Source organism: Pristiophorus japonicus, chromosome 17 (genome assembly GCF_044704955.1).
Source record: "Pristiophorus japonicus isolate sPriJap1 chromosome 17, sPriJap1.hap1, whole genome shotgun sequence".
NCBI classification, from domain to species: domain Eukaryota; kingdom Metazoa; phylum Chordata; class Chondrichthyes; family Pristiophoridae; genus Pristiophorus; species Pristiophorus japonicus.
The window spans coordinates 29,000,150-29,072,238 of record NC_091993.1 but is presented as its reverse complement, the minus strand read 5'-3'; positions in this window follow the sequence as shown (position 1 = coordinate 29,072,238).

Sequence of the window (72,089 nt, the reverse complement as noted above, 5' to 3'; positions counted from 1 at the left end):
TTTTGAAGGGTCTACAAATAAACTTGCCTAATCTCACAGGTTTTTAAATGTTGAAATTATTGAAAAAAAATATTTTTCTGTCCTGTAAAGTCTTACGCTGATAAAAGCAGGCCTTACACCTGCGTAAGAATTTCACGGGCATTCGCTGGGCAAATAGTCCCACTCTCCGCCCGCGGGGGCCCTCTTCTGTTAGATTCGTATGATCTGCCGAGGATTTTTGACAGAGCGCAAGTTCCGGGTTTAGGCGCATGCACGGCGCGTGTCTAAACCCGGAACTTGCGGGGCCCCCATGGGCGCGTGCGCGCCTCGTGCCTGCCTGTCGAGGCCGCGAATTCAGCTCCAATTTTGGGGCATCTGTCACCAACTGTGTGCTATACCTGCCCTGGGACAGCTTGATGCTGGCAATAGGTACCAAGAGTTGGAAGCCTTTGCACTGCAGCCCATGGAAGGTGTGAAGTTACATGAATGCTTTTCTTCTTATCCTGTTTCCAGAACTGAGCCGACACGGAAGCCCTCGCCCAGCCGTGTAGTTGGGGAGTTGATGACAGGGGCGCTGTGCATCAACGGCACGCTGGTTAGACCGCATCTGGAGTAACTGCATTCAGCTTTGGGCACCGCACCTCGGGAAGGATATTCTGGCCTTGAAGGGGCTGCAGATGCACCAGAATGAAACCAGGACTTAGGGGCTGAAATTGATGGACTCGCCGCCCGCTGCTGTCGACATTCCCCTGCTCGAACCGCCCAGTGCCACTTTCGACGTGGCCTGGAGCGGGCGGGAGGGGAGAGCCGTTGGGAAGCGCCCGCCGACGTCAGCGGACGGCCGATGCGCGTAAGTAGACTCCCGCCCGCCGAGATGCCGGATTGGTGCGGGTAGGAGTCGGCGGGAGCCGGCGGTGGAGCGCTGCGTGCAGGCAGCCGTGTCCTCAACGGTAAGTGTGAAGATCGGGAGAAAACAGGTTAGTGACATTTTTTTCAATTTATTTCTTTGCAGGGACTTACCTGGATGGGGTCCCCTGAAGGTCGTCAGATGTTTTTTTTTTTGTTGCTTTTTATTTTTAGGTCTTCGACCCTCCGTGGGCCCGACTCCATCCTCGGCGGCACTTGGGCGGCAAGCGCCTCTGCCGCCAAGAATGAGAGCTGCCGCCCAGATTGGCACCGTGCGTCGCTGCCTTGCCACCCACCGACCTTCGAGGGACATTGCTGTTGAAAACCCCGCCGGCAGAGACCTCGCCGGCCATTGGCGGTCCTTTGGGCGGCACTTGGGCGGGTGGGGCCTTCATCAAATTCGGGCCCTTAGATTATGAGGACAGGTTGCACAGACTAGGCCTGTATTCCCTTGAGTATAGAAGATTAAGGGGCGATCTAATTGAGATATTTACATAGAAACATAGAAAATAGGTGCAGAAGTAGGCCATTCGGCCCTTCGAGCCTGCACCGCCATTCAATAAGATCATGGCTGATCATTCACCTCAGTACCCCTTTCCTGCTTTCTCTCCATACCCCCTGATCCCTTTAACCATAAGGGCCATATCTAACTCCCTCTTGAATATATCCAATGAACTGGCATCAACAATTCTCTGCGGTAGGGAATTCCACAGGTTAACAACTCTCTGAGTGAAGAAGTTTCTCCTCATCTCAGTCCTAAATGGCTTACCCCTTATTCTTAGACTGTGTCCCCTGGTTCTGGACTTCCCCAACATCAGGAACATTCTTCCTGCATCTAACCTGTCCAGTCCCATCAGAATTTTATATGTTTCTATGAGAGCCCCTCTCATCCCTCTAAACTCCAGTGAATAAAGGCCCAGTTGATCCAGTCTCTCCTCAAAGATCAGTCCAGCCATCCCGGGAATCAGTCTGGTGAACCTTCGCTGCACTCCCTCAATAGCAAGAACGTCCTTCCTCAGATTAGGAGACCAAAACTGAACACAATATTCCAGGTGTGGCCTCACCAAGGCCCTGTACAACTGCAGTAAGACCTCCATGCTCCTATACGCAAAACCCCTAGCTATGAAGGCCAACATACCATTTGCCTTCTTCACCGCCTGCTGTACCTGCATGCCAACTTTCAATGACTGAATGTACCATGACACTCAGGTCTCGTTGCACCTCCCCTTTTCCTAATCTGCCACCATTCAGATAATATTCTGCCTTCGTGTTTTTGCCCCCAAAGTGGATAACCTCACATTTATCCACATTATACTGTATCTGCCATGCATTTGCCCACTCACCTAACCTGTCCAAGTCACCCTGCAGCCTCTTAGCGTCCTCCTCACAGTTCACACTGCCACCCAGTTTAGTGTCATCTGCAAACTTGGAGCTATTACACTCAATTCCTTCATCCAAATCATTGATGTATATTGTAAATAGCTGGAGAGACAGCACTGAGCCCTGCGGCATCCCACTAGTCACTGCCTGCTATTCTGAAAAGGACCCGTTTATTCCGACTCTCTGCTTCCTGTCTACCAACCAGTTCTCTATCCATGTCAGTACATTACCCCCAATACCATGTGCTTTAATTTTGCCCACCAATCTCTTGTGTGGGACCTTGTCAAAAGCCTTTTGAAAGTCCAAATACAACACATCCACTGGTTTTCCCTTGTCCACTCTACTAGTTACATCTTTAAAAAATTCCAGAAGAATTGTCAAGCATGATTTCTCTTTTATAAATCCATGCTGATATGAACCGATCCTGTCACTGCTTTCCAAATGCGCTGTTATTTCATCTTTAATAATTGATTCCAACATTTTCCCCACTACTGATGTCAGGCTAACCGGTCTATAATTACCCGTTTTCTCTCTCCCTCCTTTTTTAAAAAGTGGTGTTACATTAGCTACCCTCCAGTCAATAGGAATTGATCCAGAGTCGATAGATTGTTGGAAAATGATCACCTATTTCTCGGGCCACTTCCTTAAGTACTCTGGGATGCAGACTATCAAGCTCCGGGAATTTATCGGCCTTCAATCCCATCAATTTCCCTAACACAATTTCCCGCCTAATAAGGATATCCTTCAGTTCCTCCTTCTCACTAGACCCTCGGTCCCCTGGTACTTCCGGAAGGTTATTTGTGTCTTCCTTCATGAAGACAGAACCAAAGTATTAGTTCAACTGGTCGGAGAGGCGGGATGATCAAAGGATAGATTTCCTTTGATTGGGGGAGTCCAGAACAAGGGGGCATAAGCTTAAAATTAGAGGCAGGCCGTTCAGGGCTAATGCCAGAATGCATATCTTCACACAAAGGTTACTGGAAATCTGTAAGTCTCTCCCCCAAAAAGTGGTTGAGGTTGGAGGTCAATTGAAAATGTCAAAACTGAAATTGTTAGGCAAGGGTATTAAGGGCTATGAAACCAAGGCAGGTAGTTGGATACAGATCAGTCATGATCTAATTGAATGTCGGAACAGGCTCAAGGGGCCGAATGGTCTGCTCCTGTTCCTATGCTCCATCAATGTCAAAGTACCTTAGTAGAAAGATAACAGAAGCTCTCATTGTGAAACTGGGAAAGTCTTATCTATTGAAATATCGCTCCATACTATTCAGGCCTGCCTATTCCAATAGTAATGGAAGGAGCTCAGTCTTTCTCAGCTCTTTCCTCGAAGATGTACCTGAAATTCCCAAATTACATAAAGTGTTTATACGTTGTGCTTGTGCTACCGGCCCGAGTAGGCCTGGTATGTTTAACTTTGGGATTGCTCCTCACTGATTGAGGCCTGTGTGCAGGAGTCAGTGTCGCTGGCATAACATTAAGCAGCTTTATATATTTTTAATATATCTCCAGACATCTAGTTCATTGTAAAAGCAATGGATAAAGGCCTTTGGTATTGGTTGACTAGGTTAAAGGCGCTATATAAATGCAAGTCTTTCTTTTTCCTTTATTCATATAGCGCCTTTAACCTAGTAAAGGAAAAAGAACGTTGCGCATTTACATAGCGCCTTTCATGATCAAAGCATTTTACAGCCAGTGAAGCACTTTTGGAGTGTAGTCACTGTTGTAATGTGGCAGCCAATTTGTGTACAGTAAGCTCCCACAAACAGCAATGTGATAATGACCAGGTAATCCATTTTTTTGTTACATTGATTGAAAGATCAATGTAACAAAAATTATTGGCCAGGACACCTCCCCTGATCTTTTTCAAAATAGTGCCATGGGATCTTTTACCTCCACCTGAGAGAGCAGAAGGGGCCTCAGTTTAATATCACATCCGCAACATGGCACTTCCGATAGTGCAGCACTCCCTCAGTACTGCATTGGGAGTGTCAGCCTAGATTTTTTTGTGCTGCAAGTTCCTGGAGTGGGATTTGAACCCACAACCTTTTGACCCAGAGGCAAGAGTGTTACCCACAGAGCCATGGCTGACACTGCGAGTTGTTGTGTAGACAGGCAGTGACAACCAAGAATCTCCCACCGGTTTCCCTTTCAGACCATGAGCTTGTGTCCATGTGGTTTTCACATTGGTGGAGTGGTGCTGTTGACAAACACATGGTATTCTCGCCATTTGATGGATAAATGGCCCAACCTCTGGAGATCCCAACAGCATGAGAACCCTACATATTCATGCGTCCCACAAATTGCCCTTGTAGCTTCAGTTAAATGGCAGCATGTGGAGCTCACTTTCAACAATGGGAATCGCGGCCTTCAATAGGAATGGTGTAATGTATTTGCTTCAAGGGTTCTTTGCTTAAGAATTCATAGCAACACATTGCTATTAAGAACTAGTTGGTTTATGAGCAAACGGTTCAACAATCACACTACACATTACCAGTTCATCCACTAGGCTCACAACCAGATGCAGAGAGGATGTTTCCCCTCATGAGTGAATCTAGAACTAGGGGGCATAGTTTCAGAATAAAAGGTCGCCCATTTAAGACAGAAATGAGGAGGAATGTCTTCTCTCAGAGGGTCGTGAATCTTTGGAATTCTCTGCCCCAGAGAGTTGTGGAGGCTGGGTCATTGAATATATTTAAGGTGGAGATAGACAGATTTTTGAGCGATAAGGGAGTCAAGGGTTATGGGGAGTGGGCGGGGAAGTGGAGCTGAGTCCATGATCAGATCAGCCATGATCTTACTGAATGGCAGAGCAGGCTCGAGGGGCCAAATGGCCTGCTCCTGCTCCTATTTCTTATGTTCTTATGCCTCATCGTGGACCCCCTGAACCCAACTGGCTGGGGTTTTATTGAGTCTTGTGAACATCACTGGCTAAGCCACTCACAATGCAACAGCTCCACAAACCTCACAGGTGCATACATTACAAACGGCAAGAGGAAGAAAAGCAGGGGGGGGAAGAGAAATGTACAGAGGTTTGGGAGTCTCTGAGGAGCGCTCCTTGGGACCACATTTGCAACGCAACAATCCTACCAGTCAGGGAGTCTGAAGCACTGACTACGCACACTGCCTGCATTCTTTCTGCCTCGAGAGATTTGGGGAGGTTCTGTCTTTGCTTAGATTAATGGCAATTAAACTGACTGATCGTAGAGTCTGGTTTTTACACGAGTGAGACTGTGAGCAAAATAATAATCTAATTAAAATGTGCAAGCACACAACCGAACAATTAGCTGGTCATCTTATGACTGTTTGTGGGACAAGGCTGGTGTTGTGTGGTTGCCTTGTTTGAACAAATAACAACAGTTACCGCATTCCGAAGGGTAATTAATTTATATGAAGTAATTTGAGATGATTCACCGATGTAATAAGGTGTTATGTGTATTCCAAGTCTTGCTTTCCTCGCTTGTTTCTTTCCTTCCTTCTTTTTCTTTTCTTTCTTTGTCCCTCTCACCATTCCTGGAATTTCCTTGGGGGCTTCCCGATCTCCCGTTTGCACCGTTTCTTTCGGGTTCTCCACCAACCCTCCACTGAAAGTACACTGGGAGATCGGGAGAACCTTGCGGAAATTCTACTCCATGATCCCCTCTATGTTCGTCAATGGAGAAATTAAAATGTTGCTGCTTACGATTCTTAACTGACAGTTCCTTTGCATCACTTGGAACATAGGAACATAGGAAGAGGAGGAGGCCATTCAGCCCCTCCAGCCTGTTCCTACATTCAATGAGATCACGGCTGATCTGCGACCTAACTCCACATACCGCCTCTGGCCCATATCCTTTTATACCTTTGGTTAACAGAAAGCTATCCTTCTCCGATTTAAAATTAACAATTGATCGAGCATCAATTGCCGTTTGTGGAAGAGAGTTCCAAACTTCTACCGCCCTGTGTGTGTAGAAGTGTTTCCTAATTTCACTCCTGAAAGGTCTGGCTCTAATTTTTAGCCTATGCCCCTAGTCCTAGACTCCCCAACCAGTGGGAATAATTTCTCTCGATCTACCCTATCTGTTCCCCTTAATGTCTTGAAAATTTCAATCAAGTCACCCCTTAACTTTCTAAATTCTAGGGAACAAAACCCTAATTTGTGTAATCTCTCCTCGTAACTTAACCCTTGAAGTCTGGGTGTCATTCTGATAAACCTACACTGCACTCCCTCCAAGGCCAATATCCCCTCCCTGGTGTGGTGCCCAGAACTGCTCACAGTGCTCCAGGTGTGGTCTAACCAGGGCTTTGTACAGCTGCAGCATAACGTTTACCCCCTTGTACTCTAGTCCTCTCGATATAAAGGCCAGCATCCCATTGACCTTTTTGAAATCGACTTGAAAGTCCAGCCACAAACTGCCACTTCTCACCATCTCCTTTGAACTCAGGAGGACCTCCCTCATTTCCTCAATTGCAAAAGCTTTCACCAAGCAACTCAGTTTTCTCTTTGTGCCAAACACTTATTTTCCCCTCCATAAAGATCATGTCCAAGACTGAATTCAGCTCCCATTATCTGCGGAATGCTTTCAAACATCTCTCCCACTGCTGGACCTGATAAACCTGGCCATCTGTTGGGGAACCTTCATTCATCTCTAACCTCCAAGCTCTCTTTCTCTCCCTCTGCCTCTCGCTAGCCTTTCTCTATTTTATCAATGCTACTACTTTTTCTATTCATCCTTGGAATGTTGGTGTCACTGGCAAGGCCAGAATTTATTGCCCATCCCTAATTCATAGAATCATTGAATGGCTGCAGCACAGAAGGAGGCCATTCGGCTCGTCGGGCCCGTGCCGGCTCTCTGCAAGAGCACCTCAGCCAGTCCCACTCCCCCGCCTTTTCCCCGGAGCCCTGCTATTTGTTTTCCTTCAGGTACTTATCCAATTCCCTTTTGAAAGCCCAAATTGAGTCTGCCTCCACCGCCCTCTCAGGCAGCGCATTCCAGATCCTAACCACTCGCTGCGTAAACAAGTTTTTCCTCATGTCGCCTTTGGTTCTTCTGTCAATCACCTTAAATCTGTGTCCTCTGGTTCTCCACCCTTCCGTCCAATGGGAACAGTTTCTCTCTATCTACTCTGTCCAGACCCCTCATGATTTTGAACACCTCGATCAAATCTCTTCTCAACCTTCTCTGCTCCAAGGAGAACAGCCCCAGCTTCTCCAGTCTATCCACGTCACTGAAGTCCCTCATCCCTGGCATCATTGCCCTCGAGAAGGTGGTGGTGAGCTGCCTTCTTGAACCGCTGCAGTCCCGTGTGGTAAAGGTGCTCCCACAGTGCTGTTAGGGAGAGAGTTCCGGGATTTTGACCCAATGACAATAAAGGAACGGCCGATATATTTTATTAGTAAGGATGGCGTGTGACTTGGAGGGGAACTTGGAGGCGATGTCCCCGTATAGCTGCGCGGCCGTGTGGCTGTCTGAAGTTCCCGCGCCGGCGGCTTGTCAGTTTCTCAATGGAAAAATCGCGCATGAGCAGGAGCTTAAAGGGGCCATGCACTCAAAAACAAATTCTCGGAGGTGGTGGTGTTCCCATCCGCCCGCTTCCCTTGATGGGCATTCCCTGCCTAAACTTCACTCTCCTGCTCCTCCCAAGTTCTAGGTACCCTGTCCTATGTACTTTTGGTCCTGTCTTCATCCTCACTATACCACAATCATCATTTATTGCACCATCTGTGACTGTGACTGGTTCTGTCCCAGGACCCCAAAATCATTGCAGTTTCTCAACTTTTTAGACTTTCCTTCCTCCAACATGGAGACCATGCTCGGCATTATCCAATATTTGATTCGTTTTGTCATTTCCTCTGTGCTTTTTAAACTTTGATGCTGCCATTCTCCGAGGTTTCTCCATTTTATTTAAAAAAAAATGTATTTGACTACCGCAATAGAACACAGAAACCTACAGGGCAGAAGGAGGCCATTTCGGCCCAGCGTGTCCGCAGCGCTCGACAAAGAGCCGCACGGCCCTCGGTCAGCAGCCCTGAAGGTTATATATAAACCTATGCACAATGAACAATGGCAGAAAGGTAAAGAGCACCCGGCTCAACCAGTCCGCCCCACACAACTGCGACACCCCTTACACTGAAACATTCTGCACTCCACCCCAACCGGAGCCATGTGATCTCCTGGGAGAGGCAAAAAACAGATAAAAACCCAGACCAATTGGGGAGGAAAAAATCTGGGAAAATTCCACTCCGACCAATCCAGGCGATCAAAACTAGTCCAGGAGATCACCCTGGCCGTATTCAATTCCCTGCAGTACTGACCATTATATCTGCACCGGCCAACAAAAGGTAATGTGTGCACCTGTGAGTATGCTCACAGGTTTGTAGAGCTGTTGCATTGTGAGTGGTTTAGCCAATCACGTGATGTTCACAAGACTCAATAAAACCCCAGTCAGTTGTGTCTAGGTCAGCCACGATGAGGTATGCAGTTGTGAGCCTAGTGGATGAACTGGTAATGTGTAGTGTGATTGTTAAACCTTTGCTAATAAACCAACTAGTTCTTAACAGCAATGTGTTGCTATGAATTCGTAAGCAAAGAACTCAAGAAGCAAATACATTACAACTACCTTCTCTGTCCCATCTTTCTTTCAAGTCTCCCAGTAAAACTCAAGAGACCACACAGGTATGGACATGTGGAGGAACTATAAGCAGAAAATGATCTGAGGCTGGCTGCAATATAAAGTCACTTTGCGACGCCTGAGATGTAAACAGCCTCAGGAACTGCGATCGATCAAATTGGAGAACATTCAGTCACATTTCGACCAAATTTGAGTTTTCTCAGCAAAAACAGTATACCCTGTACCGTGAACTTGTTTATTTCCATTACATATTTAATGTTGCCGAGAAGAAAAAAAGAGAGAGATTAATGTCACAAGAGTCAGGAGTGTGAACGTTTAAGCCACAGTTTCTGGCAGTTTAATGATCCCACCTATGAATCACTGTTTGAATACGGATCAATCATTAAGCAATCTATCAGGAGCGGCCTTTCTCACTGCCCCATACAAAATTCTGTTTGTATTTCATTATCAACATTTAAATCTGGAATGGGCTGTTCCCCTTTTTTTTAAGAACACATGTCAAGGTGAAGGATGTCCATGCTTGTGAATTGGAATACTCAGGCTAATTCCATGCCCCCCCGGGGAGTCCATGATCAGCCTTCTGGTTGGACAAATTCCTGGAGATTTCATTGCATGAACTCCAGCCTCCACCGATCAAGCAGCATTTATTCCCCATCTACAATATCTTTACCATTAACACACAAAAGTGTTTAATGAAAAAAAAAAACACATTCAATATTTTTAATGCTCCAAAGTTTTTCTTCCTGGGGTTCTTGCTCACAGCAGTGCCCAATGAGACTAATCTTAAATTCCTGGAGATTCCACCCTCTACACTGTCCCATCAAACACTCCCAGGGCAGGTACAGCACGGAGTTAGATACAGAGTAAAGCTCCCTCTACACAGACCCATCAAACACTCCCAGGGCAGGTACAGCACGGGTTAGATACAGAGTAAAGCTCCCACTACACTGTCCCATCAAACACTCCCAGGGCAGGTACAGCACGGAGTTAGATACAGAGTAAAGCTCCCTCTACACAGACCCATCAAACACTCCCAGGGCAGGTACAGCACGGGTTAGATACAGAGTAAAGCTCCCTCTACACTGTCCCATCAAACACTCCCAGGGCAGGTACAGCACGGAGGTAGATACAGAGTAAAGCTCCCTCTACACTGTCCCATCAAATGCTCCCAGGGCAGGTACAGCACGGGATAGATACAGAGTAAAGCTTCCTCTACTCTGTCCCATCAAACATTCCCAGGGCAGGTACAGCACGGGATAGATACAGAGTAAAGCTCCCTCTACACTGTCCCATCAAACATTCCCAGGGCAAGTACAGCACGGGATAGATACAGAGTAAAGCTCCCTCTACACTGTCCCATCAAATGCTCCCAGGGCAGGTACAGCATGGGTTAGATACAGAGTAAAGCTCCCTCTACACTGTCCCATCAAACGCTCCCAGGGCAGGTACAACATGGGGTTAGATACAGAGTAAAGCTCCCTCTACACTGTCCCATCAAACACTCCCAGGGCAGGTACAGCAAGGGTTAGATACAGAGTAAAGCTCTCTCTACAGTGTGGAAATAAAATGCTGGTATCAGTAAAAGTAACAATGAAGCTGTTGGGTTGTTATTAAAACCGAACTGGTTCAGTAATGTCCTTTGGGGAAGGAAATCTGCTGTCCTTACCCGGTCTGGCCATATTAACGTGGTTAACTCTTAACTGTCAGGGAAAAGTGCTAGCAAAGCCCTCAGATGTATCAAAAAAAGACGTTTTCAGGGCAACTAGGGATGGGCAATAAACGCCCAGATCCCGAGAAGGAATATTAATTAGGAGATGAGGGAAGACAACTGGAGAAGTGAAGTGATTAATCTCTTCGTAAACAGCACGGGAGGAATAACTAGAAAGCATGTCGACAGCTGGAATAAATTCTGACAGAAAGTACTTTATAAGAAAAAAATTAAATAGAAAATTAAGTAACCTGCCAGGAGGCCTGCATGATATTGCCTGGACCTTGCCCCAGTGTTACCATGGTAACCGAGCTGAAGCAGGCCGAGTGATGCTGCACCGTCTGTGACATTAAGCTCTTTCCAACAACCAACGCAAAGACTGGAATTTGGGGGTTTTTGCGTTTTATATTTTTTTTCTTGAAATGAAGAGTGTGTGTGTGTGAGTGTCTGTGCGTGTAAGTGTGTGTGTATTACTGTGTGTGTGTGAGAGAGAGTGTGTGACTGTGTGTGTGTGAGTGTGTGTGTGAGAGAGAGAGTGTGTGTGTGTGTGTGAGAGTGTGTGTGAGAGAGAGTGTGTGTGTGCGTGTGTGAGTGTCTGTGCGTGTAAGTGTGTGTGTGTTACTGTGTGTGTGTGAGAGAGAGTGTGTGACTGTGTGTGTGTGTGAGTGTGTGTGTGAGAGAGAGTATGTGAGTGTGTGTGTGTGTGTGTGTGTGTGTGAGAGAGAGTGTGTGTGTGTGATCTCCAGTTTAATAATAAATTTCCAGAAGATTTGGCCAAATTTCATCCATTGATTGTGGACGAAAATCCTTATCAATTTCAGGGCCCACTTAAAAAGGACGACGCTTTTGAAACCCGGGATTGTCAGCGAGAGACAATCAGCGTTTGTAGCACTTTGGGTCGCGGTGCCTGACTGTACCAGCTATCTCCAGAGGATGCTGTTTATTGGCTCACCGATTACAGAGTCTCCCTGTCATTAAAGGAGGCCAGATGTTTGGATGGGATTTTTATGGGACCATGGCTTTATTCTGGATTTAAGAGACTCTGGATAACATTCTCTTTCTCGTAATGGTTCAAGTGGTAAAAAAATAAAACTGATTTTCGAAACACTCTGATCAGACATTGGATTAACTCTCCCAGTGACTCAGTTAGTGTAAGCAGCACCCAGCAGTGGTTGCTGGGACTCTTACCGCTGGATTCGAGGAGGCGAAGAGGAGATTTACAACGAGTTACGTTGAGTGACGAGTTCAGAAGAATGAGAGGTGATCTTATTGAAACATATAAGATTCTGAGGGGGCTCGACAGGGTAGACACAGAGAGGATGTTTCCCCTCGTGGGGGAATCTAGAACTAGGGGGAATAGTTTCAGAACAAGGGGTCGCCCATTTGAGATGGAAATGAGGAGGAATTTCTTCGCTCAGATGGTCGTGAATCTTTGGAATTCTCTGCCCCAGAGAGTTGTGGAGGCTGGGTCATTGAATATATTTAAGGCGGAGATAGACAGATTTTTGAACGATAAGGGAGTCAAGGGTTATGGGGAGCAAGCAGGGAAGTGGAGCTGAGTCCATGATCAGATCAGCCATGATCTTATTGAATGGCGGAGCAGGCTCGAGGGGCCAAATGGCCGATGTCATGTATTCAATTGCCATTGTAACACATGTATAAGCTGACCTAAGTTGTATACCTTGAGAACACTTTCCGGTATAAAAGGGGAAGCTTGAGGTCTTGGTAATAAAGGTAATTGGTCACAGAGTGATCTTTTCTCAAGTATGGGCCTCGTGTGCATTTATACTGTATAGTAAGGACATAATATTGGCGACGAGAAACTGGGATTTAAACCACGCGAGCATGGCCACTAGCAGCACAGAAGAGAGGTACTGTGTTGGTGATGTTTGGGATGACTTTATTGAGAGACTACAGCAATGTTTTGTCACTAAGGAATGGTTGGGATAGGATTCGGCCGACAAACGCAGGGCTCATCTGACGGTTGTGGATCCAGAACGTACTCCCTGATGAAGAACCTTCTAACACCAGAGAAGCCGGCGGAGAAGACGTTCGAAGAGCTCAGTAAGTTGATCGGGGAACACCTTAAACCGGCGAGCAGCATACACATGGCAAAACAGCGGTTTTACACGCACCAGCGGCGAGAAGGGCAAAGCGTTCCAGACTTCGTGGCAGATCTCTCTGCCGACTGGCGAGTCTATGTAAGTTCCCAGATGCATGCAGAGCGGAGATGCTGCGAGACTTTTTTATTGAGGGCATCGGGCACGCTGGGGTTTGCCCGCTGGGGTTTTCAGGAAACTGATTGAGACCAAAGACTTGACCTTGGAAGTGGTGGCTATGATAGCCCAGACATTTATCTCAGGGGAGGAAGAGACCAGAATGATTTATGACAATTGTTAACGCGGCACACAGTTCTCTAGGCAGACAAGGGCAATCGGATATGCCCCAGCATGCAGTCGAACCAAAATGGGAATTCAACAGAGACAATGGCTAACTGAACGTCGATTCATGCCATCGCAATGGACAATGCGGCCAGTAATGGGGCCATCTACACCTATTAATGGTGCGCTTAAGGACAGTTACAGAGACAGTCAGAGACGATCGACTGGTAATGGACCTTTTGTTTCCAACAACGGGGCCTCCAGCTCATGCTGGAGGTGTGGAGGAAAACACCCAGCCAGAGCTTGCAGATATCAGCAATATACCTGCAGAAACTGCAACGTCAGCGGTCACTTGGCGCATATGTGCAGGAAGCCTGCAGCCAGGTTGATGTACGAGGAGGACGGGCCCGATGTAAGCCCGACGCGACAAAATGAATACTGGGGGAAATCGCTGGAAGCTGAAGTTCAGCAAGTTCATGTGGAGCACATATACAGTTCATATACCAGGACGCCACCGATAATGATGAAAGTGCTCCTCAATGGCATCCCAGTATTAATGGAGCTAGACACGGAGGCCAGCCAGTCCCTGATGAGTATCAAACAGTTCAAATGGTTGTGAGTGTCCAAGGCCAGGAGGCCAAAATTATTGCCGATTGACGCACAGCTACGGACATATACAAAGAAGATCATTCCGGTGCTAGGCAGCGCCACGGTAGTCGTGACCCACAAAGATTCGGAGAACAGGTTGCCGCTCTGGATTGTCCCAGGGGACGGTCCCGCACTACTGGGAAGGAGTTGGCTTGCTGTCATGAACTGGAAATGGGGCGATGTCAATGCAATTTCTTCTGTGGAGCGAGTATCATGCTCACAGGTCCTGGACAAATTTGACTCATTATTTCAACCCGGCATCAGCACTTTCATGAGGACCAAGGTAGTGATTCACATAAACCCGGACACCAGGCCAGTACACCACAAGGCCAGAGCGATGCCGTACGTGATGCGGGAAAAGATAGAATGCGAATTGCACCGCTTGCTGAGGGAAGGCATCATCTCGCCAGTCGAATTCAGTGACTGGGCGAGCCCGATCGTGCCGGTGCTCAAGGCGGATGGGTCAGTCAGGATGTGTGGTGATTACAAGGCCACCATCAATCGGGTGTCACTCCAAGACCAGTACCCGCTGCCGAGAGCAGAGGACCTCTTTGCGAGGCAAACTTTTTTCAAAATTGGACCTGACCTCAGCTTACATGACCCAGGAGCTGGCGAGTGAGTCGAAGAAGCTGACCACCATCACGACACACAAGGGGTTGTTTGAGTATAACAGATGGCCGTTCGGGATTCGTTCGGCCGCCGCGATCTTTCAGCGAAATATGGAAAACCTGCTCAAGTCGATTCCAAGGACAGTGGTTTTTCAAGACGACAGCCTCATCACGGGTCGCGATACTGAAGAACACCTCCACAACCTGGAGGAGGTGCTACGCAGGCTGGACCGGGTAGGGCTATGACTGAAAAAGGCGAAGTGCGTCTTCTTAGCTCCAGAGGTAGAATTCCTGGGGAGAAGGGTAGCAGCAGACGGGATCAGACCTACTGCGTCCAAAACGGAAGCGATCCAGAGAGCACCCAGACCCCGTAACACGACGGAGCTGCGTTCGTTCCTGGGGGTCCTGAACTATTTTAGCAACTTTCTTCCCAAATTGAGCATACTGTCAGAGCTGCTACACATGCTCCTATGCAAAGGTCGCGATTGGGTTTGGGGGGACAGCCAGGAAAGGGCTTTTGATCGAGCACGCAATTTGTTATGCTCCAACAAACTGTTAACGTTATATGACCCATGTAAGAAACTAGTTTTAATGTGTGATGCGTCGTCCTATGGGGTCGGGTGTGTGTTGCAGCATGTGAATGCCAATGGTCATTTACAGCCGGTAGCTTATGCCTCCAGAAGTCTGTCCCGGGCAGAAAGGGGCTACGGGATGGTAGAAAAGGAAGCGCTAGCATGTGTATATGCAGTAAAAAAAAATGCACCAGTATCTGTTTGGCAGGAAATTTGAGCTGGAGACAGATCACAAACCCCTAACGTCCCTTTTGGCCGACAACAAGGCCATAAATGCAAATGAATCGGCCCGCATACAGAGGTGGACACTTATGTTAGCCGCCTATGACTACACAATTCGGCACAGACCGAGCACTGAAAAATGTGCCAATGCACTCAGCCACCACTGAGGGGGCAGTTGAGCATGATGCTGAGATGGTCATGGCTGTTGAAGCTTTCGAAAGCGAAGGCTCACCTGTGACAGCCCATCAGATTAAAGTCTGGACAAATAAAGACCCGCTACTGTCTTTAGTTAAGAAATGTGTCCTGAATGGGGACTGGACAGCCACGTACAGGGCATGCCCTGAGGAGTTGAAACTGTTTCATAGGCGTAAGGATGAACTCTCGATTCAGGCCGATTGTCTACTGTGGGGAAACCGAGTAGTCATGCCCCAGATGGGTAGAGAGGTGTTTATCAGAGAACTTCACAATGAGCACCCGGGCATTGTCATGATGAAGGCAATTGCCAGGTCACATGTTTGGTGGCCAGGGATAGGTGCAGACCTGGAACTTTGTGTTCGCAGGTGCAACACGTGTGCTCAGCTGGGCAATGCACCCAGGGAAGCCCCCCTTAGTCCCTGGTCCTGGTCCGCCAAGCCATGGTCATGCGTCCATGTGGACTACGCAGGTCCTTTCATGGGAAAAATGTTTTTGGTTGTAGTAGACGCCTACTCCAAATGGATTGAGTGTGACATTTTAAATTCAAGCACATCCTCTGCCACGGTAGAAAGTCTACGGGCAATGTTTGCCGCCCATGGTCTACCGGATGTCTTGGTCAGCGACAATGGCCCATGCTTCACAAGCACTGAATTCCAGGACTTTATGACAGGCAATGGAATCAACCATGTCAGAATGGCACCGTTCAAGCCGGACTCAAACGTCCAGGCGGAACGAGCAGTGCAGATAATCAAACAGGGGATGCTCAGAATCCAAGGGGGTTCCCTACAAAGGCGCTTATCACGCCTCCTGTTGGCCAATAGATCCCGACCACACTCGCTCACAGGGGTTCCACCCGCAGAGCTGCTAATGAAAAGGACGCTCAAAACCACTTTATCCCTTATACATCCTACCATGAAAGAAATTGTTGAGACAGGCGTCAGTCACAATGTGACTACCATGACAGGAATGCGAGGGCGCGATGTATTGATGTCAATGACCCTGTTTTTGTCCTTAATTACGCTGCAGGGCCCAAATGGCTTGCAGGCACTGTGATTGCCAAAGAAGGGAATAGGGTTTTGGTAGTTAAACTTATCAATGGACAAATCTGCCGTAAACACGTGGATCTAACTAAAAGGAGGTTCAGCAACCCCATGGAAGAAGCAGAGGAAGAACACAACGTAGAGTTTACTCCACCACAGGTGACCGAACATGGGAACCAAGTGGAGGAGAGCCCAGTCACTGTGGGCAGTCCGGACAGGCCTGAGGCACCGCAAACAGCAGACACTCAGGCCAGCGCCCAACAACCGGAGCCCCAACTCAGGCGCTCTACAAGGAAGCGTAAACCACCAGAGAGACTTAACCTATGATCCCAATAAGACTTTGGTGGGGGAGGTGCTGTCATGTATTCAACTGTCATTGTAACCCATGTATAAGCTGACCTAAGTTGTACACCGTGAGAACATTGACCACAAGGGGCGAACTTGTGGGAGACACTCCGGTATAAAAGAGGAAGCTCCACCCACCATTTGCCTCTTGAGGTCTTGGTAATAAAGGTAACTGGTCACAGAGTGATCTTTTCTCAAGTATGGGCCTCGTGTGCATTTATACAGTATAGTAAGGACATATTAGCCGACACCTGCTCCTTATGTTCTCATGATTGTACTGCATGGAAACAGGCCATTCAGCCCATCTGGTCTATGCCGGTGTTTATGCTCCACTTGAGCCTCCTGCTTTTTTCATCAATCTATCCTCCTACCATCTCGCTATATTGACAAGAACAACTTGCATTTATATAGCGCCTTTAACGGAGTATAACGCCCCAAGGCGCTTCACAGGAGTGTGATCAGACAACAATTTGACAGCCAATCAAAGAAAGAAGCATTAGGACAGGTGACCAAAAGCTCGGTCAAAGAGGTAGGTTTTAAGGAGCGTCTTAAAGGAGGAGAGAGAGGCGGAGAGGTTTAGGGAGTGTGTTCCAGAGCTTGGGGCCCAGGCAGCTGAAGGCACGACCACCAATGGTGCGGTGAAGGAAGTGGGGGGATGCGCAGGGGTCAGAATTGGAGCAGCGCGGAGATCGCAGAGTGGTTGGTGGAGGTTACAGAGACCGGGAGGCCATGGTGGAAGTTGAACACGAGGATGAAAATGTTAAAACCGAGGCGTTGGAGGAGCAGGGGGCCAGTGTAGGTCAGTGTCGTGCTCTGTCGTGTGAAGCACTCTGAGAAGGCTCCCGCTGGGCGAGCAGAACCCCAGGAACATCATCTGTTGGGAAACATTTGTACCTGAACTTTGCAGGTCAGAAAATACACGCTTAAAAATAACATAAACTAATCTGCAAATGGAAAGAATTAAAATTTGCATTGATAACAGCGGCAACGAGTGTTGAAACAGCTTTTACTGCAAAACCATCAATTCAAGTTTTATACAGAATTTGTTACTAGTGCTAATTATCTGTCTCTCTCACTTTGGGCCTGTCTCTGTCTCTCTGCCTGCCTCTCTCTCTCTCTCTGTCATTATCTCTCTCTGTCTCTCTCTGTCTGTCATTTTCTCTGTCACTCTCTCATTCTCTCTCTCGCTCTGTCTGTCTCTCTGTCTCCGTCATTCTCTCTGTCTCCCCCTCTCTGTCATTTTCCGTCTTTCTGACATTCTCTTTGTTCCCCTCTATCGCTCTCTCACTCTGTGTAATTTTCTCTCTTTCTCTCTCTCCCCCTCTCTCTCTCCCACGCACTCCCCCCCCTCCCACCCCCCCTCTCACCCCCCCCTCTCTCTGTCTCCCTCCCTTTCTCTCTCTGTCTTTCTGTCTCCCTGTCTCTCTCCCTGTCTCCCTCCCTCTCTCTCTGTCTTAACCTCTTTTTCTCTGCCTCCCTCTCTCTCTGTCTGTCTCTCTGTCTGTCTCTGTCTCTCTCTCTCGTTCTCTCTCTGCCTCTCTCTGTCTCTCTGTCCGTCTCTGTGTCTCTCTCTCGTTCTCTCTCTGCCTCTCTCTGTCTCTCTGTCTGTCTCTCTGTCTGTCTCTGTCTCTCTCTTGTTCTCTCTCTGCCTCTCTCTGTCTCTCTGTCTGTCTCTCTGTCTGTCTCTGTCTCTGTCTCTCTCTGTTTCTGTCTCACTCTGTCTTTCTCACTCTCTGTCTCTCACTCTGTCTCTCTGTTTCTCTCTCTCTGTCTCTCTCTCTCCGTCTTTCTCTGTCTCTGTCTCTCTCTCTCTCTCTCTGCCTCCCAGTAGCCAAAACAAGCTGAGAATCAGCCATCAATAAGAGAGGGCCGGCTACCTTCTTTACCTGTGGGAGGCGATATGGATGGGTTGGGGAGGTGGGAGTGCACCTTGTAATAAGCCAGACTGTGCTGTGTATATTCCATTGCCGATTGTGGACCGAATGGACCCATGCTGACCTCACTAAACATGGCAAGGGATACAAAGAGCCCACTGGCCTCCGTCAGCATTGGCTTTCTGTGGACTGAACGGGGGGAGAGCTAAAGACAGTGTGAAGTACCATCGTGCGCTGTTAGAATCAAACCAAAGGGGGGAAAGGGGAGACTTGCTCTGGGAGTGGGAACTGTCAGTTAGAATTATCCAGATTTCGGAAGATCAAAGCGTTTGATTCCCACTGTTGTCAGATTCAGGATCCCGGCTATCACTACTCACTAACCTTATAGTACTTTTTTTCTTTGAAGAATTAATATTTGAATAATAAAAACCAGGCCCCAGACAGGCGAGCAGCGAGATCAAAAGGCCAAAGTGCTGTCAGAATACTGGGAGAAACACTGTCACTTTATCCCCTGGTATTCACATTGAAGATCCTGTTAAAAATAATACAGGGTGTGTCCCAGACGTACAGACAGTGCCCCAGCCACCCAACAGATGTATTTGTGCTCAATGCCCATCTCAAACAATCCGTTCCGATCCGTACCGTGTTATCTTTTGACAAAAGCCAGTGTGGGTTAACCAGCCCACGGGCCCTCCGACAAGTGTGGAAGTAGAACAGAAACAAGCTCTTTATTCCTCTGCAACCCATCTCTTGAGAAGCTGATTTGCCGATAACCCCCCCCCACCACCCCCCCACCAACATGCACCCAACTCGTCTCTCATCACCAGTCCAGCACCTACCTCCACTCCTGCGTCTCTATACCCCCCCATTTGCCCTCACCCCTCCCTTAACACCCACCCCCACTCCTGCCTCCCTACCTCCCCCATTTGCCCTCACCCCTCCCCTCGCACCCATCTCCACTCCTGCCCCCCACCCCACCATTCCGCTCACCCCTCCCCTCGCACCCATCCCCACTCCTGCCTCCCTACCCCCCCATTCCCCTCACCCCTCCCCTCGCACCCATCTGCCTCCCTAACCCCCCATTCCCCTCACCCCTCCCCTCACATCCACCCCCACTCCTGCCTCCCTACCCCCCCATTCCCCTCACCCCTCCCCTCGCACCCACTCCCACTCCTGCCTCCCTACCCCCCATTCCCCTCACCCCTCCCCTTGCACCCACCTCCACTCCTGCCTCCCTATCCCCCTCCCCATTCCCCCCTTGCACCTCCCCCACACTCCCGTCTCCCCACCCCCCTCCCGCACTCGCCTAGTCCCGCCTCCCCACCTCCATCCAGAACTCCTCTTCGCCCCCCTCCTCCGCACTCCGCCTCCTCCATCCGTCCCCCCCTAATCTTCCAGCACCTCCCCACAAGGGCCATTCTTCATGTGTGAAAAAGGAAATACTTACATAGTGCCTTTCAAGGCGTCCCAACGCATTTTACAGCCAATCAAGTACTCTTGTTTCTGTAGGAAACGCGGCAGTCAATTTGCTATAAAAATGCAAGTTGTTGTTGTTGTTGTTGCTGGTGACGTGCCTTTATTGGCATGCCGTGCCCCTCCCCCGCACATATACTGAGTCCATGTAATTTGGCACGGGATCTGTGCCTTCCATGGGGTCCAATCTATCTCTGTTATGTCAGCGCCACAACAGCTAACCCAGAACAATGGCCTTAGACATTTGAAACGTATAAGATTCTGAGGGGGCTCGACAGGGTAGATGCTAAGAGGATGTTTCCCCTCGTGGGGGAATCTAGAACTAGGGGGCATAGTTTCAGAATAAGGAGTCACCCATTTAAAACGTAAATGAGGAGGAATTTCTTCTCTGAGGGTTGTGAATCTTTGGTATTCTCTGTCCAGAGAGCTGTGGAGGCTGGTCATTGAATATATTCAAGGCCGAGATAGATAGATTCTTAAACTACAGGGGAGTCCAGGGTTATGGGGAGTGGACAGGGAAGTGGAGTTGAGGCCAAGATCAGATCAGCCATGATCTTACTGAATGGCGGAGCAGGCTCGAGGGGCCAAATGGCCACCTACTGCTCCTATTTCTTATGTCCTTATGCACCTGGGACCTTTCTAATTTCTATGGGTCCTTTCTACACAGGTAAGCTCATTGTGACAATTGAGCTACGGGGAGAAAGCAGTAATGTCTTGCAGGTCTTGCGATGAGGTAACCCAGTGCTAATGTTTTGTTCTGTCCGTGTAGATTCTGTGCTTTGTTGTTAAGCTGGCAATCAATCAGGCTAATTACTGCCAGGGACAGTGTTGGCATTGCACTGGTCATTTCCCTCACACCTTTTTGTGGCATGCAACTCGTACAAAATGGCCGGTTACAGAACAACAGAATTACCGGTACCTCGAATTTACAGCACAGAAACAGGCCATGCAAACCCACACTTATGCTCCACATGAGCCTCTTCCCTCTCTATTCACTTCATCTCACCCCATCAACATATCCTCCTATCTTTCTCCCTCATGTGTTTATCCAGCCTCGCCTTAAATACACTTGTGCTATTCGCTTCAACCATTCCCTGTGGCAGCGAGTTCCACATTCTCACCGCTCTCTGGGTAAAGAAGTTTCTCCTGAATTCCCCATTGGATTCATTCGTGACTATCTTATATTGAGAGATTTATATCTGAGTCAGAAGGTTGTGGCTTCACAGACCCACACCAGAAAATGAAGCACAAAAATCTAGGCTGACGCTACCAGTGCAGTGCTGAGGGAATGCTGCACTGTCGGATGTGCTGTCTATCGGATGAGATGTTAAACCGAAGCCCCGTCTGCTCTCCCAGGTGGGCTATTTCGAAGAAGAGCAGGGGAGTTATCCCCGGTGTCCTGCGGCCAATATTTATCCCTCAGTCAACATCACAGACAGATGATCTGGTCACTATCACATTGCTGTTTGTGGGAGCTTGCTGTGCGCAAATTGGCCACACATTTCCCACATTACAACAGTGACTACACTCCAAAAGTACTTCATTAGCTGTAAAGCGCCTTGGGAAGTGCTGAGGTTGTGAAAGGCGCTATGTAAATGCAAGTCCTTCTTTCTTTATTATGACCAGTACTCAGCACAATATTCAATGCAAGTGCCAAACATTTATTACCGTTATAGTGCAGAACCTGAGCTGGCAGCTTGATTTGGCAAGGGGCGGGCCCCTTGCTGCTTCAGCTTTGTTTCAGATTATGACACCCTGCCTTGCTACTGTTTCTAAGCGATTGCCTTCTGGTGGAGTAGGCACGCGGGCCTCCCTGGGACAGGCATTGCAAGGGCCCCGCTTGTGAACCAGCTAAGTCCAATAAGCGATGACTGGTCTGGCCTCCATAAAGCTACTTCCCCATATGCCAGGTGTTTTTGCAGGAGGGTGGGGCGCGGCAGGGGGAGAGGGAGCAGGATGGCTGGGGGGATAGTGGGGGGTGAGGGAGCGGAGTGAGGGGGGGAAGGGCACAGGGGGGGTGAGAGAAGGGCGCGGGGTGCAGGGGGGAGGGAGCGGGTTGGGGGGAGCAGAGTGAGGGGGGATAGTGGTCATGGAGGGAGCGGGGTGGGCGGGATAGTGGGGAGGGAGGGAGTGGGGGGGAGGGAGGGAGTGTGGTGGAGGGGAGGGAAGGGAGGGAGTGGGGTGGGGGGGAGGGAGAGAATGGGATGGAGGGGAGGGAGGGAGTGGGATGGAGGGGAGAGAGGGAGGGAGTGGGATCGAGGGGAGGGAGAGAGTGGGATGGAGGGGAGGGAGGGAGTGGGGTGGAGGGGAGGGAGCGGGGTGGGGGGGGAGGACACAGGAAGGATGAGGGGAAGGAGAGAGCGGGGTGGGGGGCATGGGGTGGGGGGGAGGGAAGGAGTGGGATGGAGGGGAAGGAGGGAGTGGGATGGAGGGGAGGGAGGGAGTGGAGTGGAGAGGAGAGAGGGAGGGAGTGGGGTGGAGGAGAGGGAGAGAGTGGGATGGAGGGGAGGGAGGGAGTGGGATGGAGGGGAGGGAGGGAGTGGGATGGAGGGGAGGGAGGGAGTGGGATGGAGGGGAGGGAGGAAGTGGGATGGAGGGGAGGGAGGGAGGGAGGGAGTGGAGTGGAGGGGAGAGAGGGAGGGAGTGGGGTGGAGGAGAGGGAGAGAGTGGGATGGAGGGGAGGGAGGGAGTGGGATGGAGGGGATGGAGGGAGTGGGATGGAGGGGAGAGAGGGAGGGAGTGGGGTGGAGGGGAGGGAGAGAGTGAGATGGAGGGGAGGGAGGGAGTGGGGTGGAGGGGAGGGAGCGGGGTGGGGGGGAGGACAGAGGAAGGATGAGGGGAAGGAGGGAGCGGGGGGGGGCATGGGGTGGGGGGGGACGAGGGAGCGGGGTGGATGGGGAAGGGAGGGAATGGGGTGGGGGGACACGGGGTGGGGGGGAGGGAGCGGGGTGGGGGCGATAGTGGGGTGGGAGGGAGCGGGGTGAGAGGGGATAGTGGGGAGGGAGGGAGCGGGGTGGATGGGGAAGGGAGGGAGTGGGGTGGGGGACATGGGGGGTGGGGGGGGGAGGGAGCGGGGTGGGGGCGGTAGTGGGGTGGGAGGGAGCGGAGTGAGGGGAGATAGTGGGGAGGGAGGGAGGGAGCGGGATGAGGGGGGATAATGGGGTGGGAGGGAGCGGGGTGAGGGGGGATAGTGGGGAGGGAGGGAGCAGGGTGGATGGGGAAGGGAGGGAGTGGGGTGGGGGACACGGGGGATGGGGGGGAGGGAGCGGGGTGAGGGGGGATAATGGGGAGGGAGGGAGCGGGGTGAGGGGGGATAGTGGGGAGGGAGGGAGCGGGGTGAGGGGGGATAGTGGGGAGGGAGGGAGCGGGGTGAGGGGGGATAGTGGGGAGGGAGGGAGCGGGGTGAGGGGGGATAGTGGGGAGGGAGGGAGCGGGGTGAGGGGGGATAGTGGGGAGGGAGGGAGTGGGGTGAGGGGGGTAGTGGGGAGGGAGCGGGGTAGGGGGGGAGGGAGCCGGATGGGGGGAGGGAGGGAGTGGGGGAGGGAGCGGGGTGGGGGGGAGGGAGGGCGGGGGCAGCTTGAGCATCTTACAATTAACGCCTCCTCTCACTGAGACCTTGCAGGCAGGATTACAGCTCCGGCCACGTCACTCTGGCCGCCCTTGCTCAACTTCGCCCAGTTCAACAACAACAACTTGTATTTATATAGCACCTTTAACATAGTGATATGTCCCAAGGTGCTTCATAGGAGTATTATGAGATTTTAAAAATTTGACACCGAGCCGCATAAGTACAAATTAGGGCAGGTGACCAAAAGCTTGGTCAAAGAGGTAGGTTTTAAGGAGCGTCTTGAAGGAGGAAAGAGAGGTAGAGAGGCGGAGAGGTTTAGGCAGGGAGTTCCAGAGCTTGGGGCCTCGGCAACAGAAGGCACGGCCACCAATGGTTGAGTGATTATAATCAGGGATGCTCAAGAAGGTAGAATTAGAGGAGCGCAGACATCTCGGGGGGTTGTGGGGCTGGAGGAGATTACAGAGATAGGGAGGGGCGAGGGTCATGGAGGGATTTGAAAACAAGGATGAGAATTTTGAAATCGAGGCGTTTCTTAATCGGGAGCCAATGTAGGTCAGCGAGCACAGTGGGTGATGGGTGAGTGGGACTTGGTACGAGTTAGAACACGGGGCAGCCGAGTTTTGGATCACCTCTAGTTTACTTGGGGTAGAATGTGGGAGGGCAGCCAGGAGTGCGTTGGAATAGTCAAATCTAGAGGTAACAAAGGCACGGATGAGCAATATTACACAGTAAACAGCTAGCCTTGCTTTCCCAGTGATATCCTGGCACTTAATTGCTTGAAGACTGAAGTTCATAGCTGATTTACAGGATCAGAAATGATCCTTCTCATTATCTGGCCCATTGTGTGGAAGATTTTGATATGTGGAGTGAAGTAATTCTAGATGAGGCAATGAATCTTGAAGTGATGGAACCAAGGGGATATCAGAAGATAAAAAGCAGGATGTGTAAAACAAGAAGAATTTTAATATCATTTTGGACAACAAAAAAATAATAAGCTCCTTTGACCACACAGCACTGTGGTTTTCAGATCTTCCATAGCTTAATACCAAATGAATAATCCGACCTACATCTGTACCTAACTTCGATCTGCCTATAAAACTTTGCAAAAAGCTCATTAAACCCTGCCCGCTAGTTGCTAAGGGAGTTTGGCAAGACAGATCGCCGCGGAAGATTCACAGACATAATGTGAGTTGGCTCTTGCAAGCCTTCAGCCACATCAGAGAGTGACTGTGGTACCATTAATGGCTTTTATACAGAGCCCAGTGGATACCCTTGAGCAGCTCTGTAGTCCGTCACAGGATCAATCAAGGGGCCCCAGGAGAGCCCACCTCAAGTTAGAATAAAAAGCACACGGGTTTCCGCCGAGCGCTACGTGCAGGGAAACCTCAGGCGAGTTTATAAACAGTGTACACCCTAAGCCTGGTGGGCAGAGAGAGCCATCGCCACAAGTGCTTAAAGAAAACCATTAGCTTGCAGAGTTATAAACACTGCACAGAGCCCAGATGTGAGAACTTACGCCGGGAGCCACTGACCTGAACAAGGCTAAAGGTGATAATCCACGCCCATCACATGGGACCTCGGTACAGGCCAGACGGTATTCATATATTCTTCTCCTCTCCTCCTCTCCCATCTCTCTCCCATCTCTCTCCTTTTTTCCTCTAAGTCCATGTTAAATGTTCAATTATAACATTGCTGTTTGTGTGAGCTTGCTGTGCACAAATTGGCTGCTGCGTTTCCCACATTACAACAGTGACCACACTCCAAAAGTACTTCATTGGCTGTAAAGCGCTTTGAGACGTCCGGTGGTCGTGAAAGGCGCTATATAAATCCAAGTCTTTCTTTTTTCTTTTTAAATTAGTACAATTTGCTGTTTTGACCACAATTCAGTGCTGCACATCTTATTTTAAGAATGATATTAAAGCTTTGGAACGGTTACAGTTCACTAGAGTGATATGCCAGGAATGAAAGGGTATAGTTCCAAAGAAAAACCTAAAAATCTGGAGCTCTTTTCACCAGAACAATGTCAGTTAAGTTGGGAGCTAGTCGATATTGTCAAAATGATCAACTCTTTCAGGTAAATATTGAAAGATTGTTTCCACTGATTTGTTGAGAAAGAAAGCAAGAAGGAAAGAAGGGAAGAAAGATGCATTTCTATAGCTTTTTACAGCCAATTAAGTACTCTTGGAGTGCAGTCACTGTTGTAATGTGGGAAACGCAGCAGCCAATTTGCACACAGCAAGCTCCCACAAACAGCAATGTGATAATGACCGGATAATCTGTTTTTGTTATATTGATTGAGGGATAAATATTAGCCCCAGGTCACCAGGGATAACTCCTCTGCTCTTCATCGAAATAGTGCCGTGGGATCTTTTAAATTCACCCGAGAGAGCAGACGGGGCCTCGGTTTAACGTCTCATCCAAAAGACGGCACCTCCGACAGCGCAGCACTCCCTCAGCACTGCACTGGGAGTATCAGCCTAGATTTTTTGTCTCTGGAGTGGGACTTGAACCCACAACCTTCTGACTCAGAGGCAAGAACGCCCACCAGGCCCCACGGCTAAGCCGTGGCACTGCCTGCTACACAACTTGGATTGGAGATTGCACACCTCGGATTTGTCTGTCCGATGTCCACAGAGACGCACTCCATTGCAGCAGGAACCACGGGATAGCGATCCGGAACAACAGCCCTGGCTGATTTCCCGTCTATAAGCCCAGAGGAGCGTTGAGGCCTAGTGCAGCAAACACATAACTGCAACCCTGGCTGGGTTGAACACCAGCCGGGAATCCAACTGCCTGCTGAACCATTGGCTGGACTCACTTTCCCAAGCCAAACATTCTGGTGGCACTCTATCCCCTATCTCACTTTGCAAGTACAGTTTCCTCACCCACCCCCTCCTCAGATAAGCATGGTCTTGTTTAACCACGTCTACTGATAGGGCCCAGAAAAGCCTGATAACACCAGCCATCGGATGCTGTCACAAACAGAAAGGCAGACACAGTGGCAGCACTTTATTTTCCAGTCTCTCAGCCTCTTTCCCTCTAAAAATAACAGACCAACATCAAAATAATAATAGGAAAAGGGCTGAGACAGTTAATGACAAGGTTCAAGGGAGACCAGTCGGCCACATCGGACTACGCAAAGGAACAATACTAATGGCAGTGTCCCGCTCTGAGTTGTGCTGTTAGCCATGACTCAGTGGGCAGCACCCTCGCCTCTGAGTCAGAAGGCTGTGGGTTCAAGTTCCACTCCAGGGACTTGAGCACATACATCTAGGCTGACACTCCAGTGCTGAGGGAGCTACACTGTTGGAGGTGCCGCTTTTCAGATGAGACATTAAACCGAGGTCCCGTCTGCCCTCTCAGGTGGATGTAAAAGATCCCATGGCACTATTTTGAAGAAGAGCAGGGGAGTTATCCCCGGTGTCCCGGTCAATATTCATCCTTCAATCAACATAACAAAAAAACAGATTATCTGGTCATTATCACATTGCTGTTTGTGGGGAGCTTGCTGTGCGCAAATTGGCTATCACATTACAACAGTGACTGCACGCCAAAAAGTACTTCATTGACTGTAAAGCGCTTTGAGATGTCTGGTGGTTGTGAAATGTGCTATATAAATGCACAGACAGTGGAAAGAGTTTGCGGCAAACCAGTCCCAACCTCCCTTTCCCTCAACCACTGTCTGTCCCACCTGTGACAGAGTCTGTGGCTCTCGTATTGTACTGTTCAGCCACCAAAGAACTCACTTCAGGAGTGGAGGCAAGTCTTCCTCGATTCCAAGGGACTGCCTACGATGATGATGATATAAATGCAAGTCTTGCTTTCTCTAATCCATTACATTTCTTTTTTAATTTGCTCTCTTTTAAAAAAAAAAAATTCTTGTCTCCAATGGTCTTGAGCTTTTTGTACTTTATCCCAGATTTACAAGTCCTGCGGGAATACTGCCAGAGAGAAACAACAACAACTTGCATTTGTGTGGCGCCTTTAACGTAGTAAAATGCCCCAAAGCGCTTCACAGGAACATTGGCACGGTAATGTATTTGCTTCGTGGGTTCTTCGCTTAAGAATTCATAGCAGCACATTGCTATTAAGAACTAGTTGGTTTATTAGCAAAGGTTTAACAATCACACTACACATTACCAGCTCATCCACTAGGCTCACAACTGCATACCTCATCGTGGATGACCGACACCCAACTGGCTGGGGTTTTATTGAGTCTTGTGAAAATTTTCATCAGTCACATAAGAAGGTATTTTTAGTGTGGACGCAAGTCATCCTCGACTCCGAGGGACGGCCTAAGAGAGAACCTCACGTGACTGACTAAGCCACTCACAATGCAACAGCTCTACTACTATTTTGGTAGAACTTTAATACAAGTGCCCCCTTTTGTAACGGCAAAAAAAATACACAAATTAACTAACAAACGTTAAAGGGAAACTTGACAAATCAAATCAAATTAAATTAAAATGTTACATGTTGAAATGATGCACTCCAGTCCCTCCGGTGCCAACAGCTCTACAAAGCTGTGAGCAGACTCACAGATGCATGCATTACAGACACTGAGCCACATAAGGAGATATTAGGACAGGTAACCAAAAGCTAGGTCAAAGATGAAGGTTTTAAGAAGCGTCTTGAAGGAGGAGAGGTGGAGAGATTTAGAGAATCCCAGAGCTTGGGGCCCAGGCAACTGAAGGCACGGCCACCAATGATGGGGTGAAAGAAATGTGGGATGGACAAGAGGCCAGATTTGGCGAAGCGCAGAGATCTCGGGGGGTTGTGAGGCTGGAGGAGATTACAGTGATAGGGAGGGGCGAGGCCATGGAGCGATAAGAACATGTGAATGAGAATTGTTTTTAAATTGAGGTGTTGCTTAACCGGGAGCCAATGTCGGTCGGCGAGCACAGGGGGTGATGGGTGAGTGGGACCAGGCGTGAGTTGTGATGAGCTCAATTTGTGGGGGTCTCATGTCCTGAAATGAGTCTGGGAGAAGGAGACTGCCATGACAGGGCCTTCATCATTGGCAGTCCCTCGGAATCGAAGAAGACTTGCTTCCACTCTAAAAATGAGTCCTTAGGTGGCTGAACAGTGCAATACGAGAACCACAGTCCCTGTCACAGGTGGGGCAGATAGTCGTTGAAGGAAAGGGTGGGTGGGACAGGTTTGCCGCACGCTCTTTCCACTGCCTGCACTTGATTTCTGCATGCTCTCGGCGATGAGACTCGAGGTGCTCAGCATCCTCCCGGATGCACTTCCTCCACTTAGAGCGGTCTTTGGCCAGGGACTCCCAGGTGTCGGTGGGGATGTTGCACTTTATCAGGGAGGCTTTGAGGGTGTCCCTGTAACGTTTCCTCTGCCCACCTTTGACTCGTTTGCTGTGAAGGAATTCCGAGTAGAGCGCTTGCTTTGAGAATCTCGTGTCAGGCATGCGGATGATGTGGCCCGCCCAGCGGAGCTGGTCGAGTGTGGTCAGTTCTTCGATGCTGGGGATGTTGGCCTGGTCGAGGACGCTAATGTTGGTGCCTCTGTCCTCCCAGGGGATTTGAGGGATCTTGCGGAGGCATCGTTGGTTTTTATGCAGAAATGACAGGGCCTTACCCAAGCGGCTGCTCTTCATGTCTGAGCTGAGACAGTGCGGTTCGCCGAGCCATCCAACCGTGGGGGGCATCACACCTAGGGCCGATCCTGTACTCCGTCGAGGAAAAAGGTAGTGGGGGGGGCCTACAACTGGCTTCGGTGGTCCTGGGCTAGAAAGCGGGATGGGGTGGAGGTGTTGGCTGGCGGGAGGGGGGGAGATGGAGGTGGAAAATCAGCCCCGTTTCCAATCGCTATCCAGCAACGTCTGCTGCCCGCATGCGGATGGTGGGAGAGGACAGGAGTTGGCCTCAGCTGCGTTGCCTTCCACAGTCAAATAGCCTCCCGACTCTCCCTATCCAGGCTCACATGTAACACGTGGTCCTGGAGGGCAGCAGGCGCCTATGAAATCCATACCCCAGCCTGGGCCTTCGGGAGAGCATTAAAAGGGGGGAACGGAAATTCGAAAAGAAGAACATATGGGAAATGAATCAGCGTTCAGAGCAAATGTATTCCTTAAATGAACATTCTTATTAAGAGGGGCCCTGGTAATAAGTAGCTGGTGTATACCGTAGGACTGAGTCCTTAAGGCCTCATAAAAACATAAAAATAGCAATCGACAAAGCTGCACAGACTTGAGAATCACAGAGGAGCCTGTACCCTGTGTATAATCAGTCTCCTGGTTACACGATTAGTGTTGAGTACTGCAGCAGTTACGTATGATGGAGGCGTAATTATAGCTTATTCAATGAGTAGACCTCATATTTTTTACTACTATGTAATGAAGGATTTGCATGTCGCGGTAGAGGTCACAGATAGTAATCTTTTAGGTGTGTGTGTGTTGAAAGTAAATGGCTTATATTTTTGTGTCTATTTTGTTTTGCTTGAAAGAATATGCATCAGTGCTAAAACGGAGGTTCAAAAATCTAAGCTAGAAATTACGCAGCGTTCCATTATCACGTGAACACTCAATACGTTCCTATCGATATCAAACCTCCTTTTTCTGCTATTTTATTGGTTGTATTAATCCCTTTAAAATAAATTTGGCGCGGTGTATATCCAGGTTTATTTTTTATAGTTAGTTGGTCTCCTGGAATTGCTCAGGGACAAAAGAAATGTATCTTTCTCTTCCTAAAACTGTCTCCTTCCTTCTAATTCCTTGTATTTCCGTCTCCATGTCTGCCTGACCGCTTGTCACCACTCTTTCTGTTTCTTTCATTTTCTCTTTCTCTGTATGTCTCTCGCACACTTTCTTCTATTACCGTCTCGCTATCTGTTAATCCCTTACTGTCTCTCACACCGTCTCTCTTTCTCTCTGTCCATTCTATGTCTCCCACTCTGCGTGCTTCTCACACCTTTTCTCTTCCTCTTTCTGTATGTCTCTCTCTCCGTCTGTCCATTCATGTTTTTTATTGATTCATGCGAACATAAGAACACAAGAAATAGGAGCAGGAGTCGGCCATTCGGCCCCTCGAGCCTGCTCCGCCAAAAATAAGATCATGGCGGATCTGATCTTGGCCTCAATTTCATTTTCCTGCCCGTTCCCCATAACCCTTCACTCCCTCATAGTTCAAGAATCTGTCTATCTCCACCTTGAATTTATTCAATGACCCAGCCTCCTCAGCTCTCTGGGGTAGAGAATTCCAAAGATTCACGACCCTCTGAGAGAAGAAATTTCTCCTCATCTCCATTTTAAATGGGTGACCCCTTATTCTGAAACTATGCCCCCTAGTTCTAGATTAACCCACGAGGGGAAACATCCTCTCTGCATCTACCCTGTCCAGCCCCCTCAGTATCTTATACGTTTCAATAAGATCACCTCTCATTCTGCTGAACTCCAATGAGTACAGGCCCAACCTGCTTAACCTTTCCTCATAAGACGACCCCTTCATCCCAGGAATCAACCTAGTGAACCTTCTCTGAACTTCCTCCAATGCAAGTATATCCCTCCTTAAATACGGAGAGCAAAACTGTACGCAGTACTCCAGGTGTGGCCTCACCAGTACCCTGTACAGTTGTAGCAGGACCTCTCTGCTTTTATACTCTATCCCTCTTTGCAATAAAGGCCAACATTCCATTTGCCTTCCTGATTACTTGCTGAGCCTGCATACTAACCTTTTGCGTTTTATCCGTGATCTGTTCCTGGGATGTGAACACTGTTAGATTCATCGTTATTTCTACAGCAAAATGCAACACATTATGTCCGGGGAGCTTTAGTTACGTGTGCAGAAAACTTCAAGGGGTAAAGAGGAGCACATAACTAAACTAAATAGCTTTGACAAATCCTTACATCCTATTTCTTATGTTCTTATAAGGGGTTATGGGGAGCGGGCAGGGAAGTGGACCTGAGTCCATGATCAGATCAGCCATGATCATATTAAATGGCGGAGCAGACTCAAAGGGTCGTATGGCCTACTCCTGCTCCTATTTCTTATGTTCTTATATCATTGCTTATAAACAATAGCACTCGACAACAGAGAGCCACATTAAGTGGAACCAATGAATCTGAGAGGGATGCCTTGGAGGTGGAACGGGTGTGTACACTGAACATTTATCTTTAGAATACAGGTTCAATGAGTTCAGACCCATCCTAGACCAATGGGATGAAGGCTTCCTCTCACAGCTGGTTTAGGGTTGCCATCTCTGATTGGATGTAGTCCTGGAGGTTTCATCACATGACCTCCTCCCTCCAACTGCCCCGCCCCCATGTCCCCACCATTGGTTGTTCGACACGTCCATCCACCTGGTGCCCCGCCCTCTCGCACCCATTGGAAACCCACCACGTTCTGCGATTGGATGATTCTTAACCATCATTTGTTGTAAAAACCCATCTGGTTCACTAAAGTCCTTTAGGGAAGGAAATCTGCCGCCCTTACCCGGTCTGGGGCCTATATGTGACTCCAGAGCCACAACAATGTGGTTGACTCTTAACTGCCCTCTGAAATGGTCCAGCGAGACACTCAGTTGTATTCAAGATGGCGGCTCACCACCACCTTCTCGAAGGCAATTAGGGATGGGCAATAAATGCCGGCCTTGCCAGCGACGCCCACATCCCAGGAATGACTAAAAAAAAATCAAGCAGCCTCTTCTTTCCCAACTCCAACATTTTTATAATTAATAAACAAAACTGAAAGCATTTAAAATGGCTTACGGGATCGTGGGCTTCATAAGTAGAGGTATAGAGTACAAAAGTGGGGAAATTATGATGAACCTGTATAAAACACTGGTTCGGCCCCAACTGGAGTATTGTGTCCAATTCGGAGCACCGCACTTTAGGAAGAATGTGGAGGCCTCAGAGAGGGTGCAGAAAATATTTAAGAGACTGGTTCCGGAAATGAGGGTCTTCAGTTGATAGACTGGAAAAGCTGGGGTTGTTCTCCTTGGAGCAGAGAAGGTTGAGAGGAGATTTGATGGAGGTGTTCAAAAACATGAGGGGTCTGGACAGAGTAGATAGAGAGGAACTATTCCCATTGGCGGAAAGGTCGAGAACTAGAGGACACAGATTTAAGGTGATTGGCAGAAGAACCAAAAGCGATGTAGGGAAATACTTTTTTTACGCAGCGAGTGGTTGGGTTCTGGAACGCCCTGCCTGAGAGGGTGGTGGAGGCAGACTCAATCTTATCTTTCAAAAGGAAGTTGACTAAGTATCTGAAGGAAAACAGTGTGCAGGGCTACGGGGTAAGGACGGGGGAGTGGGACTGGCTGAGTGTCAGCACGGGCTCGACGGGCCGAATGGCCTTCTTCCATGCTGTGACCATTCTATGATTCTATAAAAGTGATGGAAGAAAATGATTTTTTTGTTTAATGCCCGTCTGATTTTTCTCCCGGGTTTTTGCTCTCAGGAGATGAATCTTCAATCCTAGGGACTTTGGAGCAGTCCTGGAAGGTTGGCATTGCTAAGCTGGCTGTGAGGGTTCTTTATAAAATGAGTTTGGGTAGGTTCAACGCAGTTAGTAGTGAGTTAGGGTCACCGCACAGACTAAAGCTTCCTCGAATGCGAACAGTTCTGGGCACCATGTTATAAAAAGGATATCGAGGCACTGGAGAGGGTGCAGAGAAGATTTACAAGGATGATACCAGAAATGCGAGGGTATATATATCAGGAAAGGATGAACAGGCTTGGAAGAAAAGGCTGAGGGGTGACCTGATAGAGATCTTTAAAATGATGAAAGGTTTTGATCGAGTGACTACAGAGAGAGTGTTTCCACATGTGGGGAAGAGCATAACTAGAGGTCATCAATATAAGATAGTCACCAGGAAATCCAATAGGGAATTCAGAAGAAACTTCTTTACCCAGAGAGTGGTGAGAATGTGGAACTCGCTGCCACTGGGAGGGGTTGAAGCGAATAGTATCGATGCATTTAAGGGGAGGCTAGACAAGAATATGAGGGAGAAGGGAATAGAGGATTATGCTGATAAATTTAGATGAGGAAAGACGGGAGGAGGCTCGAGTGGAGCATAAACGCCAGCATGGACTGGTTGGGCCGAACGGCCTGTTTCTATGCTGTATATCCTGTGTAATTCTGTGAATGCAGCACAAATTGGTGATTTCAATCAGGGAGACAGAGGGATGGCTTTAGAATGTTCGTTTCTGTAGACGCATTTCGGGGCTATGCAGGGAAGGCTTTTCTCTGGTTAATGCTGACTTTGAGTGCCAGCAATAAATGTGGCCAATCACAGCACTGACATTCCTCGGTTTAATAAACATTAACTTCCCCAAGGAAACAGTGAAGGTGTGAATTGAATCAAGCCCCACAGAATGCAAGAGCACTCAGATTTCAAGGCATCCAAAAGAGATGCCGAGTGAACAGTAAATGACCAGGAGAGCCACCAATCTCCATTGGCACTGCTGCTGGGACTGACAACTTTCCCTTTAAACTGAGGGCCAGGATAGAGCAAGGTTCAAAGATCAAGCTTGGAAGGAGAAAAGGGCCACTTGGCCCATCACCCTCCTCTTTTTAAAGTCCATGCATGATGACCACGATCAGACCTCGCGCCTCACATTGATGATACTGAACCCTCCCCCATCTCCCAAGATCTCTGTGTTCTCTTCCTAACCCCACCACGTGAATCTAGAGATTGAATCTCTCACACCAGATTCCTCTTTCTGTTAAATGAGAAATGCAAGACTTGCATTTATATAGCACCTTTCACAACCACCGGACGTCCCAAAGGGCTTTAGAGCCAATGAAGTACTTTTTGGAGAGTAGTCACTGTTGTAATGTAGAAAACACAGCAGCCAATTTGTGCACAGCAAGCTCCCACAAACAGCAATGTGATAATGACCAAATAATCTGTTTTTAGGCATTGGTTGAGGGATAAATATTGGCCAGGACACCAAGAATAACTCCCCTGCTCTTCTTCGAGATAGTGCCATGGGATCTTTTACATCCACCTGAGACGGCAGACGGGGCCTCAGTTTAACGTCTTATCTGAAAGACGGCACCTCCGACAGTACAGCACTCCCTCAGCATTACACTGGGAGCATCAGCCTAGATTTATGTGCTCAAGTCTCTGGAGTGGGACTTGAACATACAACATTCTGACTCAGCAGCAAGAGAGAGTGTAGCCCACTGACCTAAATATCAGAATCTAGTGCAAGCGCAACAAGCATTGGTGCATTAACATCGGCGACACTCAATGGGCGTGAAGGGAACGCCACTTTTGAGCGTATCTGAGAGGCAGTCGAGGCTTGGGAATTGCATGTCAGCGGCCACTAGCGAAGCGGCTGGAGGTAACTGCAGCTGCAGTTGATTTAAGAGGGAGCGCCAACCAGTGATGGTTGCCCTCTGAGTGCACACGCTGAAATTCTTGCACTGCATCGTGACAATAACAGTTTGTTTCTCTGCGTCAGTCCGTCAGGCAGTCTCTTCTTTACTGTGGTTTAGGGAAAAAAATCATTTTCGAGAAGGGCCAAGGAAGGATTTTGTTGATGCAACGTAAATTATATATAGCGGGTACTTTTTTGGCCTATTTTATGCATTTTGTTGGTTTGCAAAAATATGCCAAGAAAACAGGAAAAAAAAAGAAGTATGCTTCTGATTATAGCAACTGTAATCCGTGGAATTGGGGTCTTTAAATAAAGCCTTGCCATTTAAAGGGATAGTGCCTTGCCTTCACAAGTACGCTTGGCTCACCTCACAATATTGTGAGTTCACAGTTCTCCTGCAGAACTCATAGTGTAGGCCGAGAATCGGGCGCAGTACAGAGGGGGTGCTGCATTGCTCATTGAAATGTACAACATTCTTAGAGGGCTTGACAGGGTAGACGCAGGGAGGATGTTTCCCCGGGCTGGGGAGTCTAGAACCAGGGGTCACACAATCTCAGGGTAAGGGGTCGGACATTTAGGACTGAGATGAGGAGAAATTTCTTCACTCAGAGGGTGGTGAACCTTTGGAATTCTCTACCCAAGAGGGCCGTGGAGGCTCAGTCTTTGAGTATATTCAAGACAGAGATCGATAGATTTTTGGATATTAAGGGAATCAGGGGATATGGGGACAGTGCAGGAAAGTGGAGTTGAGGTAGAAGATCAGCCATGATTCTTATTGAATGGCAGAGCAGGCTCGAGGGGCCGAATGGCCACTCCTGCTCCTATTTCTTATGTTCTCATGTTCAGAAGTGCCTCTATTGGAGTGAATTAAGGCTTCATTGGCCTGCTCAGGTATCTGTTAACAATCCATGGCACAATTCAAAGAAAAGCAGAAAATCCTGAAGAGAAGACTTTTCCCGATGGGTGATCTTTCAGTGCAGACGCTTAAGGTAAATACTCACTTACATTATTTTAAGAGATTAACCCATTTAAATGTTCAACGGATCTCACATCAGAAAATTTCCCCTCTACTGTTCTGGGACGCCATTTCTTTCTCAGTGTCGGCCACGGCTCAGTGGGCAGCACACTTGCCTCAGAAGGTCATGGGTTCAAGTCCCACTCCAGGGACTTGAGCACATAAATCTCACCTAACACTCCCAGTGCAGTGCTGAGGGAGTGCTGCACTGTCAGAGGTGCCAACATAAGGAACAGGAGTTGGCTATTTGGCCCCTTGAGCCTGCTTGCATGAGACGTTAAACCGAGGCCCCGTCTGCTCTCTCAGGTGGACGTGAAAGATTCCAAGGCACTATTTTGAAGAAGAGCAGGGGAGTTGGTGCGTTTTCCTGGTGTCCTGGGGCCAATATTTATCCCTCAATTAACATAACAAAAAACAGATTATCTGGTCATTATCACATTGCTGTTTGTGGGAGCTTGCTATGTACAAATTGGCTGCCGCGTTTCCCACATTACAACAGTGAATACACTTCAAAGTATTTCATTGGCTGTAAAGCACTTTGAGACATCCGGTGGTCGTGAAAGGCGCTATGGAAATTCAAGTTTTTCTCAATCGACTCCCGCCAAAAAAGTTGCTCACCTCATTGCTGTTTGTGGGATCTTGCTGTGTGAAGTTAGCATGTTCCAATACGCCGACATAACAAGAGTCACTGAGCTGCAAAGTAATTCATGACCCGGGTGGATTCTGCAAACGCTCCTTGTGCACAATAGGACCACTTTCGGGCCTGGTCGTTGGTGCATCCCCGCGATCTTCTGTCCATTAACCGTGAAGGGGCGGTGCTGATCTCCACTCCTGAATACCCGATAGGAGCACCCCTCACGCAAAGCTAATTCCTGTCGTCTAACCTTATATGTGAAGCACTTTGAGATGTCCCTGAGAGAAGCGATAATTGCTATATCAATTCATGTCTCTTTCTTCCTGCAGGCAGTTTTTGTTTCCACTTATTTCTTGGAACCAGCTGCTCTGCAAACTCACTCTTGACTGGCAAGAACTTTGATGCTGTGTTGCTTTTGAAGAGGAGTTGTCCATTCTTTTCTTTGAGGGGCAAGAGGGGCTTTTCCCTTGATGGCTCAGTTGGTGTACAGTATGATGTGGTCCTGCACCAAACAGAAAACATGTTCTTCTTTCTCATTCATGATTTGTGGGCATTGCTGGCAAGGCCGGCATTTATTGCTCATCCCTAATTGCCCTTGAGAAGGTGATGGTGAGCTGCGTTCTTGAATCGCTGCAGTCCGTGTGGTGAAGGTGCTCCCATAGTGCTGTTAGGGAGGGAGTTCCAGGACTTTAAGAATAGATCAACATAAGAAATAGGAGCAGGACTTGGCCATTCGGCCTCTCGAGCCTGCTCCGCCATTTAATAAGATCATGGCTGATCTGATCCTGGCCTCAACTCCATTTTCCCGCCCGATCTCCATATCCCTTGATTCCCCTAGACTCCAAAAATCTATATCTCAGCCTTGAATATACTCAGAAACTCAGTATCCACAGCCCTCTGGGGCAGAGAATTCCAAAGTTTCACAACCCTCGGAGTGAAGAAATTCCTCCTCATCTATGTCTTAAATGTTCACGTCAGGAAGGTGTGTGACTTGGAGGGGAACGTGGAGGTGGTGGTGTTCCCATGCACCTACTGCCCTTGTCCTTCTAGGTGGTAGATGTCGCGGGTTTGGGAGGTGTTGCCGAAGAAACCTTGGCGAGTTACTGCAGTGCATCTTGTAGATCCCAGGTCTGTGCTCCCTACATGTCCAGCAATGCCTCGAATTTAACATTTTCACACCTTTGATAAAATCCCTCCCTTCCACTTTCTCTGTAACCACCTCCAGCCTTACAATCTCCGAGGTTTCTGCGCTCCTCCAATTCTGGTCGCTTGTGCAACCCTGATTTCCATCGCCCCACCATCGGCAGCCGTGCCTTCAGCTGCTTGGGCCCTAAACTCTAGAATTCCCTCTCTAAACCTCCTTAACTCTCTCTGTTCTCCTTTAAGACACTCATTAAGACCTACATCTTATACCAAGTTTTTGGTCATCAGTCCCAATATCTCCTTATGTGAATCGGTCTCAAATTATGGCTGATAATCTCTTCTGTGAAGCACCTTGGGACATTTTACTATGTTAAAGACGCTATATAAATGCAAGTTGTTGTTGTGTCGATGGAGCTGGTCTGGGGTGACTGACTGAGTTGAACTCTTGGCCTCAGCATTGTTGGGTGAGGGAATGGGACAGTAATCGTCCAGAGTTCCTGCTCCTGATCACCGCCAGTGACTTCTGCTCAAAATGCATGGTTATAAGAACGTAAGAATTAGCAGCAGGAGTCAGCCATTCGGCCCCTCGAGTCTGCTCTGCCATTCAATAAGATCATGGCTGATCTTCAACCTCAAACTTCACTTTCCTGCACTATCCCCATAATCCCTTGATTTTCTTAATATTCAATAATCTATTGATCTCTGTCTTGAATATACTCAATGACTTAGCCTCCGCAACCCTCTGGGGTAGAGAATTCCAAAGGTTCACCACCCTCTGAGTGAAGAAATTTCTCCTCATCTCAGTCCTAAATGGCCGACCCCTTATCCTGAGACTGTGACCCCTGGTTCTAGACTCCCCAGCCAGGGGAAACATCCTCCCTGCATCCACCCTGTCAAGCCCTGTAAGAATTTTGTATGTTTCAATGCGATCACCTCTCATTCTTCTAAACTCCAGAGAATATAGGCCTAGTCTATTCAATCTCTTCTCGTAGGACAATCCCCCCCATCCCAGGAATCAGTCTGGTGAACCTTCGTTACACTCCCTCTATGACAAGTATATCCTTCCTTAGGTAAGGAGACCAAATTAAAACCACAACACAACACCATAGCCCATGAACATCTGTACAGGGAAAGCATAAGCTAGCATTCTGGGTAAAGATGCCCCCTGCTTGCAGCGGGAGATGAAGGGTCTGCACCCAGAACATTAACCTGCCCATTTCCCTTTACAGATGTCGAGGAATCTGTTGTATAATTCCAGCCCTTTTTTCTGTTTCGCTTCATTTGAATGAAGGCGACTTAAGTAAAGTCTGCAGATTCTGACAGCACGGCACCTCAGTAAGAATCATCTTTCTCAGGGAGGACGTGGAGTGGGGGAGGGGAGGGGGCTGTAGTTTTAAAGGCACACTTGGATAGCACATCTGGGCAAACGTCACTGGAATGGGTTGCCAAAATTCAGCCCCGTTTTAGCCTCTTTAAGACGCTCCACCACGGAGCTTGGGATGGGGGCTAATTTTTGGTGCAAGACGAGGTTTATTCACAGGGGCAGAGTCTGAACAGTCGGGACTGATGACTGCTTGCTGTTGCCCACTAAAGTTTAATTAGCACTTAAGTAACTCAACAGCTCAGGAAATGACAGCAACGGTGATTGACTACACATTAGCTCCTGACTGGTGGAAATCTCTCGGGCTTTGCTTATCTCCCCTCAAAGCCGACGTCTAAAGTCTGAGAAGCGTTCGGTGAACTTTAAACGATGTTGTTTTTGAATGGCTCCCTGTTTGCTGCCACCCTCGCACAGACCCAGCGTCACAGAGGCGGCAATAGGGGGAGATTGCCAGCCTCGCTGGTGTGTGTGTGCGTGTTCTGTACTACAGCCTGTTATCTCCTGTCTCTCCTGTCTCCACGCTTTTCCTGTTTAAAGTCATTTGCTGACTTTTCTGCAGGATTTCAGGAGCACCAGACTTTGTCCTGGTGGAGATGGGCCCACCAGTGGCTCCAGTCCTGCTGCCAGAGATTAGATACAGCGGCTGTCTGCTGATGGAGACAGACTGCCTTCTACCCTTCTGTCGCACGCAATCGGCTCAGCAATACATCGTACATCGCTGGGAGTGAGCGGGCTGGCCAAGGTTTCCCCACCCCCCCCCCCCCCCCCCCCCCCCCGCTGGATTAGATGCAAAGGTCATTTATCTCGTACTATTTGCAGGAAGAATGAAAGTCTCGCTCAATGGCTCATGTGCGTCGCACAGAGAATAACTGGGAAACAAAGGCCAGGAGAGTCCCAGGTTTCATAGAACCATAGAAGTTTACAGCACCGAAGGAGGCCATTTCAGCCCATCGTGTCCGTGCCGGCCGACAAAGAGCTACCCAGCCTAATCCCACCTTCCAGTTCTCGGTCCATAGCCCTGTAGGTTGCAGCTCTTTAAGTGCACATCCAATTATTTTTTAAATCTGGTGGGTGTTTCTGCCACTACCACCCTTTCAGGCAGCGAGTTCCAGACCCCCACCACCTTCTGGGTAAAGAAATGTCCCCTCATATCTCCTTTAAATCTGCTCCCCACTTACTTTCAATCAATGCCCGCTGGCTGTTGACCCCTCTGCCAAGGGAAACAGGTCCTTCCTATCCACTCTATCCAGGCCCTCATAATTTTATGCACCTCAATCAGGTCTCCCCTCAGCCTCCTCTGTTCCAAAGCAAAACAGACCCAGCATCTCCAATCTTTCCTCATAGCCAAATGTATATTTTTTATACATAACACAGGATATAGACTTATTTTTTTTCCATATTTACAAATTTAACTTTACCACTTGTTTTCTGTTTCGAAGAGGATACCTTCGCTCTCGAACAGAACCTTCCAAACCTGGTGTCAAATCTACTCTCATTCGAGGCTCATCCTGAGGAACGTTTTCCTCCACGGAATTTCCTTGATTTTCATTTGAACTCACTCTAACTTCAGGCTCTTTGTTTTCCTGACTCAGACTCAGACTTTCATTCTGATTCTCTCCTGGATTTGTTTCCAGTACATTGGATTTAGGATTTGCTACTGCTGTATCAAAACTATCTGATGAGTCAGAAATAATTGAATCATTCCCACCTTCAACTCCTTCCATGTCTGTAGGTAAAATATGATCAATATGAACAAACCTAACCTGTCCATTATCAAACATCTTTGCCAAATATGTGCGAGGACCACATATCTTCACCACTCTTCCTGGTAACCACTTTACCCATTTATGGTGATGGTTCTTCACTCTCACCTTCTGGTTTAATTTCACACTTCTCTCTTTTACTCGACCTCGATCATGATTCTCTTTCTGTCTTAATTGTGTCTCTTCTACGGACTGTGCCAAATTTGGTTTTAACAACGAGAATCTGGTTCGTGGCTGTTGTTTGAGAAACAACTCTGCTGGTGTTCTACCAGTAGTTGTATGAGGAGTACTTCGATATGTAATCAAAAAATTAGCCAATTTGTGATCCAATGACAACTGTCATTTCCTTGGATTTGGATCTAACATTTGTTTTATGAGGGCACGTTTTACAATTTGTACAGTGTGCTCTGCTGCACCATTCGAAGCAGGGTGGTATGGTGGAACATAAGAACATAAGAACATAAGAATTAGGAACAGGAATAGGCCATCTAGCCCCTCGAGCCTGCTCCGCCATTCAATAAGATCATGGCTGATCTGGCCATGGACATTAGCTCCACTTACCCGCCCGCTCCCCGTGACCCTTAATTCCCTTATTGGTTAAAAATCTATCTATCTGTGACTTGAATACATTCAATGAGCTAGCCTCAACTGCTTCCTTGGGCAGAGAATTCCACAGATTCACAACCCTCTGGGAGAAGAAATTCCTTCTCAATTCGGTTTTAAATTGGCTCCCCGAGATTTTGAGGCTGTGACCCCTAGTTCTAGTCTCCCCTACCAGTGGAAACAACCTCTCTGCCTCTATCTTGTCTATCCCTTTCATGATTTTAAATGTTTCTATAAGATCACCCCTCATCCTTCTGAACTCCAACGAGTAAAGACCCAGTCTACTCAATCTATCATCATAAGGTAACCCCCTCATCTCTGGAATCAGCCTAGTGAATCGTCTCTGTACCCCCTCCAAAGCCAGTATATCCTTCCTTAAGTAAAGTGACCAAAACTGCACGCAGTACTCCAGGTGCGGCCTCACCAATACCCTGTACAGTTGCAGCAGGACCTCCCTGCTTTTGTACTCCATCCTTCTCGCAATGAAGGCCAACATTCCATTCGCCTTCCTGATTACCTGCTGCACCTGCAAACTAACTTTTTGGGATTCATGCACAAGGACCCCCAGGTCCCTCTGCACCGCAGCATGTTGTAATTTCTCCCCATTCAAATAATATTCCCTTTTACTGTTTTTTTTCCCAAGGTGGATGACCTCACACTTTCCGACATTGTATTCCATCTGCCAAACCTTAGCCCATTCGCTTAACCTATCCAAATCTCTTTGCAGCCTCTCTGTGTCCTCTACTCAACCCGCTTTCCCACTAATCTTTGTGTCATCTGCAAATTTTGATACACTACACTCTGTCCCCTCTTCCAGGTCATCTATGTATATTGTAAACAGTTGTGGACCCAGCACCGATCCCTGTGGCACACCACTAACCACCGATTTCCAACCCGAAAAGGACCCATTTATCCCGACTCCCTGCTTTCTGTTCGCCAGCCAATTCTCTATCCATGCTAATACATTTCCTCTGACTCCGCGTACCTCTATCTTCTGCAGTAACCTTTTGTGTGGCACCTTATCAAATGCCTTTTGGAAATCTAAATACACCACATCCATCGGTACACCTCTATCCACCATGCTCGTTATATCCTCAAAGAATTCCAGTAAATTAGTTAAACATGATTTCCCCTTCATGAATCCATGCTGCGTCTGCTTGATTGCACTATTCCTATCTAGATGTCCCGCTATTTCTTCCTTGATGATAGTTTCAAGCATTTTCCCCACTACAGATGTTAAACTAACCGGCCTATAGTTACCTACCTTTTGTCTGCCCCCTTTTTTAAACAGAGGCGTTACATTAGCTGCTTTCCAATCTGCTGGTACCTCCCCAGAGTCCAGAGAATTTTGGTAGATTATAACGAATGCATCTGCTATAACTTCCGCCATCTTTTTTAATACCCTGGAATGCATTTCATCAGGACCAGGGGACTTGTCTACCTTGACTCCCATTAGCCTGTCCAGCACTACCCCCCTAGTGATAGTGATTGTCTCAAGGTCCTCCCTTCCCACATTCCTGTGACCAGCAATTTTTGGCATGGTTTTTGTGTCTTCCACTGTGAAGAACGAGGCAAAATAATTGTTTTAAGGTCTCAGCCATTTCCACATTTCCCATTATTAAAGCCCCCTTCTCATCTTCTAAGGGACCAACATTTATTTTAGTCACTCTTTTCCGTTTTATATATCTGTAAAAGCTTTTACTATCTGTTTTTATGTTTTGCGCAAGTTTACCTTCGTAATCTATCTTTCCTTTCCTTATTGCTTTTTTAGAACCTTGGTATGTTTCACACCAATTTTGCTCGTGAATTGTGCAAATTCTTCTGAATTAAATTGTGGTCCATTATCCGAAACAATTTCTTCAGGGAGGCCAAATGAAGAAAATAATTTTCGTAAAATGTCCAATGTTTTACTTCTTGTTATTTTCCACATTGGAAACACCTCAAACCACTTCGAATGGCTAACAATCACAATGAACAATTGTCCTTCTAACTCAGCAAAATCAATATGTAGCCTTTGCCACACACTAGGAGGCTATTTCCATGGCTGTGGTGGTTGCTTGCTTACCAATTGACATGTCGTACACTGACTCATGATGTACTCGATATCTTTATCAAGACCTGGCCACCATAAATAACTGCGTGCAAAACTCTTGGTCAAGTACATTCCCAGGTGCTGATCATGGAGGTCAGCTAATAATTTGGACCTGAATTTATTTGGTATAACCACTCTTGCACCCTACATGATACAATCGTTATCAACTGATAATTCATTCCTACGAATGAAGAATGGATGTGTATTTTTGTCTGTTACCTGGTTTGGCCAGCCATTTGCGATGTAATCATACACCTTTGACATAACTGTGTTATGTTTGGTTGCTCTACCAATCTCTTCAGCTGTGGCTGGCAGTTCATCAATGTATGAAAAATAAAACACTTCTTCCCTATCGGGTGTAACTTGTGATGGGGAAGTCAATCTAGACATTGCATCAGCATTACTGTGGTCAGCTGATCGTCTGTATTCAATATCATATGTATATGCTGACAGAATCAAAGCCCATCTCTGCATTCGGGCTGCAGCGAATGTTGGAACTGGGGACTTTGGATGGAGGATTGCTGTTAGGGGCTTATGGTCCGTAACGATAGTAAACTTACGACCATACAAGTATTTGTGAAACTTCTTGACTCCAAAAATTAATGCCAAAGCTTCCCTTTCAATTTGAGCATAATTACTCTCACTGGCACTGAGAGTGCGTGAAGCAAAAGCAATTGGTCTCTCCTCCCCACTACGTGATACATGAGAGATTACTGCCCCAACTCCATACGGAGAGGCATCACATGCTAGCTTAATCTCCTTAGATATGTCATAGTGAACTAACATGGTGCTCTCTACCAATTTGCTTTTACACCCCTTGAATGCTGTATTGCATTCTTTGGACCTGTTTTTACAAAAGTTCATTCAGTAGATGTAATACTATAGCCAAATTTGGTAGAAACTTCCCATAATAGTTCAAAAGACCCAAGAATGAACAAAGTTCAGTGACATTCCTGGGAGTGGGTGCATTTCTGATTGCATCCAATTTTTCCATGGTTGGATGTAAACCATCTTTGTCTACGCTGTACCCTAAGTACTCCACTGAGTTTTTAAATAACTCACACTTACGAGCAGACACCCGTACTCTGTGCTTCTCTAGCCGTTTGAGGACTTCATTCAATATGTTATTATGAATTTGCCTATTTGGTGCTGAAATTAGTATATCATCCAAATAACATACTACCCCTTCAATATCTTGCAAAATCTGGTTCATCACTACTTGTAATATGGCAGGGGCGGAAGACACTCTAAACGGTAGCCTATTATATTGATATAGGCCTAGATGAGTATTTATAGTCAAATATGACTTGGACTCCTCATCTAGTTCAAGCTGTAAGTAGACATTCGTAAGATCCAGTTTTGAGAAGATCTGACCACCTGTCAGTGTTGTGAACAAATCTTCTATATTCAGCAATGTATTGGAGACATTACCCTCCAGAACCTGGTTCATGGTTACTTTATAATCACTACACAATCTTACCTTACCATCGGACTTAGGTACAACAACAATGGGTGCAGCCCAATTACATCGATCTATCTTACAAATAATGTTCTCGATCTCTAGTCTTTTGAGTTCTTGTTCAACTTTCTCCTTGAGTGCATATGGTACGGAACATGTCTTGTAGTAAACCAATCTAGCGTCCTTCTATCCCCTGACACTCGCCTTGAAGCCTTGGATCGGACTGCCCGTTTCACAGAACACTTCCGATACTCATTGATAACCTCAGCCGTTGATGAAAATCTCGCTTCCACACAGAAAATCTTACTCCAATCCAGCTTCAGTGAGCTCAACCAATTTCTTCCTAGTAAGGCAGGCTTGTCTCCTTTCACTACTATTAGAGGCAAGTTCTGAAATTGATCTTTATATTTCACTGGTAGGGTGATACGACCTACCACAGGAATTTTCTCTCCCGAGTAGCCTCGCAGCTCGATCTTGGATTTCTCCAGTTGAAAATCATGCAATTTGTCGAGGTACAGTGACTCCGGTATTACACTCACTGATGCACCCGTGTCAATTTCCATTGGTATCTTGAATCCCGCAACATCTATGTGGATTTTGATGCTTTCCGAATCGCTGTCCGTTAACCTCGTGCTCCTGATGACGTGTAACTCTAACATCTCCTCGTCCTGTTGTTGTTCTTCCATGCTATGTAGTCTCTTGGGATTTCTACTCATAGCTTTGAACGCTGGACTCATAGCTTTAAAAACTGGTTTACCCTTCAGTCGGCATGCCTTCGCAAGATGCCCAATCTTTCTGCAGAAAAAACACTCTGCCTTCACGTATGGACAACTTTGAGCAATGTGTTGTCCCAGGCACCTATAGCACAACTTTGATGCTCTGTTAGAATTTCCAGTTTCTGAGACTTTGGGCCCCCACCATCTTTTACTTTGAACCTGCAGGTGATTTACCTCGGTTGACTGACGACCGTAATTATTATTTAATTCTCGGGAATATTGTTTGGCCATGCCCATCGACCTCGCTGTCTGACAAGCAATCTCAAAAGTCAAGTCATCCATCGTCAATAACTTTTTTCTGATTGCATCATTTTTCACCCCATAAACAAAACGATCCCGTAATGCTCGGTTTTGAAAGTTTCCAAAATTACAGTGCATCGATAGCTTTTTTAATGCTACAATGTAATCACTGATATCTCATCAGCCTTTTGATTCCGAATCCCAAAACGATAGCTTTCAGCAATTTCTAACGGTTTGGGTTTATAGTGCTGCTCCAGCTTCGTTAAAATCTCTTTAAGCGTTGTGTCCTTTGGCTCGTCAGGCACAAGCAGATTTACAAGGGTTTCGTACAATGCCGGACCTGCCTCCGATAAGAAGATCGCTTTCTTACATTCCAACACAGCCCGGTTCTGGACTGCATTGTCTGGAACTTTGATTATGTTATTTGCAGTGAAATACATTTCTAGCCGATCCACATCCGCTTTAAAACGTTCCCAATCGTATCTATATTCCCCCAAATGTCCGATTACACCTGCCATTTTAATCTCTAGCTGTTCACACCCTGTGCTGTATTTTACCTCAGATTTTGTAGCTATTTTCCAAAGACAGAAACTTCCAAAGTCTCTCTGACGGCTAGCTGAATCCTTAGCCAACAAAATTTAAGCTTTAAATCATCCGAAAAATCCCATCTCATTGCCAAATGTGATATATTCATAGAGCACAGCACATACAGCTTCCTACATGGCAGGCAGCTCTCTCTCGGAAGCCTCCGGAAACTGCCTGGTTCTGTTTCTTATTAACTATGCAGTTGCAGTACACAATATGTCCACATCCACAGTGTGGCGCTACAAACATTACAAGCTTACAGACATTACAGTAATTATTTCCGGAACAATTAACCTGACAGCACTGTCATGAGTGCATCATGCAACTAGCCCCCACAATGAGTATTATCCTGCAGCATAATCTGTACAGAAAGAAAGATGTGCAATAATGTAGCACCTTTCACAGCCTCAGGGCGTCCCAAAGCGATTTGCAGTCAATGACGTACTTTTGGAGTGTAGTCATTGTTGTAATGTAGGATATGTGTCAACCAATTTGTGCACAGCAAGCTCCCATCTCGACCAGGTCTGTCCTCGAACAGGACAACATCCTCAGCATTGAAGCACTGACCACACTTGATCAGCTCCGCTGGGCGGGCCACATAGTCCGCATGCCAGACACAAGACTCCCAAAGCAAGCGCTCTACTCAGAACTCCGTCATGGCAAGCGAGCCAAAGGTGGGCAGAGGAAACATTACAGGGACACCCTCAAAGCCTCCCTGATAAAGTGCAACATTCCCCACCAACACCTGGAAGTCCCTGGCCAAAGACCGCCCTAAGTGGAGGAAGTGCATCCGGGAGGGTGCTGAGCACCTCGAGTCTCATTGCCAAGAGCATGAAGAAACCAAGCGCAGGCAGCGGAAAGAGCGTGCGGCAAACCTGTCCCACCCACCCCTTCCCTCAACGACTATCTGTCCCACCTGTGACAGAGTCTGTGGCTCTCGTATTGGACTGTACAGCCACCTAAGAACTCATTTTTTGAGTGCAAGCAAGTTTTCCTCGATTCCGAGGGACTGCCTATGATGATGATGATGCACAGCAAGCTCCCACAAACAGCAATGTGAAAATGAGCAGATTGAGGGGGGGAAATTCTCCCTCGGCCCGTTTGGGGGGCTCATTTTTAATCATTTGAAAAGTTAGTGCCAGGTGAAAACGATTTCAAACTTTTAAAAACTCGGGGCTAGCGCTCCAGGCAGGAAGTGGAGCATTAAGCCAGGCGTTCCACACCCTTCCTGGAGCGCGATGGGCAGCAGGCCCGGCGGGGAGTGAAGCAGTGTTGCTCACTGGGCCGCGCAGCGCTGCCCCGTTGGAAGGCTCCTTCTCTCGCATCGCTGCAGGCTCTGCAAATTAAAACGCAGTGACCTGGACCAACCAGAGAGCAGCGATCCTGCCTGATCAGCCCGGCGCTCGAGCCGGGACCCGGGCTGAGCGATCGCGGGCAGGAACTCGAGGGGAAAAAATTAGATTTTTTTTTCCACAGCTCGGCCACCTCGCCCAGATAATGGCCGCCCGCCTGCTCCGTGCCCCCTGCCGCTGCCGGTGTTTTCGCCTGGGGCCGCCGCAGGGGGACGGAAGCCAACTTCGGGTCCGGGGCGATGCACACGGCGATGACGTCCCGATCCCCGGGTGCAGGACATCGGGGCACAGCGCCGTAGCGCCAGCGCTAAACCCCCCCGCCCAATATGGCGGGACTCGATGACATCGCCGCGCCCGCTCACAAGGTCATTTCCGCCCTGTTAGCGCCCCCCGGAGGTGCAAACGGAGGCGCAAAGGCACCCAATTTTAACCTCAATCTGTTTATTATTGACGTTGGTTGAGGGATAAAAATCGGCCAGGACACTGGGGATAACTCCCCTGCTCTTCTTCGAAATAGTGGCCGTGGGATCTTTTATGTCCACTTGAGAGAGCAGACGGGGCCTCGGTTTAACATCTTATCCGAAAGAAGTCATTTTATTAGCTGTATGGTCTGACTAACTCATGCTTGGCCCTGGTTCCATGTTTGTCACCTGCTATCTCTCCCAAGTGCAATGGGTCTCAACAGTTCTGCGCACTCACCCCTCGTCTAAAATCAGCCGCTCCTGGTCACTATTCAGCGACTCTCGTTGGGAAGCGCCTGTGTGCAGGCATTGGGCGAGGACGGGACAAGGCCGCAGATATGAGGCTTCCCACGGTGAAACAACCGACTCATTCATTGTCTCGGCTTAAGACGTCAACACTGGCCACTTGACCAATGTACTAGGGGACGGCCAGCCACTTTGATGCTGCCTCCCAGCCAAGGGTCCCGAGGGCAGAGAATGCGAGGCAGAGGCAGTATGTAGAAGCAATAGCCTACGCACACTGCGCACACTGAGAATTGCGAGAGGGCCATTCTCTCTCCCAAATATACATCGCCAAGAAGCACAAAATTGCCGAGCAGACAAACTTTTCTCTTCCAAACTAATGGTAACATGACTGTTTCCAATTATTGCTAAATAGAGAAGGGTTTGAAACACGGGAAAAAAATATACACTTAATAGAAACAATTATTGTGTATGCGACACACTCCAAGTCTGCAGCTGGAACCCTCGAATACAGAGAGTGTTTATTACCGACAGTACAGCAGTGGGCCTGTTTGTCACCCTCCACCCCAAAAAAAAAGGCAATGCATTCACATCCATTCTTGGCACTGCTGTGTCAGCTGTGACTTAGTGGGCAGCACCCTTGCCTCTCAGTCAGAAGGTTGTGGGTTCCAGTCCCACTCCCAGGACTTGAGCACAAAAATCTAAGCTGACACTCCCAGTGCAGTGCTGAGGGAGTGCGCACTAGGTCTGTGCAGCAGAACTGGTCTCTAGTTGTCTTGGTTAACCCTTGCCACTGGACCAAGGCCTAGCTCTGTCAAGCCCGTGTGGTGGCTGGTGTGCAACGGCCACCACACGTTAAAAAAATCCACGCACAGGCATCTTCCACCCTTCACAATGTAGCTCAGGACCGGGAATATTAGGTCCTTCATTGAAACACCTGTGAACTCGTCCCTTTTTTGGCGTGGAAGCAAGTCATTCTCGCTTCGAGGGACCGCCTATGATGATGATGAGTGCTGAGGGAGTGCTGCACTGTTGGAGGTGCCACCTTTCAGATGAGACGTTAAACTGAGGCCCCGTCTGCTCTCTCAGGTAAATGTAAACGATCCCATGGCACTATTTCGAAGAAGAGCAGAGGGAGTTATCCCTGGTGTCCTGGCTAATATTTATCCCTCAATCAACATAACAAAAAAAATGATTATCTGGTCATTATCACATTGCTGTTTGTGGGAGCTTGCTGTGCGCTAATTGGCTGCTGCATTTCCCACATTTCAACAGTGACTACACTCCAAAAAGTTCTTCCTTGGCTGTAAAGTGCTTTGAGACGCCCGATGGTCATGAAAGGTACTATATAAATGCAAGTCTTTCTTTTTTCGCTGTTATGTCAGTGCTGCTATGCTGATTGTTGCTCTGAGGTTTCCCTCTCCTCTTCCCATCAAGCGGACGGAGTGTTTCCCCCAGAGATGAACAAAGGTGCAGTTGTTAGACTCCTTCCTCGTATCACATTTAGCAGCAGTGTGAGGGAAGGACGTGGGGGAACAGCAGGAGAGGGTTGGAGAGGGGCTCCAGTAACCCGTATTTGGGTTGGAATGGTTAATTCCCCCTCCCCGCCAATGCTTGGGTCCAACATCTACAGCCTTCACACTCAGCAGCTACAGGAGACTGGGTGGCACTGGGATCAAACAGGGAAAATGGGGGCAGGCTGGGAATTAGTGAATCATCAAATGATACAGCACAGGAAGGTGGCCATTCAGCCCATCCAATTAGTCCCACCCCCTGCTCTTTTCCCCATAGCTCTGCAAATTTTTCCCATTTCAAATATTTATCCAATTACCTTTTGGAAGTTACTATTGAACGTGCTTCCATCAACCTTTCAGGCAGCACATTCCAGATCATTACAACCCACTGCATAATAAATCTCTCCTCATCTCGCCTCTGGTTCTTTTGCCAATTATCAAATCTGTGTCCTCCGATTACCGACCCGCCTTCCACTGGAAACAGTTTCTCCCTCTTTACTCTAGAAAAGATCTTCATGATTTTGAACACGATCAATCTCCCCTTGACCTTCTCTTGCCCGAAGGAGAACAACCCCAGCTTCTCGAGTATTTCCGCATAACTGAAGTCTCTCATCCCTGGTAGCATTCTAGTAAATCTCCTGCGCACCCTCTCCCAAGGCCTTGACATTCCTCCTAAGTCCCAGAATTGGACGCAATACTCCAGCTGAGGTCAAACCAGTGATTTACAAAAGGTTTAGCCCAGCGTCCTTGCTGTTGTGTGCAATCAGTGACAGCATCAAATGGTTTTAAGAAGTTAGAAGTTAAGAAGTTGGTAAACGTTCCAATTTGATACTGACAGTAGCTAAAGGTCTAATTGATTTCTGTGAAGAATACTTGTCCCACGGTGCAAAACTTGCGGAAGTGTTGGTTGCACAGTCAAGCAGTTGCTCCGTGCTTCCCCGGCATAGAATTGCATGGCAAGGGGCGAGGTAATATTGCCAGTGGCCCGAATATTAGTTTGTGCACACGCACTAAATAATGAACCAGTTCCAGGGTGGAATAGTTCTCTTTAGTTGTGAGTTATTTTTGGGAACACAGCTGCTTTGAATAAGGATAAGGATTGTTATTATATATTTGTGCACAATCTGGCTTCACTCTTTGAAGTTCTGGTTATGCAGGCAGTGAATGCCCACCCAGCCAACCACGGATCGTTCCCGGTCTGTCGGACAATGGTGCCAGAAAGCGAGCTTCACCCTTGCAATGGCGACAGCTTGAGCTGCAGTGATTCGAGCAACACTCTTGCCTCACTTCCAAGTCACGGGCTCAGTGGGTAGCAACCTCGCCTCCGGGTCAGAAGGTTGTGGGTTCAAGTGCCACTCCCGGGACTTGAGCGCAAAAAATCTAGGCTGACACTCCCTCTAGGCTGAGGGAGCGCCGCACTGTCGGAGGTGCCGTCTTTTGGCTGAGATGTTAAACCGAGGCCCCGTCTGCCCTCTCAGGTAGATGTAAAAGATCCCGTGGCACTATTTCAAAGAACAGGAGAGTTATCCCGGTGTCCTGACCAATTTATCCCTCAAGCAACATCACTAAAACAGATGATCTGGCCATTTGTGGGAGCTTGCTGTGTGCAAATTGGCTGCCGTGTTTCCCACATTACAAGAGTGACTACACTTCAAAAGTACTCCCTTGGCAGTAAAGTGCTTTGGGACATCCTCAGGTCCACTGATAGTGCAGCACTCCCTCAGCACTGCACTGGGAATGTCAACCTAGATTTTTTTGGCAAGTCCCTGGAGTAAGGACTTGAACCCACAACCTTCTGACTTAGAGCCAAGAGTGCTATCCACTGAGCCACGGCTAACAGGTACATAAGTGAAAAGGGAAAAGAAAGATATGCTAAAAGGCTGAAATGAGGTCGCTGGAATGGGAGGAGACTCGTGTGGAGTATGGACAACAGCACAGACGAGTTGGGCCAAATGGCCTGTGTTGGTGCTGTACATTCGATGGGCAATTTTAATCCGACTCGCTCAGCAGAAACCACGATCGCAACATCTGCAATTTTAACCTGCTCTCCTGAGCAGGCAGCAAGGACACCCTCCCAGAGCCAACAGGATCCTTCTTTACATAGGCATGTTGCAGCCCGATGACATCATTGAGAACCGACCGTAATTTTAACTCGGGCCTGAGCGGCGAATCCACTTGGGGTTAAAATTGGGGCAGACCAAAATTAGTCTGTGGCACTGTTGCTATAACTTAAAACAATCACTATCACTAAAGAAAAAGTACTAGGCAAACTAATGGGACTAAAGGTGGACAAGTCCCCTGGACCTGATGGCTTGCATCTTATGGTCTTAAAAGAAGTGGCTGCAGAGAAAGTGGATGCAAAGTGGTGATCTACCAAAATTCCCTGGATTCTGGGGAGGTCCCAGCGGATTGGAAAACTGCAAATGTAACGCCTCTATTTAAAAAAGAAGGCAGACAGAAAGTCAGAATCTATAGACCAGTTAGCCTAACATCTGTTGTTGGAAAAATGCTGGAGTCCATTATTAAGGAAGCAGTAGCGGGACTTTTGGAAAAGCATAATACATTCAAGCAGAGTCAGCATGGGTTTATGAAAGGGAAATCATGTTTGACAAATTTGCTGGAGTTCTTTGAGGATGTAACGAGTAGGGTGGATAAGGGGGAACCAGTGGATGTGGTGTATTTGGATTTCCAGAAAGCATTTGACAAGGTGCCACATAAAAGGTTACTGCACAAGAAAAAAGTTCACGGGGTTGGGGGTAATATATTAGCATGGAAAGAGGATTGACTAACTAACAGAAAACAGAGAGTCGGGATAAATGGGTCATTCTCTGGTTGGCAAACAGTAACTAGTGGGCTGCCGCAGGGATCGGTGCTGGGGTCTCAACTATTTACAATCTATATTAATGACTTGGATGAAAGGACTGAGTGTAATGCAGCCAATACAAAGATGGGTGGAAATATAAGTTGCGTGAAGGATAGAAAAAATCTGCAAAGGAATATAGACAGGCTCAGTGTGTGGGCAAAAATTTGGCAGATGGAGTATAATGTGGGAAAGTGTGAGGTTATCCACTTTGGCAGAAAAAGTAAAAAAGCAAATTATTATTTAAATGGAGAGAAATTACAAAATGCTGCAGTACAAAGGGACCTGGGGGTCCTTGTGCATGAAACACAAAAAGTGAGTATGCAGGTACAGCAAGTAATCAGAAAGGCAAATGGAATGTTGGCCTTTATTGCAAGGGGGATGGAGTATAAAAGCAGAGAAGTCCTGCTACAACTGTACAGGGTATTGGTGAGGCCACACCTGGAGTACTGCATAAAGTTTTGGTCTCCGTATTTAAGGAAGGATATACTTGCATTGGATATACTTGTTCAGAGAAGGTTCACGAGGTTGATTCCTGAGTTGAAGGGGTTTGACTTATGAAGATAGGTTGAGTAGATTAGACCTATACTCATTGGACTTCAGAAGAATGAGAGGTGATCTTATTGAAACATATAAGATAATGAGGGGGCTCGACAAGGTGGATGCAGAGAGAAAAGTTCCACTCATGGGGGAAACTAAAACTAGGGGACATAGTCTCAGAATAAGGGTCCACCTATTTAAAACTGACAGGATAGATGCAGAGAGGATGTTTCCCCTCGTGGGGGAATCTAGAACTAGGGGGCATAGTTTCAAAATAAGGGGTCACCCATTTAAAATGAGGAAATGAGGAGAAATTTCTTCTCTCAGAGGGTTGTAAATCTATGGAATTCTCAGCCCCGGAGACCTGTGGAGGCTGGGTCATTGAATATATTTAAGGGGGAGATAGACAGATTTTTGAACGATGAGGGAGTCAAGGGTTATGGGGAGCGGGCGGGGAAGTGGAATTGAGTCCATGATCGGATCAGCCATGATCTTATTGAATGGCGGAGCAGGCTCGAGGGGCCAGGTGGCCTACTCCTGCTCCTATTTCTTATGTTCTTATGTACATAAAAGTTTGACATAAGGTAGAAGTGCTTTCTATTCTTTTTTAATTTAAAAAGATAACAAATGGTGAAAACTCCTCCAAGTGTTGAGCTTAGAGATTTGTTTTTAATAAACTCTATTTTCTTAACAAAGTTTAGAGCGTGTGATATTCTTCCTTGGACTTGTGGAGAAAAGAATATCATGGCATGGAAGAATAAGGTTGTGAACCACCTTAATGTTTGATATTTACTATATTGGAAGCAAGTCTAAATTAGACTCTCATTAGTATGTGTTCTTTTTAAAAAAATGGAAATTGTTTTTGAACAACGTCAGTATTCTGTGGACAAATACGCAAATTGTTCAAAAATTAATGCGCTTACCTACACTGCAATCTCTGAAAAACGAGGGAGAGAGGACCTGAGGGAGGGAGGGAAGGGGTCAGTAGGAATATTAGCGAATGTTTGGTGCGGAGGTGCAGCGGGAGATCATGGCGGAGGTGCAGCAAATGAGGGTATGATGGCCCAGAAGAGCCGAGGGCCCAGGGGCAGCACGGGCCAGCCCACACTGCGATATGTGCGCGCACTCGGTTCGTGCAACAGAGCTGATCTCCAGTTGTCCTGGTTAACCCTTGCCACTGGATAAAGGCCGAGCTCTGTCAAGCCCGTGAGTTGGCTGATGTGCAACGGTCACCACACGTTAAAAAAATCTACGGACAGGCATCTTCCATCCCTGGAGTTCAGGACTGGAACATCGGGTCCTTCATTGAAACATCTGTGAACTCATGTGGAAGCAAGTCATCCTGGTTCGAGGGACCGCCTCTGATGATGATGATGATGATGATGGTGTGCGTGTGTGCGCTTGGTCCATGCAGCAGAGTCTGGTCTCCAATCGTCTTGGATCCCCTTGCCATTGGACCAAGACCGTGCTCCGTCAAGCCCGTGTGGTGGCTGGTGTGCAATGGCCACCCCACGTTAAAAGAATTCACGCACAGGCATCTTCCACCCTTCAAAATGAAGTTCGGGCTCATCAATCACCTGAGAATTCATATTAGCATGGAAGCAAGTCATCCTCGGCTCCGGGGGACTGCCGAAGGAGAAGAGACAGAGCCCAAGGCAGATTGCTTTGTAAAATATATTATAAAATTATTCATGTTTTTCACTGGTGAGGTATAGAAAAAAAAACTGGTCAACATGTTATTCTATCTTTTCATTTTTCAAGATTTATGGTTTTATTCCTGATTTCAACAATGTGTTGCTTTTTCTATTTAATCTCAAAAAGTCACAATGATATCCTAATTGGCTTCATTAAAATAATATCGGAACTGCCTTGATAAGGAATTTGTAAAATAAGTAATAAATTGTCAGTTTCCCTTTTGCCGTTTGCAAGGATCGGTCGTTAAACTTACACATATCTGATCGCTCTTTCCCATGAGGTCCCACTTCAAAAAAATAATATTAGAGTTCCCAGAAATACAAATGTGCCCATCGCCAGAGGTGGGAACACGCGCCTCACACATTTGCAGGAGCAAAACATGTTTTCAAAAGACCATCATGCAAACTAATATGGAAATGCCAGCCGACCACAAGGTAGAGCTGATTGCTTTAGTTGAAAATAAGATCCATGAGGGCTTCCAGCAGCAATAACTTGCATTTATATAGTGCCTTTAACGTAGTAAAACATCGCAAGGGAACTTGACACCGACCCACATAAAGAGGCGTTACGGCAGGTGACCAAAAGCATGATCAAAAAGGAAGGTTAGAAGCAGCATCTTAATATAAGAACATAAGAAATAGGAGCAGGAGTCGGCCATTTGGTCCCTCGAGACTGCTCCACCATTCAATAAGATCATGGCTGATCGGATCATGGACTCAGCTCCACTTCCCTGCCCGCTCCCCATAACCCTTTACTCCCTTATCGTTCAAACATCTGTCTATCTCCACCTTAAATATATTCAATGACCCAGCCTCCACAGCTCTCTGGGGCAGAGAATTCCAAAGATTCACGACCCTCTGAGAGAAGAAGTTCCTCCTCATTTCCGTTTTAAATGGGTGACCCTTTATTCTGAAACTATAACATCCTCTCTGCATCTACCCTGTCAAGCCCCCTTGGAATCTTATCCATTTCAGTAAGATCACCTCTCATTCTTCTAAACTCCAATGAGTACAGGCCCAACCTGCTCAACCTTTCTTCATAAGACAACCCCTCTTAAAGGAATCTCGGCGCCGAGAGCATGCAGAAATCAAGCGCAGGCAGCGGAAGGAGCATGCGGCAAACCAGATTCCCCACCCACCCTTTCCTCCAACCACTGTTTGTCCCACCTGTGACAGAGACTGTAATTCCCATATTGGACGGTACAGTCACCTGAGAACTCACTTTTAGAGTGGAAGCCAGTCTTCCTCGATTTCCAGGGACTGCCTATGATGATGATGATGGGTTTATTTGCATTGCCCCATGAAGGTTTCATGCTATTAAATGTGCAGTGTAGCCCGCTAATCCAGACTCTGTGGTGTAAACACTGCTACACTAAAAGGGTGGGAGACGTTTGGAACTCTCTTCTGCAAACGGCAATTGATGCTAGATCAATTGGTCATTCTAAATCTGAGATTGATATATTTTTTTTGTTAACCAAAGGTATTAAGGGATATGGGCCAAAGGCAGGTATATGGAGTTAGGTCGCAGGTCAACCATGATCTCATTGAATGGCAGAACAGGCTGGAGGGGCTGAGTGGTCCTGTTCCTACGTTCCTATGGAATGGTCACTTTATTGGTTGGATCATCCCCATTCAGCAAATTCCCTCAGCCTGGGATCCCCCAAGCACGCATTGTTCAAGTGTGAGCCCAGGCAGTCAGGGTCAGCAGGCAAATGAGTAATGGTGAGCATTGCAACCCAACCTGTCCCTACCCTCAGCCACGATCCACTCCAGTGAGACTGCATAGAATTTATAGCACAGAAACGGGCCATTCGGCCCAACTGGTCTATGCTGGCGTTTATACTCCACACGAGCCTCCTCCCACCACTCTTCATCTAAACCTATCAGCATATCCTTTTATTCCTTTGTCCCTCGTGTACCTATTTAGCTTCCCCTTAAAAGTATCTATGCTATTCACCTCAACTACCCCATGTCGTAGCGAGTTCCACATTCTCACCACTCTCCGGGTAAAGAGGTTGCACCTGGATTCCCCATTGGATTTATTGGTGACTATCTTATATCTATGACTGGAGTTCCGTGGGCCTGTCAGCAGTCTAATGGTCAACGTGTCCCATTCGCAGCTGGTCGCTACTTTTCATTTCCCCCTTCATTCTTTTTCCTTCCTCTCCCAAAGGTTTTGACTGTTGCCGTGGTAGCGTGATACGGGCAGGGCATTCCCTGCGCCGTGGTCGAGAAATAAGTGCCCAAGATTGTGGGGACACCGCTCTGCGAAATTTGGCCCAACTGGTCTATGCTGGCGTTTCTGAACCATTCTGATAGCCATCGGGAGCGAGAACCATGGCTGTATTTTTGTTTCTCCCGCCCCCCCCCCCTCCCCCATCCCCCAAACAGATGGGTTGTGGAGCTTGTGGGGAAATCCCCCAGTGCTCTGCCGACAGAGATAAGAGCCCAGACCAGGGATGGGAGTCACCTTGTTTGGCATTGGGCGCAAGGACCTTTTTTTATAACCATATGGAATGCTTGCCTTTATTAGTTGAGGTATAGAATACAAGAGCAGGGGGGTTGGCCTGGTTAGGCCACAGCTCGAGTATTGCGTGTAGTTCTGGTCACCGCATTACAGAAAGGACGTGATTGCATTGGAGAGGGTACAGAGGAGATTTACGAGGATGTTGCCGGGAGTGGAGAATCTAAGCCATGAGGAAAGATTGGATAGACTGGGTTTGTTTTCCTTGGAGCAGAGGTGTCTGAGGGGAGACCTCATTGAGGTGTATAAAATTATGAGGGGCCTAGATAGAGTGGATAGGAAGGGCCTGTTTCCCTTAGCAGAGGGGTCAATAACCTGAGGGCATCAATTTAAAGTCATTGGTAGGAAGTTTAGAGGGAATTTGAGGGGAAATTTCTCGATGGCAAACGAGCCAAAGGTGGGCAGCGGAAATGCTACAAGGACACCCTCAAAGCCTCCCTGATAAAGCGCGACATCCCCCCACTGACACCTGGGAGTCCCTGGTCCAAGACCGCCCTAAGTGGAGGAAGTGCTTCCGAGAGGGCGCTGAGTACCTCGAGTCTCAGCGCCGAGAGCATGCAGAAACCAAGCGCAGGCAGCGGAAAGAGCGTGCGGCAAACCAGTCCCACCCACCCCTCCCCTCAACGACCACTTGTGACAGAGTTTGTGGCTTTCGTATTGGACCACCAAAGAACTCATTTTTAGAGTGGAAGCAAGTCTTCCTCGATCCCGAGGGACTGCCTATGATGATGATGATGTGGTTCTGGAACTCACTGCCTGAAAGGGTGGTAGAGGCAGAAACCCTCACCACATTTAAAAAGTACTTGGATGTGCGCTTGAAGTGCAGAGTTACAGACCAAGAGCTGGAAAGTGGGAATAGGCTGGATAGCCTCTTGTCGGCTGGCCCGGACATGATGGGCCAAAATTGCCTCCTTCTGTGCTGTGAACTTGTATGATTGTGTGATTCTATAAATCCTGCATTGGTTGTGGGAGCTGGGTTCGAGTTGCCACTGATGTGATTATTACAGAGTCACTGGGTTCGCTCGCAGTTCATATTTGCCCGGCTGTACTCAGTGTAATTTTGCAGATTAAAACATGGAATCTTTGCTCAGCATCTTGGTGTCTCGGTGTCTGCCACCGTATTAGCTGTCCAGAGCTAAGCATGGCGACGCCAAACTGCAAGAATCTCGACTGCAATCAGAAACACGGCAGCCCTAATGCAGCATCAGAATGGGTTTCTTTCCTCTTTGTGTTTTTTCCCCCCATCAGCTTCCTTCCTCGTTTTCTTAGAGATTTTCTCCCAGCTGATGTAAGTCTAAACATTTACTCATTTAGACTATAAACAATCGTGGGCCGAGAGAAGGCTCAACGCTGCCCACCCTGCCCCGCAATCCAGGATATGCAAACACCACAGGCCAGTGAGGGAAGGATTCTTTCTTTGCAACAGCAAAAAAAACCAACAACCTTCCCCCGAGTACACCACCCCCACCCCCCGCAAAACTAACCTACAGGCTACGGACCAAGAGCTGGAAGGTGGGATTAGGCTGGATAGCTCTTTGTCGGCCGGCACGGACACGATGGGCCGAAATGGCCTCCTTCCGTGCTGTAAATTTCTATGATTCTGTAAACCCACAATGAGAGAGTGACTCCACGCCCGAGGTTAATTTATCTTTCCTTCCCAAACTTCTCTGGTCCTGTCTGAGAGAGCTGACTCCTGTTGGGCCTTGGTGCCATCGGTCCAGGTAGTCCTCCCATTCCCATTCCTCATGCGTGAGTGCCAGTGGGCTGTTTGACCACCACCCACCTTGCAACACAAACAGCCTTGCTGACACGCTCAGATTTTTCACCCTCCCTCCCTCACTCGCTGTTTTGGAAGCACTGGGGCAGGTGAGAGTGCGGACGGGAATTGGGTCAGAGGCCTGTACTACCAGGCCCCACCACTTCTAACCATCTTGAAGTAATGGAAAAAAAGGAACTTGCATTTATATAGCGCCTTTCACGACCACCGGACGTCTCAAAGCTCTTTACAGCCAATGAAGTACTTTTTGAAGTGTAGTCACTGTTGTAATTATACACTACTCTACATGAACGAGAGGTGATCCAAAACTTGGTTGCCCGTGTCCTAACCCGCACCAAGCCCTGCTCACCCATCACCCCTGTGCTCGCTGACCTACATTGGCTCCCGGTTAAGCAATGCCTCGATTTCAAAATTCTCATCCTTGTTTTCAAATCCCTCCATGGCCTCACCCCTCCCTATCTCTGTAATCTCCTCCAGCCCCGCAACCCCCCCCCAAGATATTTGCGCTCCTCTAACTCTGCCCTCTTGAGCATCCCTGATTGTAATCGCTCAACCATTGGTAGCCGTGCCCTCTGTTGCCTGAGCCACAAGCTCTGGAACTCCCGTGCTCTTCTTCGAAATAGTGCCGTGGTATCTTTTATGCCTACTTGAGAGAGCAGACGAGGCCTCGGTTTAACGTCTCTGTTATGTATGCAATAAAGGTACAAACTGAGTACTGTATAACTGAACAAGGTACACCCTTGGCTCTGCTTTATTACAGCCCAAAGTGCCTGACTCACAAAATGGCTGGCCTTTTATACCAGAGTAGCATCATGTGCGTGCTGCTCAGTGACCTCCAACAATGATACCATCTGGTGGCTACAAACAGTATGTACATACATGAAAATACCCTCCTCTGAGATCTTATCACAGTCTTTCACAGGTTGAGACGGTCCGGTGGTTTACGCTCCCGGGTTGACCGTCTCAGTTCGATTCCAGCCTTGGGTGAATGTTCAAAGTCTGTTGTGGCTGGTGGCTGGATGGCTGTGCTGCTCAGTGGCCTCCAACAATGACACCATCTGGTGGTTACAAACAGCATGTATATACATGGCAGTCTCATCCAAAAGACGGCACCTCCGACAGTGCAGCACTCCTTCAGCACTGCACTGAGAGTGTCAGCCTGGATTTTTTTGTGCTCAAGTCCCTGGGATTTGAACCCACAACCTTCTAACTCAGAGACCAGTTAACTAGTGGTAATGATTGAAGGAAGGTGATTGCCCATGATACCTTGCTGCTCCCCTTTGTAGAGTGCTGTGCAATCCTTAACATCCACTTGGACCAGCAGAGAGGACTGAAGCTTAACAGCCGTGACTCAGTGGGTAGCACTCACTTGCCTCTGAGTCGAAAGGTTGTGGGTTCAAGTCCCAGTCCAGGAACCTGAGTGCATAAATCTAGGCTGACACTCCAGTGCAGTGCTGAGGAAGTGCTGCACTGTTGGAGATGCTGTCTTTTGGATAAGATGTTGAACCAAGGCCCCGTCTGCCCTCTCAGGTGGACATAAAAGATCCCTCGAAGAAGAGCAGGGGCGTTATCCCCGGTGTCCTGGTGTCCTGGGTCCAATATTTATCCCTCAATCAACATAACAGAAACAGGTTATCTGGTCATCATCACATTGCTGTTTGTGGGAGCTTGCTTGCGCAAGTTGGCTAACGCATTTCCCACATTACAACAGCGACTACACTCCAAAAGTACTTCATTGGCTGTAAAGCGCTTTGAGACGTCTGGTGGTCGTGAAAGGTGCTACAGAAATGCAAGTCTTTTTCTCTTTCTTATTTGAGGGACAGCAGCTCTGACAACACGGCATTATGTGCTCAAACTTGTAGAGCGGGACCTTGCGTCTCAGAGGCAAAATGCAACTACCTGAGCCACAATAACGTGCAGGGGGTGATTATTATTTTGGAGAGGAGCCAGAGATTGTTGGATGAATGCTCAGTAAAATGGCTGGAGTATCATCGTGCAATGCTATCAGCAGAGAAACTCCCGACTAATTGGATGGCAAATCCTGCCATGGCCTGTCTATTATTTCACTCAATTATCTCTCAAATATGGGGAAAAGGTCACAAAGAGATTTATTTGTTTGTTTCTCAAAGAAAAGCAGAGAGGAATTTCCCAGATTTCTTTTTCGCAAATTGGCCTGGGTTTTGTATGTTTTTTTGCCTCTCCCAGGAGAGCGCGGAGTTTCGGGTGGGGTGGTGTGTATAAGTTGCGATACACAAGGTATGGCAATTGTGTGAGACAGGCTTGTTGGACCCAGGTTGTCCTTACCTGTCCATCATTGTTCGTACGTTCATATGTTCAATCTCTTCGGTTTAATTACCTCCCTCATTCTCACTTTCTTTGTCTCCTCAACTCTTTTCTTTTTCCCTCACTAAATTCTTGTGCTCATTAAGGTGAGGGCGCTCAGCAGTGAAAGACATTCTCGCACCGGATGGGTCGAATTTCCTCTAGTCCCGCCCTGCCCATCTCTTCCCCTTCCACTCTTCGACCCTGGACCACTTCCCTGGGTCAGGGAGCACTTTGAAACTTTTGAATGGGCGCAGGCACCATCTGTGGCACAGTTATAATGCCCGCCTCAGGTGGCGAAGAGAGCGAAATCGCTGTGGTGTGTTGCCAAAATGTAATTGGACTTGATTGCTCACGGAGAACATTCTGCAAAATATTTCAAAATTGCCCTTCGCGATTGTGCCAATTTTGCTAATTGGCAAGCTCAGAGTTCCCTAAAGCAGTGGATCAGCAGATGGTGAAAGGAGCCGGCGATACAATAATCAGGCATAGAATCTTGCAGCTCAGCAGGAGGCTATTTGGCCCATCGTGCCTGTTCCGGCTCTTCGAAACAGCTCTCCAATTAGTCCCACGTCCCCCTGCAATTTCCCCAAATCGCTGCAATCTTTTCTTTGTCATCAGCCGTGGCTCAGTGGGCAGCACACTCGCCTCTGAGTCAGAAGTTTGTGTGTTCATAAGAACATAAGAACATAAGAAATAGGAGCAGGAGTAGGCCATACGGCCCCTCGAGCCTGCTCCGCCATTCAATAAGATCATGGCTGATCCGATCATGGACTCAGGTCCACTTCCCTGCCCGCTCTCCATAACCCTTTAGTCCCACTCCAGGGGCTTGAGCACATAAATCTAGGCTGAAACTCCTAGTGCAGTGCTAAGGGAGTGCTGCACTGTCGGAGGTGCCGTCTTTTGGATGAGACATTAAACCGAGATCCCGTCTGCTCTCTCATGTGGGCGTAAAAGATCCCACGGCACTATTTTGAAGAAGAGCAGGGGAGTTATCCCCGGTGTCCTGGCCAATATTTATCCTTCAATCAATATAACAAAAGCAGATTATCTGGTCATTATCACATTACTGTTTGTGGGAGCTTGCTGTGTGCAAATTGGTTGCCACGTTTCCTATATTACAACAGTGACTACACTCCAAAAATTACTTCATTGGCTGTAAAGCGCTTTGAGACGTCTGGTGTTTGTGAAAGGTGCTATATAAATGCAAGTCTTTCTTTTTTTTCTTTATATACCCAATAACCTTTTGAAACCTATTATTGAATCTGCTGGCCCCACCTTTTCAGGCAGTGCATCCCAGATCATAGCAACTTGCTGCGTAAAGATCTAGTTATTGGCCCTCCTCCACTCCCAGTGGAAACAGTTTCTCCAAACCTACTCTATGAAAACCCCTAATATTTTGAACACCTCTATTAAATCTCCCCTTAATCATCACTGCTCTGAGGAGAGCAATCCCAGCCACTCCAGTCTCTCCACATTACTGAGGTCCCCTATCCCCAATAACATTCTCTGCACTCTCGCCAAGATCTGCACGTCTTTCCGAAAGAGCGGTGCCCAGAATTGGACACAATACTCCAGCTGGGGCCGAACTGGTGATTTGTAAAGGTTTAGCATAACTCCCTTGCTTGCTTGGACTCTGATGGGGCTGCATTGATCAGCCCTGGCTTTCCCTGTGTTCTCGATATAACTCTCAGTCAGGCAGCGTTAATTTAGTGCTGAGCAGGCTCTCTCTGCTGCAGCGTGCTCACACCCTGGCCAGACTTTCAGAAACCATGCCTCTTCCAGCTTCGGGAGAAGATATGCACATTGTCTGTGGAAGGGCGGAGTAGACTCAACAGGATGAGTGGCCTTTTCTCCTTCCCTGCATTCTCATGGCTTTTTCTTTAAGCCTACCTTGTCTTTTCTATGTTTCTTACTTTCCCGCTCAATGACCATCCCTATGAGTCCATTGAAATCTACGAGGCTGGTTTGTCACAGCACCAGTAGCCCGTGGGTCTCTGGGCCTGAAATTGGTGAAGGTCCTCGCCCACCTACGTGCCGCCCAAAGGACCGCCGATGGCCGCCGAGGTACCTGACGGTACTCTGGGCGGGATATTCATCGTGAAGGTCACTCGAAGGTTGGCGGACGGCAAATGAGCGACTTACGCCACCAATGTGAGCGACAGCGGGCGGGAGCTCCCATTCTTGGGCGGCAGAGGCGTTTGCCGCCCAAGTGCCGCCGAGGATGGAGTCGGGCCCACGGAGGGTCGAGGACCTGGAAAGAAAAACCATCAGGAAAAAAAAACCCATCGGAAGACCTTCAGGGGACCCCCATTGAGGTAAGTCACTGTGGGGAAAAAAATTTTCACTAACCTTTTTTTTGGGATCTTCAGACTCACCGTCGGGGACAGACCAGCCTCCGGCCAAGAGTCGACCCCCGTTCTGGCGCTGATTCCCACCCGCACCAACCTGGCATCTCGGCGGGCGGGAGGTCATTTGCGCCACTCGGCCGGCCGCTGACAGCGGGCAGTGCCCGGCGGCTCTCCCCTCCCGCCTGCTCCAGACCACCCCGAAAGTGGCACTGAGCGCAACTCGAGAGGAATGTCGGCAGCAGAGGCCGGCAGTGGGCGGTGAGTCCATCAATTTCGGGCCCTCTGTCTCTTCAGCTTTCAAAGTGAGTTTTCTTTTTATTCGTTCCTGGGATGTGGGCGAGGACGGCATTTATTGCCCATCCCCAATTGCCCCTTGAGAAGGTGGTGGTGAGCCGCCTTCTTGAACCGCTGCAGTCCGTGTGGTGAAGGTGCTTCCACAGCGCTGTTAGGGAGGGAGTTTCAGGATTGTGACCCAGCGACGATGAAGGAACGACAATATATTTCCAAGTCAGAATGGTATGTAACTTGGAGGGGAACTTGCAGGTGATGGTGTTCCCATGCGCCTGCTGCCCTTGTCCTTCGAGGTGGTAGAGGCTATGGGTGAGAGTGGACTTTACAGAGAGAGGGAGTGACCAGACTTTTCCTCTTCCTGGGCCACTCAGACACATAGAATCATAGAAGTTTACAGCACGGAAGGAGGCCATTTCGGCCCATCGTGTCCACGCCGGCCGACAAAGAGCTATCCAGCCGAATCCCAATTTACAGCTCTTGGTCCGTAGCCCTGTAGATTACAGCACTTCAAGTTCACATCTAAGTACTTTTTAAATGTGGTGAAGGTTTCTGCCTCTACCACCCTTTCAGGCAGTGAGTTCCAGACCCCCACCACCCTCTGGGTGAAGAAATTTCCCCTCAAATCTCCTGTAAGCCTCCTACCAAGAACTTTAAATCTCTGACCCCTGGTTGTTGACCCGTCTGCTAAGGGAAATAGATCCGTCCTATCCATTCTATCCAAAAGTACTTCACTGACTGTAAAGCTTTGGGAGCAGGCCGGGGAGTGGAAGGAGAAGCATGGCAGCATACATAAAACTGGCTATTCATCTACATTGGTGATTTTTTTAAAGGGATTTAATGAGCTTATTCCACAACATCTGCTTAAACCTTTTGATCAGAAGGAAATTGAGCTGATTATTGGTGGGTTGGGGAAGATTGACATAAAGGACTGGAAAGCTAACACAGCCTGGGAGCAGCACGTGCTGGAGCAGGAGAGCAACGGCAGTGAAAAGAGACGTCACCAAGATCCAGGTCGGTGATTGGAGCGTGGGCAGGTACAGCAGGAGCGGCGAGGTCAGGGCGAAGGAGTGGCGAGAGATTGTAGAGGGAGTGATCGGGGCCCAGGAGAAGCGCGAGTTCGGGGCCCAGAAGAGCCGAGGGCCCAGGGGCAGCACGGGCCAGCCCACATTGTGATATGTGCGCACACTAGGTCCGTGCAGCAGAGCAGGTCTCCAGTCGTCTTGGTTAACCCTTGCCACTGGACCAAGACCTCGCTCTGTCAAGCCCGTGTGGTGGCTGGTGTGCAACGGCCACCGCACGTTAAAAAAATCCACCCGCAGGCATCTTCCACCTTTCAGGATGTAGTTCGGACCTGGAATATTAGGTCCATCATTGAAACACCTGTGAACTTTTTGACGTGGAAGCAAGTCATCCTTGATTCGAGGGACTGCCTTTGATGTTGGTGATTATGAGCTTTGGGACATCCAAAGGCCATTAAAAGGCGCTATAGAAATGCAAGTCTTTATTTCTTTTAAAATAATGAACAGAGGAAAGTCATTTGAATTTGGTCCACTGATATAGCCAACTGCCATTTCTAGGCTTACATCTCCATCATCGAATTCCATCCTTCCAGATTTAGTCTTAATCCCAAAACATTAAACAAGATAATAGACAGATAAATGAATGTAAACGAAAGACATACATTCCTATAGCGCCTTTCACAACCTCAGGATGTCCCAAAGCATTTTACAGCCAATGAAGTACTTTGAAGTGCAGTCACTGTTGTAATGTGGGAAACGCAGCAGCCAATATACGCACAGCAAGCTCCCACACACAGCAATGTGATAATGACCAGCTAATTTTTTTTTCGTGATGTTGGATTGAGGGATAAATATTGGGCCCAGGACACCAGAGAGAACTCTGAAATAGTGCCACGGGATCTTTTACATCCACCTGAGAGGTCAGATAGGGACTTCAGTTTAATGTCTCACCTGTATGCTGGCACCTGTATGCAGCACTCTCCCAGTACTGCACTGGAGTGTCAGCCTAGATATTGAGCTCAAGAGGAAATTTGATGGAGGTGTTCAAAATCATGAGGGGTCTAGACAGAGTAGGTCGAGAGAAACTGTTCCCATAGGCAGAAGGGTGGAGAACCAGAGGACACAGATTTAAGGTGATTGGCAGGAGAACCAAAGGCGGCATGAGGAAAAACTTTTTTACGCAGCGAGTGGTTAGGATCTGGAATGCACTGCCTGAGAGGGTGGTGGAAGCAGACTCAATCATGGCTTTCAAAAGGCAGTTGATAAGTACCTGAAAGAAAAGGATTTGCAGGGCTACGGGGAAAGGGCGGGGGAGTGGGACTGGCTGAAGTGCTCTTGCAGAGAGCCGGCACGGGCTCGACGGGCCGAATGGCCTCCTTCTGTGCTGTAACCGTTCTATGAAGTCTCTAGAGTGGGGACTACGAACCCACGACTTTCTGACTCAGAGCTGAGAGTGCTACCCACTTCCACGCCCGACACCTGACGTTGAGCAGATTTTCCGACTAGTGGGCTGCGAATCGCACCTACGTTCATGTTAGAGTTGCAGGCGTTACACGACCTTGCTCCCCTTCATTTCTGTGATCGGATTTGTCGCGATCTTTATTGTTTCCCTGCGTAGTTGGAGAGCAGCTGATCCACCTGGTGGAAGCTGGACGGCTGTAAGTTGCTGTTTATTGCTAACTATTGCCTCCTGGCACAGACAACTGAGCAAGATTAGACTTTAGTAGGTGCTTCCAATGATGGATTTTCAGGTGCTAAAACATTTTGCCAGCCTCTTAAAAACTATTTAAAATGGGACTGTCAGCGTCTTGCAACTTGGCAGCAATTCCACAGCAATTATGGATGGCTTCTAACCCGTGCTTGGGTTTGGACATCCCAGACTAAATCGCTGCACTGCCCAGCACGGTACACAATAGGGCCTTCAAGGGTTAACCCCTGATCTCTGTTGATCTCAGCCACAACCATGCAATTGGTGTCAGCCGTGGCTCAGTGGGCAGCACCCTTGCCTCTGGGTCAGAAGGTTGTGGGTTCAAAGTCTCATTCCCAAGGACTTGAGCACCAAAACCCAGGCTGACACTCCCAGTGCAGTGCTGAGGGAGTGCTGCACTGTCGGAGGTGCCGTCTTTCCAATGAGACGTTAAACCGAGGCCCTGTCTGCTCTCTCAGGTGGATGTAAAAGATCCCATGGCATTATTTCAAAGAAGAGCAGGGGAGTTCTCCCCAGTGTCCTGGCCAATACCCAAAAAACAGATGATCTGGTCATTATCACCTTGCTGTTTGTGGGAGCTTGCTGTGCGCAAATTGGCTGCCGCGTTTCCTACATTACAACAGTGACTATGATTCAAAAGTACTTCACTGGCTATAAAGGATAGTATTAAAGCCAAGGAAGTGGCATACAAATTGGCCAGAAATAGCAGCGAACCTGGGGACTGGGAGAAATTTAGAACTCAGCAGAGGAGGACAAAGGGTTTGATTAGGGCAGGGAAAATGGAGTACGAGAAGAAGCTTGCAGGGAACATTAAGGCGGATTGCAAAAGTTTCTATAGGTATATAAAGAGAAAAAGGTTAGTAAAGACAAACGTAGGTCCCCTGCAGTCAGAATCAGGGGAAGTCATAACGGGGAACAAAGAAATGGCAGACCAATTGAACAAGTACTTTGGTTCAGTATTCACTAAGGAGGACACAAACAACCTTCCGGATATAAAAGGGGTCAGAGGGTCTAGTAAGGAGGAGGAACTGAGGGAAATCTTTATTAGTCGGGAAATTGTGTTGGGGAAATTGATGGGATTGAAGGCCGATAAATCCCCAGGGCCTGATGGACTGCATCCCAGAGTACTTAAGGAGGTGGCCTTGGAAATAGCGGATGCATTGACAGTCATTTTCCAACATTCCATTGACTCTGGATCAGTTCCTATCGAGTGGAGGGTAGCCAATGTAACCCCACTTTTTAAAAAAGGAGGGAGAGAGAAAGCAGGGAATTATAGACCGGTCAGCCTGACCTCAGTAGTGGGTAAAATGATGGAATCAATTATTAAGGATGTCATAGCAGCGCATTTGGAAAATGGTGACATGATAGGTCCAAGTCAGCATGGATTTGTGAAAGGGAGATCATGCTTGACAAATCTTCTGGAATTTTTTGAGGATGTTTCCAGTAAAGTGGACAAAGGAGAACCAGTTGATGTGGTATATTTGGACTTTCAGAAGGCTTTCGACAAGGTCCCACACAGGAGATTAATGTGCAAAGTTAAAGCACATGGGATTGGGGGTAGTGTGCTGACGTGGATTGAGAACTGGTTGTCAGACAGGAAGCAAAGAGTAGGAGTAAATGGGGACTTTTCAGAATGGCAGGCAGTGACTAGTGGAGTACCGCAAGGTTCTGTGCTGGGGCCCCAGCTGTTTACATTGTACATTAATGATTTAGACGAGGGGATTAAATGTAGTATCTCCAAATTTGCGGATGACACTAAGTTGGGTGGCAGTGTGAGCTGCGAGGAGGATGCTATGAGGCTGCAGAGTGACTTGGATAGGTTAGGTGAGTGGGCAAATGCGTGGCAGATGAAGTATAATGTGGATAAATATGAGGTTATCCACTTTGGTGGTAAAAACAGAGAGACAGACTATTATTTGAATGGTGACAGATTAGGAAAAGGGAAGGTGCAACGAGACCTGGGTGTCATGGTACATCAGTCATTGAAGGTTGGCATGCAGGTACAGCAGGCGGTTAAGAAAGCAAATGGCATGTTGGCCTTCATAGCGAGGGGATTTGAGTACAATGGCAGGGAGGTGTTGCTACAGTTGTACAGGGCCTTGGTGAGGCCACACCTGGAGTATTGTGTACAGTTTTGGTCTCCTAACTTGAGGAAGGACATTCTTGCTATTGAGGGAGTGCAGCGAAGATTCACCAGACTGATTCCCGGGATGGTGGGACTGACCCATCAAGAAAGACTGGATCAACTGGGCTTGTATTCACTGGAGTTCAGAAGAGTGAGAGGGGACCTCATAGAAACGTTTAAAATTCTGACGGGTTTGGACAGGTTGGATGCAGGAAGAATGTTCCCAATGTTATGGAAGTTCAGAACCAGGGGTCACAGTCTAAGGATAAGGGGTAAGCCATTTAGGACCGAGATGAGGAGAAACTTCTTCACCCAGAGAGTGGTGAACCTGTGGAATTCTCTACCACAGAAAGTAGTTGAGGCCAATTCACTAAATATATTCAAAAGGGAGTTAGATGAAGTCCTTACTACTCGGGGGATCAAGGGGTATGGCGTGAAAGCAGGAAGGGGGTACTGAAGTTTCATGTTCAGCCATGAACTCATTGAATGGCGGTGCAGGCTAGAAGGGCTGAATGGCCTGCTCCTGCACCTATTTTCTATGTTTCTATGTTTCTATAAAGGACTTTGGGTCATCCAGTGGTCGTGAAAGGCGCTATATAAAGGCAACTTCTTTCTTTTTAGTATTTCCTATGCAAGAGTTCAGTGACTCTGGAAAGTAGATACTGGATGAGGACAAGGATTGGGCTTGGCTGTGAAGTCCTCTCTCCACCCCCCCTTCCCCCATCCCTCCCTTTCCCCCATCCCCTGCTCCCTCACACCCCTCCCCTCCCCCCCAACCCCCTCCAAATAAACAATGTTCCGGCTGACAGTTTATTTCAATTAAATAGGTTAGGAAGGACCAGGGGCCACAAATTTAAGATCTAGGTCAGACGTCAGAAGGTGATTCTATTCCCAGAGAATAGTGGATCTCTGGAACAAGCTGCCGTTTCATGTGGTGGATGCAGACTTGCTGAATTCCTTCAAGCGAAAGCTGGATTTGCTGGCTGGGGCGGAGGATCACCTCTCACAGAAGGCAGGGTAGGTACTGCAGGGAATTTAAGGCCAGACTGATAAGACTAGTTTTGATCGCCTAGGTGGGTCGGAGAGGAATTTCCCAAATTGTTTTTGTCCCAAATTGTTTTTTTATCTGTTTTTTTTGCCTCTCCCAGGAGATCACGTGGTTTGGGGTGGGGTGCAGTGTATATGTTGTGATACACAAGGTGTCGGAATTGTGTGGGATAGGCTCGATTGACCAAATGGTCTCTACCTTCTGTCATTGTTCGTATGTTTGTGATTTTGGGAAGGAGAGTAGATCTGGAATGTAAAATGTTCCCCACAGTGCTGGGTGAGGAGCTGAGCGAGCAAAACTGAAATGCTGCCACAAGTGGCGGGAAGTTGTAATTACAGTGTGACAAAAATATATCGTCAGCCTCCATTATAACTGTGATCATAGGAACTTATAATGGAAGTGCGTGCAGAATGACGGGCCATAAATATCAGATAGTCACTAATAAATCCAATGGGGAATTCAGGAGAAATGTCCTAACCCAGAGAGCGATTGCTGTGTCATTGGGGTCGGTAGACACCACTGAGCTTTTAAAGGGCATGTGTCATCTTTGGTTTTCTTGCTTGCAAGCAACAAAATAAGGTCCTGTTCCCCATTGCAGCGATGGCACCAAGCACAGACAGGTTTGGGCTGCTGGCTGTCTACAGCTCGATCCCTCCTCTCTGTGGTGCCTTCATTGCCATAAGGATCGCACCATTACAGGAAGCTTCTAGAACAGTGCAGCCACATAACAAAAACGTTTCTTCGTTCCTGGGGTGTGGGCGTCACTGGCAAGGCCAGCATTTATTGATTCCCAATTGCTCCTTGAGAAGATGGTGGTGAGCCGCCTTCTTGAACCGCTGCAGTCCGTGTGGTGAAGGTGCTCCCACAGTGCTGTTCGGGAGGGAGTTCCAGGATTGTGACCCAGCGACGATGAAGGAACGGCCGATATAGTTCCAAGTCAGGAAGGTGTGTGACTTGGAGGGGAACGTGGAGGTGGTGGTGTTCCCATGCGCCTGCTGCCCTCGTCCTTCTAAGTGGTAGAGGTTGTGGGTTTGGGAGTTGCTGCCGATGAAATGGTAGGAGTTGAACTTACATATTTGGGGATTATTAGCCCAACTTGCTGGATTACTAGTCCAGTAACATAACTACTATGCTACTGTACCCGGTAACTAATTCAGATTCTATTTCCCTTATTCAGTCCTGGGCTGGGTTTTTGATTGTCTAACGCCTCAGTTAGTGCCCAGAGGGGGCGTTAATGGAAGCGCTAGAGCATAATGACCCAGCACGCAGCGTTTAGCGCCCCAACGGAAAATTCAATCAAGGCTCACCAGAAGAGCAAACCATTAGCGCCCAACTGCTGACGATCGCTCCGATCCTGACGTATTCCTGGTGCAACGCCCACGCTCGCGCCCTGGTCGGTAAATTCGGTGCGGCCGCCTCATTGAGCGCCCGCCAAAAACAATGTCTGGAGAACCAGTGGGTCCAGGCTTGCAGAGTCGTTAACTGGCGGCTACTTAAAGGGATGAGGAAGTGCTTCCCTGGGAGGTCACAGTCAGTGCAAGGTTTACACACAGCACGGTGCGTGAGTCCCAGTCACAGTCAGTGCAAGGTTTACACCCAGCACGATGCGTGAGCCTCCCAATGTGCAGCGGCAGACAGACACAGCTTGTGAGAAAGTCATTTCTAAAACTTTAATGGGTGTGTCACTATGTCGCGCCTTTAAGAGCCGGCTTTTCCCGGG